This window comes from Pelecanus crispus, chromosome 3, assembly GCF_030463565.1.
Source record: "Pelecanus crispus isolate bPelCri1 chromosome 3, bPelCri1.pri, whole genome shotgun sequence".
Lineage (NCBI taxonomy): Eukaryota > Metazoa > Chordata > Aves > Pelecaniformes > Pelecanidae > Pelecanus > Pelecanus crispus.
In genome coordinates, this window is record NC_134645.1 from 72,045,083 (window position 1) to 72,117,171 (window position 72,089).

Consider the following 72,089-nt stretch of genomic DNA (forward strand, 5'->3'; position numbering starts at 1 on the left):
ATAATGATCATCCTTCTTTCCTGGTTCCCATACCATCAAATCCTGAAATACATTTTCGGACTTTTACTATTTCCTTGATCATTCTCCCACTACAAAATCTCTGAATACTTCTGCAAAGAGCAGATTTATATATCATAAAGAATGCAGTGTGCGAGTGGCCCAATTATGTTCTTACACCTGTTTGGCAGAAAGGGTTTGCATTGTATTTGAAAGATGATGAGTAGTGTGTAACCCAAAGCATTCCCTTCTCTGAAAAAAACATGCTCAGTGCATTGGAAAGATATAGCTTGACCTTCTTCCTTCAGGAGAACTGCATTTAATTTTATTATGGAAGCTTTTCAGAGGTGGGAAAGTTAAAAGAATCATTTCAGTCTGCATTTATATGATCAGAGTTCCTGCTTCATATGTTTAAAAAATTCTAAAAGGACAAAAATAATTTTCTGACTAAAAAATCTATTATGATGGTTATTTCCCAATATTTTATAATCTATTGTTTCTGTATGCCCACTGAAAAGTAATGCAGATGTAACTTTTTTTGGAAAAGGACACTACGGCATTTAATTCTTGCTTCCAGCAATGCTTTTAATGCAGCTGCTCTTGCTATATCTAATATGTTTAGTTACAGTAGCCATGAAAACCTCAAAATGGGTATAAGGTTTTGCAGCTTCAGCATATTACAAGTTTAGCAGTCTCTGGGAATGATGAGCCATCTACTTAATCTTTATGATAGTACACAAAGTGCCGGAGTCTAACATCAGAAAATTCTTTTGTGGGGTCAAACATTACTATTTTTATTAATATTTTTAAACCCAAAGAAATTGAATAGCATATCACAATTTTGGTACTGCTTTAAGAATGGTAGCTGATGGAATATTTTACTTCACTTAAATACCTATGATTAAAAACTGTGTTTCCTAATGGGGCTTTTGCCTGAGTAAGCCAGATCAGATTCAGAATTAATATTTCTTTCTTTCTTGTACTTTCCGGCACCCCACAGAAGTCAAGACAGACATACAAGCTTACATGAAGCACAAAAAGAAAACTTTTTGCAGGGGATTATCAACTAAACTAACCTCTTCTGACTTGACATCCATCTCAATATCCAGCTCTGATTAAAAGCTTTCAGGAATTCTAGCTGAGCCTTAAAATTGGGATTTTTTTAATAAAGCAAGATCCAGATCTCAGTCCCAGCACTAAGAACATCCAGCTACCAATCCTTTGCACATCTTAAGGGAAAGGGAGAGAAAGAACCTTCATGCACTGAGAAAACATGTTTTTTAAGTTTATTTTCATGAAAAAAACTTTTGCAAAACATCTCGTGTTGTGATTATCTCCTTCTGGTATCTTTATAGAAAAAAAAAGTCATAAAATGAAAAGAATACAACAAGGAAATCCAATTATCTTGTGGCTCTGTAGCATTGCTTAAAAAACAAGAACATTCCCCCAATTACAAATGACCTGTTAGATAAAATTTAAAAAACTCTGGATCAACGAACCTGTCAGTCCACCTGGGATGAAATAGAAATCAAATGAGAGAAATTCAGGTTGATACAAAACCCTTCCTTTTGCTTTGGAACAATCTAACCCAATAAAATTGATGTTTGGAAGTATATGATTATACAGTCTTTTTAAAGAGAGATTTCAGTTTACCAAAACAAATTAGAGCAGGAAAATATTTTAATAAAGACAGAATTCATGAAAGTTTTGAAACTGGCTTCATGCTACAGTGTGAATGTGAGATCAATCAAAATAACAGAAAGGTAAATTGCCTCACATTTACAGGAAGATGAAAGAAATTCATAACATAGCTTACTCCATTGTAATTAATGTTTTGCTATGTCTAGACCATCCTTCCACCATTTCTTTTCTATAAGCCATCCATATTTTACTTAAACAGATGTAGTCTAGACCGGTCTTTAAAATGCTGTGTTTGGGAAAATTCCACTTAACATATCCCAAAGCTGACTTTAGGCACCTCTCTGTTTTAGGAGCTAAGGCTTGAAAGCACTGGCCTTTTAACCCAGTCTCTCAATACGTGTAGGACAAGCTCCCCATATTTCTTCTTACAACAGACAATGGTCTCAGCACTCGTAGTATCTAGAAAGTGAAAAAAATATGACTAAATTCTTTTTAACATAAACATTTAGATAACCAGGTGTTAATAGGAAATATTTAACAGCAAGATCCTCCACATGAATCAGAAAATACAATGCTGGGTAATCTAACCAACCTAAAATTTAACATATGATTGAAACCTAGTGCGCTCAGTATAACAACCTGGTAAAAATGGGTCTGACAGGAAATTAAGAAACAATGCTTTAGTCATTTCATCTTTACAGAATCATAAGACTCCTCCAGAAATTCTGGATATATAGTGAAGCAGAACCAGGACAGCATGGAACTATATTTAATAGAGGGACGGACCTTAAAATAAAATTCACCTGTATGTAACTGCACACAAGACAGCTTCCAGCACCTCTTATTGAAACGAAATTAGTTTTTCCTTTCTTGGCTTCAGAAGAGCAACTGTGCTTCCCTGTAGCTAGCACAATTAAGTTATATTCCTCAGAGGAAGGATAAGAAATAGATTCCAACGGGACTCACCTCTCTTCTAGACTGTATCTTGCTTTAATTATGATCCAATTCAAAAGCATATCCAAGTAACATATCTTGGCAAAATGAAGATGTTTTATTCACTAGGAAGGACTGTCAAAACTTCCAGCACTCAAAAAATTCACTTGTATCAGGAGATGAAAGGTTGGAAGTATGGGGGTTGGGGTAAAGTCAGTCATCGTTTTCACTGAGTTTGCAATGATTCTGATTGGACACATTCCAGATTTCCTTAATAGTACGAAACAATAACATGGAATAGCACTCTTCCCCTCATAAATGGCCAGTCATCACAATTCAAAATTTAGAAAACCCAAACAAACCTGGTCAAGATTTTTGGAGGGGGAGCAGACATAATCTCTGCTGCTTCACCTGAAAAGGTGAGGAAGGAAAGGCAAACTATGAAGACTGTCCAGACTACTGTTTCTGGGGTAGGTAAGGGAAGTTTTGAACCTGCTCTACCTTATTCTGGATGTCAACTGGATTGAAAACACCATTCAGCAGATGAGAGTAACTATGGCAACAGCAGCTCATACCTCACCCTGCGCTAGGACTTTTGATGTGGGAAAGTAAGATGAGATAGCACAGATCTGGTTGTTCCCCATGACTCTTTTTGTTGATGGAGTGACATACAAGGACCTGAGTGAACTAGAGACACAGAACAAATATCTTTCACTTTGCTGTGTATAGCGGAGCCTGGACTTCAGGACTCGAGAATCTGCATTTGAACTGCACTCTTGCTCTTCCTTCAGTTCAGAAGATGTTTGCAGTTCTCAGCTATGAGAATGAAAACACAGGACTGGGATCTGAGGCTGTATCTTGCCAGGACTGACATTTAATGGGCTAGTTAGACATGTCCTCTTTATGCATACATGTAGACAAGTATTCATACGTACGTGTGTTTGCACATACACGTGTGTGTGAAAATTTCACTTTCTCTTCTGTATAGGTTACAATATTTCAGGATTTAAAGATAATGTTCTGGAAGAACTCTTCAGCATGTTTCTTGGTAGAAACAGTTCTCAATATTTTGCTCTTGAAAATTTATTGAATTAAGGATTGTCATTGTAACACACGCTGAGACTGAATTGGTTGAAAAGGTTATGCACTAAAGCCTTATCAAATCATGGATGTATGCTGCTGCAAAATTGGCTATATAAAATCCTAGGAAATTCCAAAAAAGTTTTGTCCCCTTGACATTAAGTAGCTTATTTTATATGGCTTATGATAGGCTCTAATAAAATACAGTGAACAGTTTTAAAATGCATTAATTTTGCTTTACATAAGAGAACTGTGTGATCTTGGACAAAATAATTGGTATAAAAATATTTAATAACACTTAAGTTTCTGATGATTTATGCTTTTTGAGGAATCCAGCAAAATAAGGAGGGGACCCAAGCATATATTTGTAGACCATGTCATTTTCAATTTATTAAAAAGCAGGAGGCAAGAGAAGAAGGATTATATGTACTCCTTCCCCCAGCCTCTTTCAGGAAGGCAAACTCCCAAAATGGTTGGAAAAGTTCCAGAAGAGGAGTTGAGTTTTGTGTCTCTCTGAATTTGGGATGAAGCAACTGGCAGGGCTCTGTGCCAAAAAGGTGTTGGCTGCCATCGTGGCTGTACCCAATGTGGGTTTAGAAGAACAGGAAAGTGTTTCTATTTATTTTTAGTTGTTTTCTTACTCCTTCTTCTTTTGAAGAAATTCTTATAAAAACGTTTATCTTGTCATCATGTGTAAATTATGTAGTATATTTTCAGTATTAGAGGGTTATGTCCACCCCACTGTGGGTTATATATCAAGATTCCTGCAGCTGTTCTGAAAAGTATTTTACTCTGAAGATGCTCCAAAGTTCTGGTTGACTTGAATTTGGAATAAGGATTTTGCCATTATATGCTTTATGAGAGGGAGACTGGTAAATGTCTGGACTTTGGAACTGACTTTGTGATATTTGGACTGCGTATACACATCATGTGGTGAATTAGCATGTGGTGTTCTTATGCAAACAATAAAAACAAAACAAAGAAAGAATTAAAACTGCATTTAAGAAAATGAGTTTCAGCATATGACTAAAACAATCCCATAATAGCAACAACTTTGCGGTAAAGGTACATACTTGCCAAAAATATCTGCTAGTGTGGAAGCCTAGTATTCAAAACCCTCAATTTAGCAGTAGTACAGATGCTGTTACTTAGTTAACATCAAGTATCATAGAAAAATTAAGTGCAGTCTGGAGACTGCGCTTCACAGCAAGATGCAGTAGTCAAACGTATTAGGGCAAAATCTTGCTCCCATTTTCAGCCGTATAGATCACTTCACATGACTTTGGATTTACATCAGTCTAAGTGGGGAAAATTTGGCCCAGAATGTACCTACAGGCAAAAAAATAATGTTAACAACCCTAAAAAGTAAAAATGAGGGTCATTACAAGAAGTTCACCTAGAAAGTTTTTTCCCTTTGGTAACTGCACTGTCCAGTCAGCTTAGCCCCTAAGAAAATCCTACGCTTAAAGACAGTGACAAGAATGGTTCTTATTACTGGAGACCAGATACACAATTCTACATTTTTTAATACTGATCTCTTAAATGTTAACTTCTGTTATTTACCTCAGCTGAACTAAGATTTGGATCCTACTGCAGAACAGATAACAGACAGAGAAAGTAACTTGCTTATCTAAATCATAACTGAGGGTATAGTATCATAAAGAACTTATTGTCTGCAGATTTTTAGTAGTTGGCTTCCTTTCAGGTCAAAGGGCTTCAGTTCTTCAAACCACTTATATTGGAGATTACATATGTTCTTCTTGAACTTTTCCTAAGGGGAAGGATTTTCCCCAATGCACTTGGTCAAATCTTCATCTACTACTTATGTTCTGTACAAATATGATATTTCACTCCAACAAAAAAAAAAACAAAAAAAAAAAACCCACACACAAAACCCCAAAAAACCTGAACTTCAGCATGGCTGTATTATTTATTGTATTTATATAATTCTGCAGCTAGAACCAGTCAAATACTGTGAAATACTCTCCACAAGTATCAATTCTGATCTTTAAAAAAAAATATATATATATTTTTCAGCTTACCTATTCCCAAGTTAATGAAATGAAGTTTATCATCAGGAATATAGATTTAAGCAATTTAAGCACACTTCAGAAAATGTTTACTGAAAGGCATGTTTACATCTGTCTTCTGCAAGCTTCCAGCTAAGAATTGTTACATATGTTCAATCAGGACAAAGAAACATAACATGCAAACTAACTGGCTGATTACAGACTGTTGCCTTTCAAATGGCAATCAGCAAAAACAGACGGCTGATCAGTGAGCTAAAAACCAAGACTCACTAAGAACATTCAACAAACAATTCTGAACAGTGAATATACTTGAAAAAACTGAATTCTTCATCAACAATTCATGGTAAAGAAGGAAAATGTTGTGAATTATCTGCTCAAAAATGTTGTAGAGTGCTGCAAGAAAACATTTAAATAACATACATTTGCTGTTGAAAAGAAATATATTTAAAATAGATGGATAATGACAAGAATTTCAGAGATATTACAAAATTTGATCAATCAGCACACAGGACAGTCTTACAGGGTAACAAAATCTAATTTCTTATTAGAGAAACAGAAAAAGATACCTAAAACTGAAAAATATGAAAACAGGATAAAAATTGTTTTTTTAGTTGCTTAGGATGACTTCCTCTGTTACCTGCTCTTCTACTCAAGGGTTATGTTGTAATGTATATGAGCCAACAATTCTATCACATTTGAATAATAGATTACTGTGACCTAACAAGGATCATTTAAACAATTTTTAGCAAGCCTCCATAGATTCAGTGTTGGATTCTTTTCTTACATCTTAATAATAAGGAATACTTTCAGACAAGCATTCACACACAAAATTGCAACAGGGTTTTCAAACCCAAAGATTTGGGTTTTCAAACAGGGTTTGAACAGGGTTTTCAAACCATGTTATTTACAAGATTTAAGCATGGCTAATAAAACTTTGGGTTGACTTGTTTACACAAGCTCTTTATTTCTGGAAAACTTTATTTACAGCTTTTGGTCAATTTCTCAAATCTGTCACCAAGTATTTTGTTAGAAAAAAAGATTATACATAGAAAAACATGTATTATGGTAATACAAATGCTGTAAGTTACAGCAAGACTATCATAGCAGCAGTTACAGGGTTGTGCGTGATGGATGGGTAGAACTGCATCTTATTTGCCTAGCGCTAGAGCTTGAATTTTCATAATTAGTTTCTCTACTGGATTCATACAAGCTCAAGCAAAACTGGAGAAAGAATACATTAAACTAGTGTAAAGGTACAGTTTAGGAAGTTGGGGGGGGCGGGGGGAAGTTTCCCTCTTAATCAGTTACCTCCTGCAATGTTTCTATTAGATCTCCACAGTTAACAAGGTAGGAAGAACCTTGCTTCTTAATGTAAAGAAAACACTGGAAACAACCCCCACCAGTTTAATTTTCCATAAGAAGCAGGATTTAATTGTGTCTTAACAACCCCGACTTAGCCTTGAATTTTTTTTTTTTTTTTTTGGGGGGGGGGGGGGAGGTATATGAATGAAAAACACTGGAAACAGAACAAATTTGACCCTAGAATTCAGAAACATTCCCATGCCAGCTGTTCCACTTACGTGCTGAACAACCCTCAGAGAAAATGTTTTGATGTATTTCTTTATATCCTCAAGAATGTCCTCCTCCAACAGCTCACATGTCTCTGGTGTAGATTAGTTATGGACCTTTCATGCTGATGAGGTAATCCCCTTAACGTACTATACACCATAGGATATCCTCCTCCTCTGTTTCATGTTCTGACATTGCTAAAGGTCAGTAAAGTGTTTCATGTGGTGCTAGACCCTATTTAAATGGGAAATTACAAGAACAGACCAAGATTTATTTTTCTCTGGGCTTCCAAGAATAGTACAAGCCTAGGTAAAAAAGGATTGTGAGTGCATCTTGTACTGAAAGTACAATCATAGTTTTGCTCAGAATTTGATATTAACCTCTGAAGATTTATTTCCAATATAGTGATTGGTAACACAGTGGTACTGATATAGTAAGATGAGATCCATACTGTAACTGCTAAGAAGTTTACTCCGAGAAAATGTAGACTTTACATCAAACAGTTACAACATAAAAATAATTTATGTTGAATGCAAAAATTACTGCTCTAAACACATGACTTTTATTAAAAGTATACTTCCTCTGTAACAGAGGCATGTAAAAATTAAATTAACTCAGAAATAAAGATATTTTGTTACACAAATTATGACTCAAACATGGTCCACATTTCTTTTCAAGAGGGATGCAGAGATTTGAACTTACTAAGCTCTAAAAATCTTATACACAAGCTTTTTAACAACCATTATAATTTTACATGCTATTTGCAAGAAAAAACTTGAAAAAAGTTGGTATTTCAAGTGTTTCTTTACTATTAGGAATATTTTGCTTGTTTGTGCAATAACTTCATGTTCGTTTTTTAACAAACTGATATTTGTACAATTTATAAAGTCCCAGCTGTGGCACAGCTTTAAACATTCAGCTTCTAATTTTTAGACATTTTCTCAAAAGAATAGGTATTCCTCAGAGAAAAAATAGAAAGAAAATGAAACAAAATGTTTTTGAATCAATAATTAACACGCTAAAGAAGAAATTAAATTGCTTTTGTTCCTGTTTACATTAGATCTGATGCTTTCTTCTGTTTTGCTAATAAGGAGGAAAAAAAATAAAGGCAAGCTTTTTTGTTTTAAGGGAGGGGGGAGCATTTCAACAATTTTTAAGCAAAAGCAGCAGCATTGCTAACAAAGGTTCATCTTGTGAATTGTCTGCCCAAAGGACCATCTAAGTTTGATAAGGAACATGGAGCATTTCCTTCACTTACTCTTTTCACTGTTTAAAGCCTGGTACCTGTTGGTATTATTGCTTAGGTTCCAGTGTAAATGTTCTGCAACCATCCTCTCCTCTCCCTCTCTTCCCTTTCACATTGAAGTTAGGGGTTGGAAAACGAGGAACAGAAAATACTGGGAAGAAACTCTGCTTAGTCTTCAAAATTAAGAATATCAGGAATGTTATGGAAACTGGAAGACTTCTCTGGGAGATGAGTCATAATTGGATTTTCATGCTTGAATAAAGGAATAGGATATCAAATATTTAGGGGAAAAAAAAAACCCAAACCCACTTTAAAACATCTATTAGCCCCGTAAGCAAAAAAACTGAACAAAAATTTAAAATAATCTAACAAAAATCCTCTTCATTCTCAACTGGAGAGTAGCCTGATATTTTAAATTGATGGTTCTTCAGAGAATAAAACATAGCCCCAGGTAGTCTAAGTTCAGTCTGGAGTTTTCTACATTAGAAAATATCTGGAGTTTCTGAACTGGAAAAAAACCCATTAATCTAACTTTCTTAAAAGTTGTATACATAAAATCCAGTACGTGCAGACAAGGTCTTTACACATCAGAACAAATGTTTTAAACTACAGTTAGTAGAGGCAAAATAATACCTTCTTAGTAAATCACCAAATTTCTAAGACATCATTTTAGAGATACATGGCCTTCTGCTTCACCAGGAACTTCACAAAAAAAGAGCCACTGGAAGAGTTTTCCGTAGAAGAAAGGAATATCCAGCTTATCCCATCCTCTTCCCTTGTGAGTGAAAGTGGGCAAGCAAGAAGTAGGAAAAAAACGTGTTAGCAGAAATATCCAAGGTACAGTTCAGGTCAATACATGAACATTTGTTTTGGAGAAGTTCAGTGTAATTAAGCATCCATTCTACCCAAGTAAAGATGATTTGGAAAGGTGTTTTCTTTTTATTTCCAGGAAAACCTTGCAAAAGATGCTAGGTTCATGAAAATAATATGCCAAAGTAAAACTGCTGTGCTTGCACTCATCCTGTGTTTTTAATATTGCCTATTCTTCCAACTCTTGGCTACAGCTGCACTGCCAGCTAGCTGTTTAACAAATAAGAAAATTTCAACATAAGGCATGGTAGCATGAACAATAACATTAACAACAGAATTTCTTTGTGTTTGTAGGTACAGAACTATAGTACAATTAACACCTTGAGCCAGTAAGTTATTCCATACCTTGAGACTTAACTTCAAAAGTTGCAGTCAACAAAAAGTATCAGTAAATCCTCGGTCCTACTTTCACAACCTCACAATGTCTGTGTTTATGCTACATATATACAGAAATATTAAAGTGAACAGGGAAAACTAAACAATGATATTTCAGAAAGCTTGTGTAAGAGCTACTAGCTCCTATGCTTCGTTTCTCCCTGAAGACTAATGTTTTGGGGGAACATTTAATATTTGAATTTTACTCACAGCTTCGGATAGACTAAAGCAAATTAATTAAAGGGTTCTATATTAATGTCCATAAAAGCACAGAAAAACCTACAGGAAAGGTTAGAAAAAGCTAGAAAATTCTCCAGGGCAGACCTGCTATAGAATCACGTGGAAAGACACCAAGGCCATTCCAGTACTGACATCGAAGAAATTCCCCCAGGATGTTATGGATACAGTAGTACATCTCCCAAGACCTGGATATTTGCTCAAAGCAGATCCTAACTTCACACACCAATGGCCAGCAGGAGAGCACACGCCACGGAGCCACAATAGCTGAGACCAGGGGAAGTGTCATATTCTGCCTTGACTGCGAGACCGAAGCTTTCTTCTGCACAGGTATCTTCCGAGATGGCGGATTCGAACTAATTTCAGATCATCTGTCTGCAAGACATTGCATAAATCTGAAATAATACCAGTGATGGGGCTGGACTGTGTTTTTTTCCTATTTGGAACCATTCTTAGCCAACTGTTCCTTCTCTCCTTCCCGTTTTATAAATTTCAGACAAAGAGAGGAAAAGAAAGGTTCACCTAGCTGTTGATGGCTCCTTTGAAGCTTTTTACTTAAATTCTCTTGAAGTCAGTATACATTTCAAAGCCAACAGACCGCTGAAGGATTCTTGTACTAACTACAGTGCCTATTCATCAAGCTAACCATCTTTGGTAACTTTCCCTTCTTTCCACTAAAAAACAAACACCATACCACCCCCCGCAAAAAAAAAACCACAAACCAACCCAAAAAACACTACAAATAGTGGTGAAGAGGGATTCTCATTCTTAATTCTGCAGCTACTTTTATATATATACACAATGATCTACAACAAACATCTATAGGTGAACCACCTGTTGGTCATTTAAACATTTAAGCGAAAAATGCATTATTGCCTAAATTCACATAAAGAATACTAATGTGCCTTCAAAGAAAACTGGTAGTTTATCCATTCTTTTGGCAGTAGTGGATTTTTAAATGGTTGTTGCTGCCCTAAAATAAAACTTCACTATGCTCTCCAGTCTTATCCAGAAAAGGAAAGCGAAACAATAAACAAAATCAAGAAGAACTACTGAAGAGCAGGTAAGTTAATTTACATATACTGTTATGTATTTTGCAAAATGTTAGTAATTATGGAAAAGATTCCTGTAAAGCTCTTAGACCAAACAAGATGAACTCCTTTCGTCCACTTCTGATCTGAATTTTCAAGGTTTATTCATATGAATTTGTAGAAAAAACTTCCAGAACAGGCAACAGGAAAAGTACCGTCAAAATTAATTACCATGTGGAACTATGATGACAATTTAGGAAGATATCCCATATCCCAGAAAACCTTAGTTAACTTTATTGGAAAAAGCTTTAGAAGAACATTGTTACTTAGACTATATGAAAACTACTGCCCTCCTCCCCCAAAACCCAGCCCTTTAAATTTGGAAAGTGTGGGAACCCACGATTAAACTTCAACGTGAAAAACAAATTGTGAAACTACAGAAACACAGCTAAGGTTGGCCAGGCAATCATTTACTACACCGTGCGCTTTCCTTTCCGTTCTCCTTACTGCTTCTCCCTCTTTTCTTTAAATTAGGGTCTGTCTTTAACTCATTTTTAATTGCTAACCAACCTTCAGAAATCAGTAATATTTAAAGAGCTCACCAATTTTGGAAACAGCATTGTACACACATAATTTTCTCTGAAGAGTGAAAACAAACTAAAGAATAAAGAATTTAAACGTGTTTAAATGTAACCCACCACCAGTACGTTAACTTCTGGTTTTACCCTGCGAGTACCCTCCAACAGCTAGGACTAGAGGCTTGCTTGTACTAAGACGACTTCAGCTATGCAACAGAATCTTAAAAAGTGGCTTACACGTTACTTAAATGTTTTCCTTTATCTGGTTTATTTATAAAACTTGCGCAAATCTCATTAAAATTGATTTCAGTTGTATAATCTGATCTGTGTGTGTATTTACCTGCTGAATTTAAACAGATGAAAAAATTCACATTAGGCTGTCAATTTGAAAGGTTAGCACAAATACAATTAAGCCAATTTAAACCTGATGTAACGGATTAGAACCTCCAGCTAATACAACCCTATTCCTTATTACATTTATTTGGAAGTGTTTGCCCTTTATAATTTTTCATTCAGGATCTGCTCCATGGCTAAAGTATCTATCTTTCTGTGCTTTCTACATGCTTAGGAAACAAAATAGGGGTCTCTGTTTCTGTAGAGCCTGACCTAGTGCTAGGAGGTTAAGAGCAAGCCATTCCTGTAGGAAGTGCTCTTGGTTTTATTTAACTGCTGCAAGCACATTATTACCCAGTAGTAAGGCTGTGTCTACATTTCTTCTGTAAACCAGAAGTAATTTTAGGGCTGTTTAGGTGTTTTTCTACACTCTACCAAGTTCTCCACGCATTGAAATCATTCCCCCAGGAAAGTGACCTTCTCAGTAAGAAACTTGACCATACAGGTATCAAATGACCTGAAAAGATCTTTCAGCAGTTTGGTCAGGATAACATTAATAACCCAGCCCCAGGAGAACATTATGTACCAAAGCCGATGTGAATCTGATGAATGTGGACTGCAAAGAAACTGACATACACCCAACATTGTTCACCAAACAGTAAATGAACGAATTCCAATTGACTATGTCTGCAGAACCATGAGCTGTCAGTTGGGAAGACTCTTCACCAAAAAGTAGCAATTCTGTATTTAGCAAAACAAAAATGCTGTCAGCACCTTCTCACCCTAGAACTGAAACTGCTCAAACATGTAAGAGATTTGTTCTAGTGTGCTCTTTTATCATATCCAAGTAGGCTACCACAGCAGCTACAAGTACAGTACCATTAAAACATATCAAGGAATCTATATTCCAAGACACATATATAGTATATTGAACTGAAAACCAACCACACACAGCACTTTGAAACAGTCTGAAGAACTTAAATTTGACATATAGTTTACAGCTCTCGAAAAAGGAATTTAGTTTTACTGTAACCAGCACTTTTATTTGAAATACAAGTCACACCTTCTAAATATATACTCATAATCATAAGTCACCTCAAAACCCTATGTATTTAGGAGTTACAATGCCCTATCATTATAGTTGTTCTAAGCTGATAAAAGACTAATGGAATGCCGAGTCAGCAATTCAACCCAATACAAGCTATATGTTTCACAGTTAAGGTTGCTATATGAGCAATGTCCTGTTCCAAAGCCTCCTGCATAAAACTGCCCATAGAACATACCAGTTTCTAAAATAAAAAGAGGCTATGTTGTACAAATAACTGTAGACCTGTAACTAAGAAAACTATCTGATGCTGAAACATTGAGCTTCGAAGAAAGAAAAATCTTCAAGATCCATCAAAGCCTTGCATATCTAACTTTTACCCTCTCAGCATGGATCAGCAGAACACCCTTTTTTGATGTGAATGGGAACTTTTTTTAAACATTAATTGCCCTACATACGTCAGCAGTGCAGGCTTGGTAGTCTTCAAAAAAGTATCTGGAAGTGTCACAACCTATAGCGTACTTTTTAGTAGGAATAAAGAGGATATTTTCTCTAACAGGAAGTTACTGCAGGAAAGAAAAAGACAGTTTTTGCTCTATCCCCATCTTATGGCTAGAAAAAGAATTTTCCTATTACAGTATACATATTTCTGAATTTTTCTCCTTTAGTGCATCACTACAGCCAGAAAATATTTCCTATTTGTGTTATGCAACTTAAGATTCTTTTTTAGCAACCGTGCATTCCTCCACATACAAGCACATGAAACTCTGAGGCGTAAATGCCCTCTCTAGCACCTGTGTTGATTTTCTGAATCAAAACAGCAGACTTAATGATCCAACATAACTTTAGATTCAAATAGAACAGTGATTATTTCGTCCCTGACCCAGAAAAGTATACAAGTTCTTATATTTCTGTTGACTCCATTAGCAGTTAAACAGCTAGATCTCTCCATAGCTCTAACTTTCACTGGTACACCATTCTTAATAGTCACACTTTTTGTAATAGTTTTAAACCTAATAATCAGGTGATTTATACCAGTCAGAAAATATTAAACTTACATGCCCTACAAATTAAAATAAAAGTATGCATGAATCTAGTTTTAAAGCTTTCACAACTATCTTCGCTTATCTCCCAAGCAAAATGATGTGACCATGAGAGCTAGAATAGTGCGTACTCCTCACAAGACCTCCTCAAGTTGGCAAACAGCAGATCCTCTTTCATCAGTCACTCCACACGAGATGCAACAAAAGCAGCAGCAGCATTGCCCCACAAAGGAAAACACTCTCTTCCCTCAGTCACCTGCTCATCAATAAACATTTTTCTTCTTCTTTTGTGCCTTAATCGCTTGTGATACCACTCACTGGCCCAGGGACTAACATTAGCTACGTGAAAAGCTGAAAAACAAGACAAGGGCCACCAGAAGTACTTTTGCCAAATTCTTCTGTTTCTTCATTTGGACTTTTCCCTCTTTCATTGATGGTCATAGTGAAAGGGCGGGGTAGGACATGAAATAGAACAATACTGGGAAAGCTGCAAAAAGAAGAAAGAGAATGGAAAAAATGGATAATGTCTTAGTGTGCCTTTAATTTTTTGGGCCTTCTATTCTGCTTTCCTGAGGAAATGAAGAGTCATAATTGTATTGTCTGAGCACCTCTCCTTCCCAAAATCTCTTGAATCTTACCTTTAAAACCGGAGGAAATTCAATAGCAAGTCAATAGTCTCAATCGTTTCTGAACGCTAAATTTCTCAAGGTTTCATGAAAACAGTTGAGACACCTTATTAATGCATCAGCACAACTCTTCCCTCAATAATCCTTGCCTTTTTCCTCCTAAGAGCAGAGGATCAACACAGGAATTCAAGTAACAGAACACAACTTCGTTAGGCCTTCTACCACAGATCTAGTTTAAAAAGACATTTTCTAGAACTACGTGCTTTGATGTTTTGTCATTAAATAGAGATTCAATAACAGAAAACAGATTATTAGTATATCCTCCAAGGTTATATTAATTGGAAGCGTTCATAGGTATTTAGACAACACTGCTGTAAGAAGTTTTGATTTTAAAAATCCAGTAAGGAGTACTGGGTAGAGAAGAGATCCTATGTATATACATGAAGTACAGAAGAGCTGCCAAATATGAATATAATTAACCTTATGGTGAACGTTCAAGAAGACGACACTAGAAAAACATAACAGCGTTGTATATTTCTGAATGCTTAACCACACTACATCAACCACATTAATTTTCCGTAAGCATTTATTTAAAGTTTAAGAGAGAAACCTGAATACCTGCCAAGCTATTCAAGTCTTCTGAATAGCTGCCTGCTTCAGCTATTATGAAACGTTCACAGAGTACTGGCAATCTAGTGACAGGACACATTCTGGCTCAAACTTCTCAGTGCTTACAGAAAAAAGTCCCTCTCATAAAAAAAAAGGCACCTTCTTAACCATGAATACAGGCCAAAAACACTGTATAAGATATTAAAAAAGTACATTGCTGGCTCGTTTTAGCCCTTCCTTGCCTCCCTTTCCCCATGGTAGCTCATTGTCCATCTACTACATGATAATGAGAAGATTCCACTAAGCTCAGAGGGGATCTTGCTCCTAAGCAAACCAAAAAAGAAGTAGTTAAAGCGTACATCAAAACAAGTTCAAAAGAAGGTACAGCACTTAAACTGTACATCGAGGAAAGGTATGTGGTTATACAAGACTGTAAGAAAGTATTTCAGGGAAAAATTAAGAGAAAACATTTCTAACAAAGAAAAATCTAGTGTTCCAATAAAATTGTTAAATCACAGACAGTTATTAAAAAGAAAAATACAAATACCTAGTCAGATCTCCCTTATTCCTGAGAATGTACTTCAGATTATTAAGTCCAAATATCCTCTACACATGTATGTTCTCAGCTTTCTTTGCTGATTCCAAGGCAGTAAGAGAAGAAAATGCAGAATAAGGAATCTAGTAAACCTTACAAGAAGCAGACTGAACTAAGCCCTGTGAGTTAAGTAAAGCAGAAGAGTCATCCTTCCTTTCTGCATACTGTGAAAGGATGACTTTTCACAGGTTGTCCAGGATTTTGAAAAGTACGTGGACATGATATGAAATTTGAAGTTCTGGCATTGCTCCAGTTTCCTTAGACTATGAAATATTTATAAAATACAACTCTTTTTTTCTGAGTTTCTAGAATATACTCAGTAACGAGTTAAACAAAATTAGACTACTCAATACATAATGTTTTTGAAAATACTTTATTTTAAGAATAGCTCACTGTGCATATGAAGGATCAGCTACCACACATTCTACAAAACTGCATTATCAGCTCCAACTGTGAAATTCAACTATATCTTTATTAAAAGATTTATTAAGCAAAGTGTTCAGCAACTGTTTAAAAATATCAATTAGGAATAGAACATTTTAATTTAAAAAGATATTTTTATATGATGTACATTTCCAGACTCCTGACAAGTTAGGATGACACTCAAAAGGGGGGAGGAAGTAACTTGGCACTCATGCCAACTTATCTTAACTATTTGTACAGGATCCAACTTCAAAAACATCAGCTGTGCCAGATCTTTTCCATAATGTGCATCTGTCCACACCAACTGAATTAGAGACCACCAACTTGTCTCATACACCACATGAAACAATATGCCAGCTTAACAGTTCAGAGCATGATTTAGAAATACAAAATATGTATTCTTTCCCCAGAGCACAGAAGTTTTAGCCTACTTTTCAAAGTAATTTTAAAAATATGAAGACATTTATAAATAAATTTAAGCCAAGATATTTAATATGCTAGTTTCTATAAAGATTGTTTTGAAAGCCAAGATTTTGTTTAGCTAGTAAATCTGCTTTGAACTGCATAATGTATAATGGATTTAGTGAAACCTGCATTTTTATTACTACTCTCCTTTAAAAGTTTCACACTTCTAATAATAAATGACACATCATACCTGAAGAGTAACTATGGTATAGGCATTCCTCCATTATTATGGAAGAAAAAAGGTACATCAAACATCTTAAATGACAAGTGACACACATTTTAAAATTATGCATGAAGTGTACGAAAATATACATTGTAAGTTTCTTATTTTTTTTTAAGGAAACAGCAAAATACTCAGTCAGGAGATAGACATCAGTAAAACTAAATACTTCCACAAGTGCAAAAGCTGGCTCACAGGACCGCACGTTAGTAAGAAAACACAGAAAAACACGCTTTGAAATTCCAGTGGTCTGTTTTCTAGCCTCTGCTTTTCTTTAAAATAACCTGCAAAAAGAAAAAAGTATATTTATCACTGCTTTTATCACTACAATCCAGGCAGCAGGAAGAGATCCAAAACACTAGGCTACTCAGACCAAAGGTTCACCCAGCCAAACAATCTGCTTCCAAGAGTAGAGTCACCAAGGGTAAAAGTCTAGGGAAAATGTTAGAAATAAAGCAAAAGCATGCAGAAAAATGCCATATCAGAAAGTTTTTTTTTTTTTAAATAAGAACATTCATAACCAAGAATTCTGTAAAATAAAAGGCTTATTTTAAAAATGAATGCCTGGAAATAGCAATAATGCTCTCAAGCCCTCAGCAGGGCTTGAACCCCGTTAGGCCCAGACAAAAAGAAAAAAAAATAAGATTTGCAACTATACAGCTACTATGCTCAATTTTTGTTTGTAATGCCTTATTTCTTTCTATATCAAGAGTGCCCAGACCCTTGGAAGGACATTTTTTGGTTTGGAGTTTAAGTTGAAAAATGAACTTCAAAGCCCAAGTGGGACCATTTAAGTGTTAACATTATTAAAATACAGGCAGTTTTTCCTTTCTTCTCATCTTAAAAAAAATAAATGGAGCACAAAAATGTTCAAATAATGTTAAGATTGCAGTTAAAAAGAAATTACAAATGCATAAGATTCCAACTGTAACATTCACTTGGCTACCCTACACATCCTGTATGTATTTCTGTTACTATAGTAATAGAAAGTATCAAACTAAACATTTCACCAGAGGAAGAAAAAAATACTGAAGATAAACAGAAGCCACAGGACCCAAATATCAGATAAGACTGAGTTTTGTTCTTCCAGTTCGCCCAGCAGTAGTAGGTAGTTGAACAGATAACAAATTAAAGAGACCGAGTTCCCTCATGAAACCTAGGTAAAGCAGACCTATCCTAGCAAGTGAAATGAGCTACAGAATACAAAAGGATTTCAGTCATACTTTGACACTACTCTAATTCTTTCCAGAGAAAGCTGCATAACACCTTCCTCTTTCCCTTCTTTTGCACGTACACAAAACTTACCATGCTCTGTAATGCAGAGGATTCCTCTTCACAGATATTCATACAGCAATTTTTGTTATGCTGAACTACCCATATAGCAAACCACTGTTTAATCCTCCCTTAGTTCTTCCCTGGCTGAACACATCACACATCACACAAAGTATCTGTTTGTTTGAGTAGTATCCACACAATGCTGCAAGAATCCACTTCAACCATCTTTCACACTAAGCAGGTAAGAACTGAAGATGTAAGCAAGACATTTGAACCTCTTTGAAGTATTTCTCACTTGTTCCATAAAGCTTCATTTATATTACTGAAGTTAAGACAGCATGCTTCCTTGATATAGTATCATCTGAAATAAAGATCCTCCAACTTTGGAATTTGCTCCTGTTCCCTGGGCTTTCAGCCCATGGATGCTTGCTGGTAGACTACTGTGTAGATTTACCCACATATTGAAACTATGAATTTAAACATGGCATAATCAAGAAAAATAGGGCTATATTTAATAGGGCGAGGAGAGTTAATCTGATGTCTTGGTAACAGTGAATTATACCAATGAAAGAACATTACATTTCTGCAGGTTTTAGATTATAAATAAAAACATATCAGCACTAACACAGAAAACTTTTGTATATGCTGTCATAATACATTTTACATTAAACAAAAAAGAAAAATATTAAAAATGCTTTATTACCTTTGCTGCAGCTATAGTGTGCTCAGGTTTAATTATTTTACTTTTGCTCTCAAAAGCATTTGTCCTGGCTTCTTCTGCTAGCCGATGGAGAAACAGTAAGAAGTTCAAATGCACCTTTAAAATAGGGAAGGGCGGGGGGGGAAAAAAAAATAAAAAATCAAGGATTCAAACTGTTTAAGCACAGTTTGGGTTTTTAGAGGTTCATTGTTCGAGACAGAACATTCACATGTTCGACTGCTTCCAAATTCCTGAAAGGTGTTTTCAGGAAAACAAAGAACCACTCAGTTCAAGTCTTAATAAATTCCCAAGACATTCCTTACTGCAAGACTCTTGTAAATATAGTTTAAATTTAGTATACTTAAATTGCAAAAGTGCTCTAGAAATGATCATACAAACAAAAACTGATCTAACAGAAATCAAATCTGATTTTTAGTAGCAGGTTTTTATAATAAAATGTAAACATAAATGTCAGAGAATAAGAAGGAACCTTTTTGCTTACTAGTAAATATAGTCAGCTTTCAGTGACTACAACGGCCGGACTTTTAATGAACAGCAAATTCATCCCTGCCTTATCACCAAATGGACCACAGACAAGTTCAAGGACTTCTGCCCCTTCCCAGTGCAAAGGAGCATTGACATTAATTTCTCCAGAACAAGAAATTCTCCACTGTCAGGAGGTTCCATCCATTTTTTCCCAGCTCATCACTTACTTAACCTTTTTACATGAAAAGAACTGGTGGGGCAGTATTCTGTTCAACACAGAATGCTGCTCTGCTAGTACAGAAGCAGCAAAAATTTCAGCAGGCAAGAAACTGCTCCAACTTGGACTAAAAACCTGACAACGAAAAGCACCCCTGTGTAATAAGGGACCTGTAATACAAACCTCTAGCATTATACAGACATTATGTGAACTATTTTAATAGTCCAACCTGAAAATTGGTAATTGCACCTTTGTAAATTAAACTTTCAAACAATATTAACTTTGCTATGTAAAGTGTACAAAAATACTTTTTCAATGAAGAGCTCAGAAAAATATTACTGAAATACAGGAAAAATTTATTTATATGAATTAGGTGATATATTTATTCTGCCACACCTGATCTGCAAAGCCTAGAAAGATATAACACGGAAAGTTACAAGTTAGATTTTATAGGAAATACTTTGGCAGTGGGTTTGAAGCACAAAGAATCTGTTAGAAGACAGGCATTTCAGTGTTCATATGACAAGCAATTTAGGTTTTTTTTTTAATCTCCTGAACTAAATTAAGCCAGTGTGCAATAGATAAATTTACATAATATTTGGCATCGTTTGGAAGCACCTACTACACAAAAAAGCAGATGTTCTTGCAGATTTATTTAGCAAAATATCAAAGCCATTTTTAAAGTAGTCTTTAGTTACTCACACAGAACTAATCTCCAACAGAAGCAAGCAGTGGCACTAAAATAGTGTTCAACATTAGAAGTCTCATTATTAGACTTTATCAACATGGAAGTTAGATTTCTGGAAACAACCCAGGGGAGAAGAGGGAGGTGGAACAAAAGCTTCCATACTTGCAAGTCCTCCTACTGAGATACCTAAAGGCAAAAGTGTTAATTTTAAAACTGCCTTTAAAAACTGCGTCTTCTCTCAGAATCACTGTACCTTTATTTTCCTGTTTTCAAAGTGAATTGCTACATGTGGAGAAGCTTCCTCTGAACTCCTACGGATTTTAACATAGTCACATAACTAAAATCAGAACATTCCACAATAAAGCACACATTAATAAATATTCCAGATTATTGAAGGCAATTGAGAAAGGCTAACGAAAGGCAGAATGACTGAATATCATGAATGGGACAGTTACTAACAAGTACCTAAGTGATACCACATTTGTTCCAAGACATTGCTTTACTACGTATTAGATTATTGTCCCTCTGCATAAAATTTAAAAACAGTTTTGAACTACTCATGAAAACCACCTTACACAACAGAGTACTTATTTTCCATAAAAGAAAGGCTGCAAAGTTTTAAGAACGTATGTAAAAACTCACAACACTGCTTGCAGAGCAGCTTCCACACACCTGTTCAACAGAACTAATAAATAGTAGGGACAAGCTCCTTAATTTTGTTTTGCTGCCATAACTTCAGAACAATTCTTTAGGCTGATCTTTTGCCTTCCATGTACACTTATTCATGATGACAACAAAGAAAAAAGAGGTCATTCAATGCAATACTTTAAGCTTTTCCTGCAATGTAAATACAAACGTGCCCTTCTAGCATAAAACAAGCAGCTGAGTTCCTACTTTTCTTCCATAATTTCAAGCCGGAGCAAAGTTTGCAGCTTTTTCTTCTCAGACCATTGGGGAGAGGGAGGATATCTGAACTTCAGTACTAAAATCTTCACCTCTTATTTTCAGAAAGGTAAATAATTAAGTTCTAAGAGCATTGGAAAAACCTTAAAACACTATTCCTATCTTTTAGGAGATATCTTAGGACATATAATGTCTTAAGATATTATAACAGTCCTTCAAAAAAACAGCTTCTTGGGAAAGTTTGATGAAATCTGTTAGCTTCACTGTGCACAGAGAAAGATGTTAGCACTTAGGAAATAGGTTCTGACAAAGCCTCAAATTTCAAAGAGTCTTGATCAAAAGAATCTGAAAAGTGAAGAAGAAACTCCATCCAGGTACTAAAAAAAACTGTCTGAATTCTTATGTCTTTCAAACTTGTTAGTAACGATCAGGTAAGAAGACATTGGTTTATCGAGGAAAAATAATAGATGAAGGTTAGGAAAAGGAAAACAATTTGATTATGTCATAAGCCAGGTAGGCAGACCTCCTCACTGGACTGGCTAAGGTAACACAGTAAGCTCAAACATAAAGCATGGATCATTCAGGAAGATAGCCAAGAAACTGAACTAGCCAATTCTCGTATTTCCCTGCAGAAGACACCAGCACTCTGCTCAAAATATATATGGTTTCGTCTTGTTAAGAGAGCTGCTACATCAATTTCTGAAGTACACAATCTAATCAGTCTTACGCAGTTTGTAAGGAATAATGGAGACACTAAAAAACATACTGTCAAAACTTACTTGTCTAACTACAGGACTAAACTACCCCTCCCCCCCTTTTTTTTGTTAAATAAAGTAAAACTCCAGTTGTGTTGATTATTTATTCATAGAAATAAAGAGCTAAAGAGTTGTTAGCCACATGCCTAGTTGAAGAACATCATGGACAATCACCACCCCTGGACATTCCTGTTTAAAGGTAAAATAAAAAGGCCAAGCCTCATAACATTAAAGGACATTTAATTTGACATCACCAGAAGAGATAATCTAAGCTTCCACCACATTATTAAAATTCATTCTCATCTCACCCTTTGTGTTGGAATGAGTATTTGCATAGCCATATTTTAAGCTAGATCAGATTGTTGTTGTTCATTAGTTTCAGTCAATTCAATTCACTGATTGTCTTTGCAGCCCACAGAACACTAGTGACAGGACAAGGAAGACATGGGAACCAATGGCCAAGATTTGGAAGGATGTCCCACTTACCCCTTTTCAGACAGCTACAGCACCTTGAAGCCAAATTAACATGACCATGGAAACACAGACAAACTGTTACCAATGACTACAAAAAAAAAACTTACTAATGATTGTGTAAGTTTGATTAATTGACTACTGCATTCCACTGAGTATGCTTTGAGTGGGTCTGAGCATGAGTAGCAAGGGGCCAGGTCCTTTGTCCATCAAATACTCCCAAGATAGCAAAAGCAGTAGAAAGAGATCATATTTTTATTAGACCAATTAGAAAAATATGTATGGTTTACATTCAGATGTAAATCTTCTCATGTAATTACCATATTCATTCATATTAATTTCTTTTTTTTTAATTTTGTATATTTACATTTAGCTTCATATATCCAGATACCAACCTTCAAGATGCTGCAAGACACAACTTTTATACACATATGAAAAATGGACTTACAATTCAAGTCAGGGACCATACCAGTACATAATATTGCATTAATGCTCTGAGAATCACATGCATTTGAAAACAGGAGGACATGACAGTCAAGCAAGTTAAGCCTATTAAGTCACCACAAAGATTATTTTTTTATGCACAGGTTTGGTTTGGTTATTTTTTTTTTTTCAGTATGGCAGCTACCACAAACTCTCTTGAGGTCAGGTTCCCTTGCTGTAGTCGAGTACTTTCTTGGTGAGACAAACCCTTCCTGTGCTACAAATCCCTCATTGCAGATCAGAAGGAATCCAGCTTTGTTGGCCTCGGTTTTCTGAAACTTGTTCAATATGGCTCTGTTATCCCTACACCTTTATGGCAGGTGTTTTTAAACCATGAACAGGATCTCAACACCTTATTCTCCTCATTAGATTACTAACAAGAGTTGTCATTCCTTAGTTTTGGACAGAGATTACTTAGATGGCCTTCTACAAAAATATGATTGTTCAAGATACCTTAACAGCTTAGCAACTCATTAATCACAATTCAGTTGACTGGTATCTGTTACCCGAACTGCTCTACATAAACAACAAACACCTGCATGTTACAGACACGTAATCCAAATTCCTATTTCTCAGTCCATCTACATCGAACTCTTATCAACAGAAGCATGTACATGTAGTGACACAATATTTATGCATCAGCCTGTCCCTGAATCTCCAAACTCACTGTCAAAAACCTACAATACAGCAGCCACCAGCGAAGCAGAAAGCTGCTATCACTACTTACTAGCATTTTATCAGACTAACCAATCGTCTGTCTCCCCACGAATTTTGCCTCCTCTCTGCCTGTAGGTCACTGCAGAAACAGCATTAGTAGCAAGTTGACATCCCGTCACACCCAGCAACTCCAAAGCGCTGCAGTGTGCACAAGCCATCGGTCCATGTCTTTCAAGCGATAAAACATTTAGAGACAAAATGTCCCTATTTAGGGACACCTGCCCCATGGCAACCAGAATAGCTGCAGCTGCCCGCCATGGCCAAAGCACAACCGCTCCAGGCCCTGCGCTACGATCCCAGGCTCCCCGGGGGAGCACTCGTGGAGCTGGAGGATTCAGCCCTTGAGCTCGCCGCGCTGCCCGAGCGGCTGGGGACCGCAGCCGGCTGCTTGGAGCAGGCGCTGCCCCCGGCCTGTACCCGAGGAAGGCAGGCTGGAGGCTGCCGGGGCCAGCGCTGAGGGGCGGAGCGGCCCGCACCCGACTCCAGGCCGCGCACTCGGCGCCCGCCCCTCTCCTTCCTCACCAGCAGGTCGGTGTTAGCCGCCAGGCGTAACTGGGGCTTGTGCTTCTTTATTATTTTCCGCAAAGTGCTGCGGGGCGCCGTGCGCTTCATCGTCGTCATCTTCCTCCTCTTCTTCTTCCTCCTCTTCTTCCTGCTGCCGCTGAGGCCGCTGCAGGCCGAGCACGGGCCCAACGGCTGCCGCCCAACCGCCGTTCGAATCCGCCGCCGCCGGCGCAGGCGCGCGCCCGCCGTGACGCACTTCCCAACGGCCGCGCGCGGCGCCGCCCCCGGGGAGCGGGGAGGTGGGGGGGGGCCCTGCGCGTCCCGGCTCGGGAGCGGCGCCGAGGCGCTTCCCGGGAAACCGCACGGCATCGCAGTAGCGAAGGGCGAGCCGTGCGGCGCCGCTGCCCCCCGCCGAGCGGCCGGGCCGCCGCGGAGAAAGGCTGAGGGGGGGCAAGAGGCGCCATCCCACCTGCGCTCGCGGCTCTGCCGAGCCCCGCGGGCGCCCTGGGCCCCTGGGCCTGGGCCTGGGCCTCGGCCTCGCCCCCGGCCCCGGCCCCGGCCGCTGCCGGCGGGCGGAGGCTGTCACGTCCCAGCTGCAGCGGTTGCCGGCTCGAAGGTCACGGTCCCGTCGCGGAGGTCGCGTACGTGGGGTGAGAGGAGCTCCCCGAGCTGGTGCTAGATTTGTAAACGAGTGCCAGACGGCACTGCGACAGCCATTCCTCTCGCAAGCAGCTACATGGCAAACCGCTTCCCTTGTAAGCTACCTGAAACTGTCTTTTAGCTCTGGCTTTATGATGTTACCCAAACCTTCACCCAGGCCTTTTTTTAATCAACAAGAAAGAAACTGGGAGGTGGCAGTTTCCCAACTGCCTTTACCTAGTCCTCAAACCTGGCCACTGCCACGTGCAGAGGTTTCCCAAAACGGAGGGAACGTGGCACCGGCACAGTGCTGCCTAAACAAGCCTCAGGCCAAGACCTGTGGATTTTAAGTTGGCACTCATCTCCCAAGTGTGATAGGCTTTATTTGCTGCAGAAGTCCAGGGAGTTGTACAACACACTCGTTCATTGCCTTGTGTGACCCTGCTGGGAGATGTGACACCAAATGGCCTAGTCGGGGTGGACTGCAGGACCAGGAGCCTAATTAGCACCATAAACCTACACTAAAGTGAGCCTAGAGTGATAGTTACGTTTTGCACATAAATCCAGGGAAAATACTGCACTAGTACCAGTATGGCATTGACTTAATTGTACACAGAAGCACACACTCGTTCTGAAATCGGCCACCACTTTAAAGTGTCATCCTTTCTCTAGCATCTGTCCCTACACTTCTATTTTGGCTGACGGATGCTGCTGACTGAAATACAGGTTTCCCCACAGAGGGGCCCCTGTAGTTTGGCATTCTCAGTGTATTTGGACTGTGTGTACTTAGTTGGAGAAGGGGTCAGGATTTCATACTGAGGTATGGAGTTTTTCAGCATATTTATTAGTTTTTTGTTTTCTTTGGCCTATGGGATGTTTGCAAGTTTAAATGTTAAATCAATAAGATAAATACCTTAATATATTCAAAATTATCAGCAGCCAGATATGAATCAGTTTTATTGAAGTATGTTCTTAAATCTGTATGATTTGGTATTTTAGTTAATTTTGCGATATGCACAAAATGTAGTCCAAATAGAAGTATGATATCTGACAGCAGGAGAGAATTTAAGATTTGCTAGTCAGATATTTGAAAATCATGCTTTGTTCTTTCAGCTTTGACTGTCACTTGCCATTAATCGTCAACAGCGATGCGGATCTTAAAACCAGGGTCTTAACATTTTTTCTGTGAATGGATGAGCACACTAAAACATAGGGGGGTTTCTGCAGTTTAATAATAATCACAGCTAATAGCTCAGCAGCACTGCTAGAAGTAAACATTTGGTTTTTCAGTTAACTAAATGGCTATGACTCAGGAGCTACATAGGGTCATATACTGTAATGCTCATAATATACACATAGAAACTTGCTTTGGGGTCAACAATAATTCAGCATGTCAACAGATTCAGATCTACAGCTGGGATAAATCAGTAGCTCCACTGGACCTTACCTGAGCTGAGAATTGGGCCTTGCAATCTCAGACTTGTCTGTGGGAAATGGTATGGGCGAGCATTTTACAAACTGTATGAGTTGCAAAAGTACCTCCACTATAGGTCTAAAACTATTCAAATATATCACACAGATTTGAAACTGTGCAGTGATCTGCGTGAAATGACACATACTGAGACTCAAAACTAGAAACTATATCTTTAGTCATGTGCTTGCTATATAGACAACAACTGAATAATAAAAGCTACTATTAAGTCTAATATTATTAGATTTTTGTTGCTTCTGATAGTTTTATATTTCTAGTGGACTATTCTTTGGTTTTAGCCACAGAAAATAATAATTTAAGGTGCTGTCTCAAATCTACTTATTTACCAGATTTCCTTTTTCCTTATGTTTTGAAAAAATTATGACATTATTTACTGCAAGCAATTGATAATAGAGGTCCAATGTAAAAATGTTAAATATCAGGTTCTGATTTACTGAACGAGCATGAACTTCAATAGCTGAAATTTCTCCTTGAATATATATTTTAATCTCTTTATCAGTAAATATTTCTGTAAATATGGGTTTTGAATAGTTTAATTTTAATACAGGAATATTGTAGAACAAGAAAAAATTATATTGCTGTACATTATGCATTGCAATGGACAAAAATTATTTTATAAGTTAATGACTAAATTTTGTAAAAATCAGAACTGTTTAAATGATTTGTATTAACACATGGATTAATGATTACATTACAGTGAAACATAGAAAACTGTAAACTCACATTATGTTTCTGAGTTTGAACATGACTGTTCTCCTTTTCTGTCTTTCTGACAGAATCCGTAATGCTCTGTTATAATGCTATTATGAAATACCATTTAAATAGCTAAAAGAATAATGCGAAATGTGTTTTAAATTAATTCTTGAAAAGTTGAAATTGTTAATCTTGTCATGCTCATACAGCTTTATAAAAAAGGCAGTTCTGTGTCTGATAGGCACATTTTCATGTTTTGCCTGTTCAAAAGCTGCAGGAGTTTTGCATCCACTTTCTACAAGCAGTCACCTTATTTTCAAATAGTATTTCAAGAGTTTTATATTTTCCACTTTTTAACCATTGCAGTCTTTAAGCATACATTAGTTCATTTTGTGAACTGGATGTGTTTCATGGCTTCAGCTGCAGCACAGCATCTCCCCAGTTTTCCAGTAATAGTGAACTGTGTTTTAGAACTAAATACATTATCTGGTACCGATGATAAGAACTAGGAAAATTCAGCAATTAAAATGCCACCATCCAGGTCTGACTGCTTCAAGAAATCAAACCACCTTTGCAGTGTTTTTGAATAAAGGTGATTTTAGTGACATTATTTTGTCACTTTTGCTTCCAGATTATGTGGGTTTCTTGAAAACAGTTCCGTACATTTCAGTGACTAAAAAGAGGCCAAACTTGGGGCCATCACTGCTGAACTGCAAACCAGTAAACATTTTGTTCTCTGTTTCTGTAAGGACAGAGATGAATTTAAAGACTAATTTTATCCACTCCTTTAATACACTGTAAGTTGACACAAGGGTAATATTTGGAAATTAAATTGAAAAGCAGTGTTTCCTTTCTGAAACTTTTATCAGCCTATCTTAACTTGTTAAATTGGCTCTCCCAGCCTGTCCTTTGTAACTATGAGTTTAATTATTTTGTTTCTGGATTTTGACATTATCTTCAGTCAGACTCTTCATCATCTCTTCGTCAGTTCATAATTTTAGGGTCAGCCTTCCCAAAGAATGCTGAAGAATTCAATTTTAAATGTGTGATATCTTGAAATTAATAATCACGTTTTATAGATTCTTGCTAAGCCAAAGGTCCCTTGGTTTCTTCTCTAGTCAGGTAGAGACTGCTAAATACTTTCTGGTGCTAATCCAGTTTCAGTGGTTGATGAAAGACTTTGAAACTTATCCTGGATATAAATGTCAAAGCCTAAAATCTTTTGATGTTTTCTTCAGTGATGAAAAGATATCTCTAAAACAGAGCATAACAATTCAGCAAAAGTAAACTCTTCTATAATGTGGTTGATAGGCTTGATCATAGTGGTTGGAGTGCACAGACTGACTCTCCTGTTACATCTGTATATTCCTTCTGTTGTATATAGGATAATTCAGGTGTGGTTGAATACTTTTGTAGAGGAACAGGAAGAGAGAATACAAAGAAGCAAATTGTATGTTTTCCTCTCCTCCATGGAACTTAAGCAAATATCTTACTTGAAAAAGAAGGTGGAAATGGCAATTTTAACAAGAAACTTTTCTCTTGTGGCTGTCACTATTAACATAATGGCAATAATTTAATGGCAGTAGTAAATACTGAAAGCTCAAAGGTGTGTTTGACATTCACCTTTTATTTCCATGAAGAAAAGAACGAAGTCTGTAGGATCAATTATTTTAAAAATTACTTTTTTTTATTTAGCCCTATTTCTATCTGTTTTCAGGCCCAGTGTTGAACAGTGAAAAATAAGAATGGCAAAACACCATAAATTATATTTGAAATTCAGACTATTTGCTGATTTTAGGGCTTACACAGAATGTCCTGAAAAACAAAACTGAGGCTTAAATTGTATCAGCTCTCTGTATATCAAGCTGTGAAGAGCCTGACTAAAGTCAGTTGACTTCCACAGGCCAGACACTGTCTGCCTGTTGTAACTGTTGGGATTGCATTCATAAAAAAGTGAAGGCATATAAATCACAGCTCAGCAGTCACTCTTACCTTCAGAGATATTCCTCATGCACTTGACATGCCATCAACTAAAAGTGTATCAGTTTCACTGCTTTTGAAGTAATTTAACACCGGATCACATTAATATATATGTCCAAAACTTTATTTAATTCTGTAAGAGAAAATTGTTTATTTTAGGTGTTTCCAGTAAAATCCATAAAGATGAATAAGTAACACCAAAAATAGTTACTTCAGATACCCACTTTGTCTGCACTTATGTAACTTTTCTCATTACTTTTTTAGATTTTTACATTATTTGCTTTTTGCTCACGGATCTGCTACACCCATTTAATACCAGTCATATTTCCTCCCCCAAATTCCAGAAGGAACAATGTTATCCTCTGTAGATGTCATGCTTTCCACAACTACATGCAAGCCAGAAGGATCTTTCAGCACCTCTACTCTGATCAGCTAATCCAGACTTGCCTAAAAGACCATCTTCTCTGAGAAACTTTCACAAACCTAAACAATATTCTGACAAATACCTGTTGTCTGCCTTCCAAAAAATGTATTTCATGCAAATGTATTACAAACGGAGAAGAAAGGAGAGCGCAAAACTTGATGATATTCCCTGGGATCTTACTTTACTGAAAACTGGTCTAATTAGCATAACATGTTTAATAGTAATGGCCATCAATAGAGAACTCAAAGAAAGATTAATAGATGGATACATATTACTCAACTGCCATCTTTTTAATTATATTGATCAGGGAGAGTAGATCAGAGGTGTTAACCACAAGAAAGCCTTGAGCCTAATGGTTCTTCTTCACTTTGTTTTTCACATGAAAGGTAGCAACACCTTTTAGCCCCGCTAGAAGAGACATTAGCTTTCACGTCCCACAAGGACCATGTTTTTTCCCCCATGACTTTTTCTTCAGTCAGAAAGAAACCCCTAGAAGTCTGATATGCGACAGTATTTTTCCTACCTCTTTGTTGATTTCCTTCAGGTTATGTTGGCTCTGAAATGCTAAATGATGTGCTACAGAATGGCCTGCTTAGCTATGCATCTTTCCACCAGTTTTCTGGCCGTGACTTCAGAGGAAAATGGATGATCCCGATTTGAGGTATCAGCCCCTACAGCAAAAAAATTAGCTTCTTGCTGGTATTTCTGATTGTTACTAATTGTCACCTCTCCTAAAGTAGTGGGGGAAACGGTCATGAGGCCACTGTAAATGAAAAATGCCCACTTCTTGCCTGGTACTGCCTGCATGCCCCGTGAATGTACTAAAACAAAGGAATGTACACGCCTATTTGTTAACATTAAAGCCAGTTAGACAACTGATCACATGTATATCTCAGGCCAAAAACATAAATACAGTTAATTATTTTTTTTTAAATTAATAAACAGTAGGTGATAACCACTGGGATGCCTGCCTGCCAGCTGATTGGCCCCAATGCCTCTGATGAAGGATTATAGCAAACTGAATTCAAAGAGAACCAATAAAGTGGCAGGCAGACAGGTTAGGTTTCAGATGAGGGGAATTGATTGCTGATTACTTAAGTCTTACTTGAGGTGACAGAAGCCAAGCCATAACATTATTGTTATATATGAACATGGTAGAAAAAAGAATGGCCGCTATAGTGGAGCAAGAATTTAAGTATTGACTTTCAGGTGTATGGAATACACCTATAACACAAAGTTGGCACATATTCTGCAGTCAGGAAGACAGGAGAGGGAAAAGTTAAGTATTTTTTATTTATTTCTTTTGCCATCATAGCCAATAAGGGAGGTAAGAAAAAACATTTCAGATAAAATACGAATAATTCAGAATAGGCTGTAATCAGAATATATTTTATTTTTTCCATGCAGATTTTCAGAAATTAAGAGGTTTTGTTAACTGCCAAAAGGAACAGACAGTCACCTGAGAATGAAGTAATATAATTTATGCCAAACAGTTTACCACAAATGGTTCCTCAGTGATCCACTTTCTTTAGCAAGCAGACATAAAATCATTGGTCTTCAAAATTATGTTAAGAAATCAATGATCTAATACAAGCTGTCAAGAGTGGGGTGCATAGAGTTCAACTACCTATTTTTCTGGGCAAAAGCGTGATTGAAAATTTTAATGTCAGTTCTGTATTAGTAAAGAATAAACACTCTGGAGAACGACAGAATTGCTCTTCAGTTTCTGTCATTACGGAAACGCTTGCATTCCTTCTGAGTGCACAGAAATCTTCCTGAATATGACTCTGTCACGCTTTTTTCAAATTTGCAAACACCTTTTTTAAACAAAAATAATAAGCAAAATATAAAACTATTCCAGATTGTATTGAGAATCAGCAACTTTCTGAAGGTACCTAAATGAAAAGGATAAATTTTTTAAAATTGCTGCTGTAGCATAGACAAAGGAAAAATACTTCTTCGGAGAATATGGTGAAATATAGGAATTACTGAATCCTTTTCCTTTCGGCTAGTTAACTGCAAATTTTATTCTTAGGAATGTAGGTTTGAGGGTTTTTTTAATATCTTGCTGTATAGTGTATAGAAAGAGGCTTCAAACATTAATTATCCATTGAGCTAAAAATTCTTTTATTAGCTTAGAATCATTTTGCCTTCTGGGGAGAATAACATTTGCAGTTTCAAATGCGATTAAATGGAGGTGGTAGTTTACAGAGTCAAAGATACTGTATATACTTCTTTGAATGTAAAACACCACCAGTAAGTATTGCTTAAATAAATGTAACTTTGACCACAATTTTGTAAATAAACAACTGCTGATACAATCTACAGAACAAACACACTTTCTTCAAACAGTGCTTGACACAAAGAAAAATAGTGAGGGTGTAACGCTTCAGGTTAATAAAACTAAAAGATAGCAGCTGTAGCTGCGGCCTTACACAGAGGCAAGATGCTGCTCTCTGCTGTAAGAAACTGCATGGGAGCCTTAACATAAGAATACCCATATTGTCTGTGGAGAAGAGAAGCCGTATCGAGTTTTCTTCATCTACCCCAAAGCTGTGTAAGCCTGCTGTTAAAACAGAAATGTATGTGGAAGCATAGTAGCTAGTAGAACTGATTTAATAAATAGAGGTGCCATATTTTTTTTTCTAGATGCAATGAGGATACCTACCTGAGCTTACATAGTGTAACTTAACTACCACAAAGGTAAGAAAAAGGTATATTTTAAGCTGCAAGTCACACCCCTTGCATCAGCACAAGTACAATTATAACAAAACTAACCCCATAAAAACAGAGTGTATCGTAACGCAAATGTGAGATTGTTTTGAAAGAGCATACTATAATGTTAACTGCCACACTTGGAAAACAGAAGTCAGCTTTAAGGTCTCTCACCTTTATTCCGGGTATTGCATGTAGGCATTTTGTATTTAAGACTACCCAGCCTGAATATTAGCAAGGTTAAGCTCGTTTTTTTTCAGTGTACAGTGATGTTCTTCATAGTAAATAAGGTTGTTGTGATGTTTTTTAAGTACCTTCACCTGGGTATGGGCTGTGGCTCCTTAATATCACCAGTGATGCACCAGCTTCCAGATGTACTATGGAACAGTTCCCTTGGAGCAGATCAATAGCTTCAAACTGCTGCTGGTTATCACCCTGACTGATGGCACTTCGCCCCTATGCAAACCAACTACTCAGTGCTGCCATTAAACAACGCAGAGGGAAACATAAAATTGCTGTTCTTTGCCTAGCAGCTCTTTGCCTAAAAAGATGGCAGGTGTGTGCTTTTTCAGATTTTTTTTGAATGGTAATACGTTGATATTCAGTGCTGCCCTGCCTTGCAGAGTGAATAAAAATAGGCTTATGCTTGACATCAGGATATATTTTTCCAGCATGTTTTTCAAACTGGTCTAAAGATACTTGGTGTTTTGAAAGACATGTTTGTGTCTCTTTAGCATTCTTCCCACTTTTATCTGATGATGTAGTGGTATCACTACGTCTACTCTTATGTGTAAAGGGTCCTGGAAGAGAGCCATCAGAAGAAAGAGAAAAAAAATAAGCGTGTACAAGAATATGGAAAGTGGGGCCTAGACACAGTTCTTTTGAGGGGGTTTCTAGTGTAAATGTCATTTGGTCAAAGGCCCATACGCATTGGTATGCTCCGCTGTTTTGCAGTGCTACAAGTAAGCAAAACAGCTGTAAACCTAGCTTAACTCTCCAATTAAGCTGAATTTATGACATCTTTACAATACCAGTGCAGAACAAAGCAGCTGGAGACAACGAGTAATTCTGATCCTAACAATCCCTTTTTAGGCTTTATTTGGCATTCTTTAGTCAGGCAAAAGTTTGCCAGTTTGTCTAAGATTAAATTTAGAGGCCTCTGAGAGGCCTCTGAAGATTAAACAAAATTATACCATAGAACACATGTTCATAAATGCATATACTTTAAATGTTTCTTTGTAACATTATATTTTGAGCAGATTAATCCAATTTGGGTGCCTTGTGAACTCAGAACTCTCACTGATTTCTGTAATTACCCAGATTGCACTTTAATTAGTTTTGCCTATTTCATTTTTTTTTTACAAAGAAGTAAATTGATTTTTATTTCCAAAATAAATTTAACAATTGCCTTCTGCCACAGTTCTTACACTTGTGAATTCTATGTGTGGATGACAAAGCTTCATTTGCCCTTAACTAGAAGGGTCCTGAAATATGGTCCTGAAATGCGTATGTTTGTATAAAGAAGCCACAGGCATCAGTATCTTGATGTGCAGTTCACAGCCTTACTGCTTTTCTATGTGATTCCCAGCACAAAGGACAATTTGAAATAGTATCAATTTTGGTTTTTTCATCTGTTCTTTATTTGTGAGTCAGTTGACTTTAGTAGACCCAAACAGCAGAATCTGGTTGTTCATTCAGAATAAGACTCTCCTTTTTGATCTTGTAGGCTAGATCTGTACCTATGAATATAACGTTAGGCCTAGTCTTGGGTCTGAGAGCAAGAGGCATGCTACACCTCAGGTATCTGTCGCTAAATTCTCTTCTCCCTAAATATAGGGTCATCTGGTCAGTCCCTACTACTGGGGACAAACCCTGCCACGCACCATCCTCTGGGCTGTGCCCAGGAGTTTGCTGGGAGAGTGCTTGTTGGCTCAGGCCAGAGCTGTGCCTGCTAGTCTCATGCTATAAACAGAGTAGTTACTACTATTGCATGCCAGACTTTGTGCCTATCCCTTCTCCAGTTTAGCATACTGTACCTGTAGCCGTGGAGTAATGCAGTCATGAGTGCAGAACATTTGTCAGTGGGGCTGAAAGTTTGACTCCTAAACAAGAAGTTGCCTGTCAAAATTAGAAAAGCTCAATGGTCACTCAACAGGGAGGCTGTTCCATGTCAGCATTGTTCTGGGTTTTATTTTGTGCTCCAACTAGCCAGGACCAGAGCCCAGAACATGGATCTCCTCTGTGCTTGGAGACTGTCCTTACCGCTGACCTACAAAATCAACTGCTTGTGCTTTTTCTTTCTAGTCCTGACTCATGATCTGTTTGCTACAGGAACAGTATTTCAACAGGCAGAATGGGAAGTAGATGTTTCTGCATGTCCACAGCCTGGTGGTGGCTGGGGCATTCTTCTGGGAGATGGGGAATGCAGTCTTCAGCCCCAAAATTTAGGGAGGAAGTGGACTGTGGAGCCTTCTCCCAGGACAAAGGTACTCACCACAAAGGTATCATACAGAAAGTAAGTAGAAAGTACCAGTTGGCAATCGAGGATATAGAGTCTGGTCCACAGGCACTGCTCTGCACTTCAGCCATTGTAAACAATTATTTTTGTTTGTTCATTGTTTTGCCATGGTTTTGTTTGGAAAGTATCAGTTGCGGAACTAAACTGTTCTCAGTTTTTAAGCAGAGCTCAAAATTATGCTGACACTCAAAGCGTTGCTTGATGTCAGGGGGCAAGCACAGGATAAGAAATTTATCAAAACTTCCATGAAACAGTTTCATTTCAAAATTTGACTTTACCTTACTTCAATGGGAAACAATAGTGCAATAGCACAGCAACAAAATTAAACCTGCAATTAAATGGCTACAGGTCTGAACATAAATCTGTGGGAGAATGTGCTCTATGTATAGCTGTACATACGAAAGATCTGAATTCTCCTAGCAGCAGTGTTGGATCCAGAGCTTTGACTTAGATTGTGTTCCTCTGGGGACAGTGTTCCAAACATACATAAAGGTGAATTTAGCAATTAAATGGGAACTTTGCGTTCTGGGCCCATGAATATCTGCTCATAACAAAGTACAAGACTGGGTTTGGAAGTTCTGTCTTTGGGAAGATTTGATTCCAGGTTTCCAGTTCTAGCATTTCTCTGATAGCTTCAAGTCTGCAATATATGAGTGTGATGTGTTATACATAGAAAAAAGTCTGATTGAACCTATCAGGGATATGAATTGCTATATGCATAATTAAATTATTAATGCGGTTTTATACAGCGTTACCTGTACTCTGGCATATCATAAATCAGTGGAACCAAGTACATGCATTTTTATCACAAATAGTGTTTTTCCCATATCAGCCCTGATTTATCTATTACCTGCTCAGGTCAACAAATCTATGTACACATGAACAGAAAAGCCTCTCCTTAGGATGCCTCCTGAAAGCCACTGCTCCAAGCAGATAGAACATACAGATCCTTTTCCAGATCTAAATGAAATTGTAATACTTTAATACATTTTTCAATACATGAAGAGCATCATGTGATCCCAAATATTCCTTCAATCTTTAAAGTGTAGTAAGTGTCTGAAAATTATTAGTGAAGTTCTCACCCTGTACCTATGCAAAAGACAATGAGGATACTGGGGATACTTTGCCAATGGCTAGCTTTTCCACCCTGTAGTTAACTCTTCCTCCCATCAGGAAATACATTAATAGATTTTATTGGGTAGTTTCTAATCACTTGCAGTAGTTTTTTCATATACTTTAATTTTCCTCTTAGATGCAAACAATGAAAGCTACAGATATTACTTAAGATGTTAAATGCCCATGACATCTAACTTGGTGTCTCAGAGACTTGGACCTTTTCAGGTGGTACAGTTCTATAAAGCAACATGCTCAGAAGTTAGTGAGATGTAAGTTTAATACACATTCATGTCTTGCATTTCTTGTTAATAAAGTTTGTGTTTGAAATACAACCAATCTTTGTTACTCAAATAAAGGATACAGTCTGCAAAAGAATCAGAATCTTTTCAGAATTCTGTAGCATTAGTTCCAACCTCAACATCTATTATCTTTGTAAACCAGTAACTTCACTATGCAATATGTTAAATAAATACAGCTTGTCTTTTACAAGATGTGTTCTCCCATTGACTGCCAAATGAAGCACAACATAAATGTTAGAAAAAGAATCCTCAATAGCTGCATGAGTAGTTGTCCACTTACTCCAGAGATCAGTAAATGTTTGGCAAGGAAAACATGGACTGAGCACTAGCACTCATTCACATGTCAAAGCCAAAATAGAAAACATAGTTCATAGTGGAGCGCAAAGACAAGACTGTCAGAACGGCAGTATTTACGCGCTACAAAACTACCAGTGTATTGGGTTTGCATGGCAAGGTTTTGGTAGCGGGGGGGGGCTACAGGGGTGGCTTCTGTGAGAAGCTGCTAGAAGCTTCCCCTATGTCCGACAGAGCCAACACCAGCCGGCTCCAAGACAGACCCGCTGCTGGCCAAGGCTCAGTCAATCAACGACAGTGGTAGCACCTCTGTGATAACATATTTAAGATGGGGCGGGGGCAGAACCTGCACAACTGCAGCCACTGCAGCCAGAGAGAGGAGTGAGAATACGTGAGAGAAACAGCCCTGCAGACACCAAGGTCAGTGAAGAAGGAGGGGAGGAGGTGCTCCAGGCACCAAAGCAGCGATTCCCCTGCAGCCCCTGCTGAAGACCATGGCGAGGCAGGCTGTGCCCCTGCAGCCCATGGAGGACCATGGTGGAGCAGATACCCACCTGCAGCCCAGGGAGGACCCCACACTGGAGCAGGCGGATGTGCCCAAAGGAGGCTGTGACCCCGTGGGAAGCCCACGCTGGAGCAGGCTCCTGGCAGGACCTGTGGACCCATGGGGAGAGAGAGGAGCCCAGGCTGGAGCAGGTTTGCTGGCAGGACTTGTGACCCCGTTGGGGACCCACACTGGAGCAGTCTGCTCCTGAAGGACTGCACCCCGTGGAAAGGACCCATGCTGGAGCAGTGCATGAAGAGCTGTAGCCTGTGGGAAGGACCCATGTTGGAGAAGTTTGTGGAGGCCTGTCTCCTGTGGGAGGGACCCCACGGTGGGGCAGGTGAAGAGTGTGAGGGGTCATCCCCCTGAGGAGGAAGGAGTGGCAGGGATGACATGTGATGAACTGACACAACCCCCATTCCCCGTCCCCCTGCGCCGCTCGGGGGGAGGAGGTAGAGAAAGTCAGGAGTAAAGTTGAGCCTGGGAAGAAGGGAGGGGTGGGGGGAAAGTGTTTTTTAAGATTTGGTTTTATTTCTCATTACCGTACTCTGATTTGATTGGCAATAAATTAAACTAATTTCCCCAAGTCAAGTCTGTTTTGCCCGTGAATTGGTGAATGATCTCCCCCTGTCTTTATCTTGACCCACAAGCCTTTCGTTATCTTTTTTCTCTGAAGAGGGGAGTGACAGAGTGGCTTTGGTGGGCGCCTGGCATCCGGCCAGGGTCAACCCACCACAACCACTCCACCTTCTCCATTGCTTTCATGTGCAGTTCAACCACATGTCTGTAAAACAGTGTACCCAAATGCAAGTCAGGAATGTGTATGTCTTCTCCTGTGAACAGATGCTGAGCCAAACACCAACCCCTGTATCAGTGCGTGGACGTATTGCACAGCTGGAAGAGCAATTGCAGCTATTAAGAAGAAGCACGTGTTTTTCCTACTGGGTCATCTAAAAGCTTGATTTGTAGTGTGAAAGTATGTTTTAAACATGATTTTGAGCACATTAAATTTTGCAAACTAAAGACAGTGTATATTTAATGGTGGCATTTAAGCTCTCTGAGGCCTTAACTGAGTGACATACATTAGCAGTCAAAAATAGGTGATTAGTTCAAAATCAAATTATGTAAAGTTCTGTAAACATAAGTCAGAGCCTGACACGTGGGTGCCCACACACTCAGAGGGAGCAGTGTGGGGAGCTGAACAATGTAACAATGCTCTATTACCTGCCCAAAAAAGTGTGAAGAGTGCATACTGTGCTGTCAAAATCTCTATTTAGAGGCAGTCTGAGGTGCATAGAATTGATCATGGGCAGGAGGCAAAAAGGGGAAAGGAGAAGGACAAAAGGAGAAGTTCCCCCGCCCTCGAGGCAGCAGTAACACTTTACCCCACCTCATATTCCTCCTAACTGCACATTCAGCTGAAAAAATGCTGGAGTATGTAACAGGGACAACAGCCTATAGGTGGGAGCCCGTAAATCTTTGCAGTCTCCGAGGCATGAGCTCCATGGGCTTGGCATTCTTTGCACTTGACCATTTGTCAGGGCTGCCTTGAGGTGTGTGAGGCACTGCCTGAGCATTTGTGGGAGCATATGCAGATTTTAGGGAGATGGAATTTAAAAGAGAGACCTGAGACATTCACATACATAAAATTACTTATTTTCTAGAATTGAGGGGGATTAATTCTGATCTAAGTTTATATTTTAAAAAAAAATTAAAAACCAGAATGACTCTTAATTCCTTCTGAAGTAGGCAAAATTGAAGGTGCTTCAATCCTCTTGTAAAATCTAATCCTTTTTTTTCCCCTGCACACATACATTGACAGCTTTAGCACTTACCAGACTTTTACAAACAATCTAGGCATCACAAAACTACAGAAAAGTTGATACAGAAATCATGATCCTCACTTTGTGGACAAGGTAACTGACTCCAAGATATTAAGACCAAACTGTTACCCTAAATCTGAACACCTGCAGACATACTTAATACAAACAGGTGATGTAAGAGTTATCAGGACTGAAAACGTCAAAGTACTACTTAAGGTCTATGGAGACAGATGCCCAAGTCTGAAAACACTGTTTAAGTTCATGTTTAGTTTCCAAACATTTAAACCATGCATAGTAATATTTATTTATCTGAATGTGTTTACAGACACTTTAAATTTGTTAATTTTTAGAATTTTTTTCCGTGAGACAAAGTTACCTTTTTTGGTAGATTTGCCTTTTGCTTCTTCTAGAAGATGAGTTACTTCTGGGCTAACAAATTTCCATTTAATAATGCATGATTTTTCCTCTTATGAAGCTAGATAGTTTTTCCATCACTTGTACTTCAGTGTTTCTGAAACCAGGTGTTAATTTTCAGGGGGATAGGAGGTTTCCAAGCAGCTGCCAGGACTAATATAGCAGCCAGCAGTAAATGCTGAATAAGCTTAGGTACAAAATCTATACCATCTGGTTTCAGGAGTCTCCAGCCAAAAAACGTGAGGCCAGTTCCTTTCATGTCCAGAAATCTTCCCGTTCATTGGGAATTGTGAAATGGATCTTACCTTTGCGTTACCTTTTAATTCACAACTCAGAGGACAATTCAAATAATGGTCTTAAGAAAACATTGCATAACTGTAAAATGGGAAACTAGGTAATGTGCTCAGGTTTCATAATAAGAAAGATGAACACTATTTGACAAGCTGAGATCAAAGTCCTTACTCAGCCTCACAGTAGTCCAGTGTTCCAAGCTGCTGTTTCTCAAAGTCAATGATAGCTACCGGTGCTCAACACAGAAACAAAGTCCTGCAGAGGAATGGTCTCCCTAGACCAGTAAGTCAATAAGGAGATAAAAAATTAAGCCCTTCAGGTTTGATTTAAGACCAGGGAAGTAAGGAATGAGGTCTGTCTTGGCTGCCAGTGAGGAAATACTTCTGGTTCCCTAGGTGTCTGAGGAGATTGACTATGTTCTATATAAAAAATTGCTATACTGAAAATTTTGATAAAAGAGTAACTTCTAAGAGTGACTTTGTTCACAGACATGAGTATGAAGGCATAGATATAGCTTGGGCTGCTCTAGAGATACTTGAGGAGATCCAAACAAAAGAACTTCCACTGAAGAAGTGTGGAAAAGGAGTGTTTCCTGCAATTTTTAAAGTCCAAAATATTTCACCCTCTCCTCAGGCAGTCATTTACAGCTATACATAATCCACAAGGTCACTTTCTTATCAAAGCCTTGAAGGTACCAAACTATCATCTCATCCAAAAGGTCATTAATATCTCTTAGCTTGTTATGTCTGGGTTATATATAAAAAATTGCGTATCATAAGAAACCATGCAAGCCTATTTTTCTTTTACTATCATCACTGCTTTCAACACACTGATTAAATCATTGCTTTAACTGGATGATTAAACCTTTTTGAGAAGGAACTGCCATGTTACTGTATTTGGCTAGAACAGAGTATAATGATTCCCCGGTCTGTAGGCACTATCACAATGCAGATAAAACAGCAATGATAGTGCTGTTGCATTCCTGGTAACTGTGGGTTTGTCTACACTGCTGTATAGCAAGATTGCCCTGAGCTCCATACAGCAAGTTAGAACAGCTCTATCATCTGATCTGGCATCAGGTTTAACTGGAGACACTTTTAAAGATGGGCAGATGAAGGCAGATCGGACTAAACTGACTCAGAAAAAATATAATTTTAAAAGCCTGATGTTTTCTCTCAGCACTGATCTCCAGAAGACTTAATATTCTGAGGATTCATTCGGACTCCTTTCTGGCTAGTAGTCAAAATATTTTTTTATATTTTTGTCTAGTAATAATAAAGTGATGATCTTTCTGGTCATATACACTGCAATAGCATTTGATAATAGATTCCAGCCAGAGGGCATTCTGAATTAACAATTTCCCATAACCAGACTGTTTTATAATGCACTGTGAATAATCATTTCAGTAAAGGCAGTGATTTTGCTGTGTTCATGCCCTGGAACAATAGCGCTAGTATAAATCCCAGGATAGCACTCAATGTACTTTAAGAGAGAACTTTAGTCACCTTAAAAAAATTTAAGAGTGTGGTCCAAAGTTCCACTTATCTCTGAATGTATGATAAATTGTTGATCCACAGATAGAGAAGAGTCTTCTGTATTGCATCCATGAAGCATCTGTAAGTGATAACTTAGGCAACTGTAGTGCCCTGATATTTTTCAAAATGGCAACAAAACACACATCAGAATACTGACTAGTCACAAGCTAACTCTGACCATTATATTCCAGAGCAGTGTTTCCTCACTCTTGAGGCTGTAGGCTCCACACATAAAAAGTAGGACTAGTCCACACACTGCAAAATCACTTAAAGAACAGACATGCCACCAAGTTCAACCAGATCCAACTGTTACTAATTTTCATCTATTTCATTATTTAATGTATTTATTAGGATCTTCCTGTTTGACAGTTTCTGATACTATGAAAGGTTCAGGGAGTAAATAATACCAAAGAAACATGGATCTTTGTTTCACCTTATCTGGTCTAGTTCCCAAAATTCGCAAATCACTTTTAATACCAGAGAGAAAATATTTCTGTGAAAACAAGTACATGCACAGCCTCTAGCCAAGAAGAAGAAGCAGGAGAAATTTTATCACTCACTCTTCTTCAGTGTTAACAGCCAGAGGGAATACACTCTGGAAATCAGTTCTCTTTTACGGGAACTTGATGTGGGTAGTTGCTTGATGTGTTCAGCTTCTGTATGGCCCAGATTCAACAAGACACTTAAAAGTGTGGCTGACTTTATTCTTGTGGGTATTTAAGTATGTGCTTAAGTACCTTGCTGAATTGGGGCTTGTGTTTGGTTGTAAGTATTTACTAGGTCAAACATCCAGGCTAAAAAATTTCTCTGTTTTTCCTAGTTACACCGCAGATAAGTCCAGTCACACAATACATTTGGAAACGTCTGCAATGAATTTATCAGGTGATGTTACCCAAGGCAATGGAGAATACATTCTTGTTCTGTTGGAGAAATATATTCATGTGCCTCCTCAGTACAGACCCTGCAGAATGCTGAGATGATCTACATGGGCCAAACTTCAAACATACAGGATCATCATAGAATCATAGAATGCTTTGGGTTGGAAGGGACCTCTAGAGGTCATCTAGCCCAACCCCCCTGCAGTGAGCAGGGACAGCTTTAACCAGATCAGGTTGCTCAGAGCCCCGTCCAACCTGACCTGGAATGTTGCCAGGGATGGGGCCTCTACCACCTCTCTGGGCAACCTGTTCCAGTGCTTGACCACCCTCACTGTAAAAAATTTCTTTCTAATGTCTAGTCTAAATCTATTCTTCGTTAGCTTAAATCCATTATTCCTTGTCCTGTCACAATAGACCTTGTTAAAAAGATTCTCCCCATCTTTCCTGTGGGCCCCCTTTAAGTACTGGAAGGCCGCAATAAGGTCTCCTCGCAGCCTTCTCTTCTCCAGGCTGCACAACCCCAACTCTCTCAGCCTGGCCTCATAGGAGAGGTGCTCCAGCTCTCGGATCATTTTTGTGGCTCTCTTCTGGACCCGCTCCAACAGGTCCATGTCCTTCTTGTGCTGAGGGCCCCAGAGCTGGACGCAGTGCTCCAGGTGGGGTCTCGCCAGAGCAGAGTAGAGGGGCAGAGTCACCTCCCTCGACCTGCTGGCCACGCTGCTTTTGATGCAGCCCAGGATACGGTTGGCTTTCTGGACTGCAAGCGCACATTGCCAGCTCATGTCCAGCTTTTCATCTACCAGTACCCCCAAGTCCTTCTCTGCAGGGCTGCTCTCAATTCCTTCATCCCCCAGCCTGTACTGATATAGGGGGTTGCCCCGTCCCAGGTGTAGGACCTTGCATTTGGCCTTGTTGAACCTCATGAGGTTCACACAGGCCCACCTCTCCAGCTTGTCCAGGTCCCTCTGGATGACATCTCGTCCTCCTGGTGTGTCAAATAATAAAGGATAATAGAGTAACATTTTATTTAAATATTTATGCTGCTGCAGTATCCAGCAGTTGAAGCCAGTCTTATGCCCTGTTGTACTAGGTGCCATAGAGAAGCATGAGGTCCCTGCTCCAAGTAATTTACATTCTTAAGAAGCATTGCATGCCAGGGCTAAATAATCAGAGCCCCACACATTTGCCACAATGAAACACTTACCAAGAAAAATCAAAAAGCAGATAATTTAGGAAGGACAAAATAAGTGCATGATTGCTTTTTTCCTCTTTAAACTCTGGCTATTAGCCCAGACATTAGCCTATCAACCCACAAGTAAGTTATTTAGGAAACACAGTGATTCAAAGCATTGAGGGAGTATCACTGAGCAAAATTTTTCTATTTTCTTGGAAGAGAAGATGTGATTAAGATTGTGCTCTTATTTGCTCATCAGACCTCTGTTACTGACTTCTAACTCTGTGGCACATTTTAGACACAAAGATACAAAGGCCCTGTGTGGTGTTCGAGATCCCGCAGCAGAAGAGGAGACAACCCTTGCAGCTCCTAGATGTTGCAGGCCTCATTAGCAAGGCATAGAGTCTGGCTGGGGAAACTGGCACCTTGCTGAAGCTTTGATAGTGTTTGAAACTCATACTCACTGCAGGTAAACCAGGTTCTTTTCCTTTCTCTACCACTGTCTACATTTTTTCTGCTTAAACTGCAGTATCCCACTCCGCACTTTACTATCATGGCAAAAATACTTACAAAACCTTGAATTAGTGCTGTGTCTGAATAAAAGACTGTTACAGCTCAACCAAGAAGATGTATTCATCTACTCAATCTATGCATACAGAGGAGCCAGTCAGTGCATGCATGGCTATAACAGAGCCTGAGCCCAGTGGAAAGAAAGACTAGGAGATACGAGAGGGAGCTGCAATTCACAAGGAGAGTAGGACAGAACCTGGGACACAATTCCTTGTGAAAGCAAGTTTCACCAGTTCCATTGCTCACTTATTGCATAATTATCTTCCTTTCCTTAACTTGCTTTCATTCTGCTGTAATCGACAGAAGTGTGTCTCAGTGTCTTGATTTTGCCTTAACATCAAGACTTCAAGAATTTGGTTTTTTCCAGGGTGAACTATTTTGGGACTGATTGCTTCTGAGTAATTCAGCAAGGTTGAACATTGGTCTTGTGAGTTGTTGTGGTGTCTTTTTCTTTTTCTGGAACCAACCATCCCCCAGTCATAATATGCTGATGTTAACTTTGTGAACTGAAACGTCACTCTTCCGATTTTCATTCAAACTTTCTGTAAAATTTGATTGAGAGTGTCAGTTCATATTGTAAGGTTTATTCACATCTTGGTGGTATGAAAATTCTTTGCTGTTTGCAAAAAGCCACAGGTATATTGTCATGGATATTAACAGTGGTTAGGTACTGTTAACATTGACAAAAAGCCTGTGGATGTTGTCTGCCTGGACTTCAGTAAAGCCTTTGACACCATTTCCCACAGCATTCTCCTGGAGAAACTGGCTGCTCATGGTTTGGATGGACGTATTCTTCTCTGGGTAAAAAACTGGCTGGATAGCCAGGCCCAAAGAGTTGTGGTGAATGGAGTTAAATCCAGTTGGTGGCCAGTCACAAGTGGTGTTCCCCAGGGCTCAGTATTGGGGCCGGTTCTGTTTAATATCTTTGCCAAAGACCTGAACAAGGGGATTAAGTGCACCCTCAGTAAGTTTGCAGACCACACCAAGTTGGGAGGGAGTGTTGATCTACCTGAGGGTAGAAAGGCTCTACAGAGGGATCTGGACAAGCTGGGTGGATGGGCCGAGGCCAAGTGTATGAGGTTCAACAAGGCCAAGTGTCGGCTCCTGCACTTGGATCACAACAACCCCATGCAGCGCTACAGGCTTGGGGAAGAGTGGCTGGAAAGCTGCCTGGCCGAAAAGAACCTGGGGGTGTTGGTCGACAGCTGGCTGAACATGAGCCAGCAGTGTGCCCAGGTGGCCAAGGCGGCCAACAGCATCCTGGCTTGTATCAGGAATAGTGTGGCCAGCAGGAGCAGGGAGGTGATTGTTCCCCTGTACTCGGCACTGGTGAGGCCGCACCTGGAATACTGTGTCCAATTTTGCGCCCCTCAATACAAGAAAGACATTGAGGTGCTGGAGCGTGTTCAGAGAAGGGGAACAAAGCTGTTGAAGGGTCTAGAGCACAAGTCTTATGAGAAGTGGCCAAGGGAACTGGGGTTGTTTAGCTTGGAGAAAAGGAGGCTCAGGGGAGACCTTATATCACTCTTTACAGCTACTTGAAAGGAGGTTGTAGTGAGGTGGGTGTTGGTCTCTTTTCCCAAGTAACTAGTGATAGGATGAGAGGAAATGGCCTGAAGTTGTGCCAGGGGAGGTTTAGATTGGATACTAGGAAAAATTTCTTCATGGAGAGTGTTGTCAAGCATTGGAACAGGCTGCCCAGGGAAGTGGTTGAGTCACCATCTCTGGAGGTATGTAAAAGCCATGTAGATGTGTCACTTAAGGACATGGTTTAGTGGTGGACTTGGCAGTGCTAGTTTAACAGTTGCACTTGATGATCTTAAAGGTCTTTTCCAACCTAAACGATTCTATGATTCTGTGATTCTATTCTTTTTTAGTGTAAATGGATACCATGCTGAGAATGGGCAAATCATCATTAGGTTAACAAAATTCCTGCCTTACATCTCACCCATCTTCACTGTGTTTTATTTCACTAATGGAATCTGTATGTATTTTGAACTCTAAGACTAGTATAAACTGTGAACATCTCTTGAGGAGGGGGAATACACAGCAATGAAATGATAGAACAGAAAAAGAATGAAGCTGAAAATTAGCCCAGAAGATTGAAATCAGGACAGATTTAAATCATTCTTTGCTATTTTATTCATCTTGGTTGTCTGATAAACTACCAAGCAGGACAAAGTTCAGGAGACTTGGTATACTGCATGTTAAGCTTTGTTGTTATAAGGTGAACTCCCTTACTCCAGCTTGCTCTCCTCGTCTCCCACACTTGTTGTTTTAATACAGAGGAAAGTTCAACTCCCCCTCCTTAGCTCCAGTACCTCTTAATGAGGGAACTGTAACACTATCCAGTCGTCTCACCACACGACAATCAGAATTTCATTGCTTTGCACAGCTTGACTTATGTCAAAAAGGATGGTTAAAATTCACCCAAGTCCTGGAAACCCCCTGTTGAGTTAAACAGATCACATCTTAGCTACAGGAGGATTGTTTGTTTGTTTGGTTTGGTTTTTAAATGGTCAAAGGGCAAGAAGTATTATTTGCAAAAGCTCTTTCACATACCTAGTTCTTAGGATGCTGGCATCAGCAAGATGGTTTACATATCATATAGTTGAAGAGACACAGGCAAGAGCTTCAGATACCAATAAAAAGAAACCCCATTTACAAAAAATGCAGTCTGATCATACAAAATGGATCCTTTAGCCTATTGTGGTTAAGAAAATCTCTTAGAGCATCCTAATAGATTATCTTTGACAGTGTGGGCTTTACATTTACAAATGAGCAAAAATCAGAACAGAAGGCTCAAGGCCAGTAAATTTGAGTCACGGGAGATAGTTTTTTATGGGCAGCAGCACTCAAACCACCATTTCTGAAGCCTTCAGGACAAGCCTTCTTGAAGGCTCACATGCACATTATATGGTTATTGCAATTGCTGCAAGAGAAACAACACAAGCAAACATTTGCAGGCACTTGGCTTATGCTTGCTGTAACTCTGTTGTACCTTCCAAGAGTTTTTAGACATGCTCTTTTTTTCTAGTATGTTGCTTCAATTAAACTGAAAACCAGACATGAGAGAGTGCTCTATTAAACTGTGAAATTATTGTACTGCATTACAGGAAGCCTCCAAGTTTATAGAAATAGGGATGTCTTTGTGGTAAGGTAAAAGATTCTTATTACCCCTGTTTACAAGACAGTTCAAAGGATATCATAAACAATTACCTCTGAAGTGATAATGCTATGGATATTTTTCTGTGTAAGTAGAGTCAGCACAAGGAGATGACCTTCACTAGTGGTGGCTCTACATCCATGAAAGGTTAATTATCCAGAGAAAACATACATTGCTTATAAGCAACAGCCCTAGAACCAAAAAAATTAATTATATTTTTAAATGGTGGTTAATTTAAAGATCATTTAAAGGTATGGCACGTGACTGAGTAGGCCAGTCTTCTTTACTCTGGAAGAGAGACCATCGAAGGAAAATATGAAGAGTTTACGGAATCATAAGGGGCATGGAGGGGAATAGGGATCAGCCGCTCACTATTTTCTCCAGTGCAAAACCAGGAAGGCATCAAGTGAAAACTGTGATTTCTGATCCAAACAAGTGGTTCTTCATGCAATATGGGCAGTAGTGGATGTTGTACACAGATGGGTTTGAGGGGACACTAGACCAGCTAATGGAAGAAAAATCCATTACAGGTTACTAAATACATAGAAACTACATCTGATTCAGGAAATCTCTCAGCTGGCGATAGTATAAAACTGGGAGTCCTCAGGGCATACTCATATTTGCTTGCTCTGTCCTTGGTTTTCCCTAGGCATCTGCTTATGACCATTGTTCTCACTGGATTTCCCCTTACAAACAGACTTCAGTTCATGACTAATACCAGCTACCCAGACAGAGTAAGGGATGATGAAATTTAAAAATCAGCAAAAAATTACAGAGACACCAAAGAGGAAGAGAGTCAAAGGATTAAATGTAGAAAAAAGTAGAATGTGTGGGTGGGGCAGAGGCAACCCGAAACAACTCCAAGAAGGACATGCCAACAGCATCACCACTCCTTCAAGGCATCCAGCTCAAGGGACCCAAGGAGATAATTGGTATTTCTCAGTGGTGCTCTCCCCACATGGAAGGGGCAGAACAAGGGAACACAGGCTCATCCTGCACACACCAGATCCCATCAAGTTTCCTTCCCTAGAAGCTGTGAACAGCCAGCATAGACAGGGCCAAGAGGAGGTTGACAATAAGGTCTTGTGACTTTGTGGGTTCTCAGGTGAGGAGGGTGTAAATGAGAAGCTGAGGGGACAAATGCAGCCACAACCGCAAGGACTGGGCATGGTGGTGTTGGGTTGATGGTTGGACTGATGATCTTAGAGATCCTCTCCAACCTTAATGATTCCTAGTTTTTACTTTCATTAAAAAATAATCTGGCCACCAAGCCAGGAAACATGAAATTATTACTCTACCCTTAAATGGTTTAGTGGTGGATTTGGTAGTGTTAGGTTAATGGTTGGACTGGATGATCTTAAAGGTCTTTTCCAACCTAAGTGATTCTATGATTCGATGATTCTATGACTGAAGGACCCAGAAGAGCTGCAGGGTTGTGCACTCAATGTACAGGTATGCCAGAGCCCCTCTCTTGCTGCAAGTCAGGGACCTTATGAACCACTTTGTGCAACGCTAATCAACATCTCTATGCCACGTCCACATTCTCCCTGAATACAGCATAGTGTGCATTCATTCTCTGCTTTAGTATTTACCAACAGTTCTTTCAGCTGAAAAATCTAAGCACCGATTGGGGCCAGTCTATGCTGGGGTACAGACCTTATGGACAGGCTGCCCATAATCATAGAATCATAGAATGCTTTGGGCTGGAAGGGACCTCTAGAGGTCATCTAGACCAACCCCCCTGCAGTGAGCAGGGACAGCTTTAACCAGATCAGGTTGCTCAGAGGCCCATCCAACCTGACCTGGAATGTTGCCAGGGATGGGGCCTCCACTACCTCGCTGGGCAACCTGTTCCAGTGCTTCACCACCCTCACTGTAAAAAATTTTTCTAATGTCTAGTCTAAATCTATTCTTCTTTAGTTTAAATCCATTATTCCTTGTTCTGTCACAACAGACCTTGCTGAAAAGATTCTCTCCATCCTTCCTGTAGGCCCCCTTTAAGTACTGGAAGGCCGCAATAAGGTCTCCTCGCAGCCTTCTCTTCTCCAGGCTGCACAACCCCAACTCTCTCAGCCTGGCCTCATAGGAGAGGTGCTCCAGCCCTCGGATCATTTTTGTGGCCCTCTTCTGGACCCTCTCCAACAGGTCCATGTCCTTCTTGTGCTGAGGGCCCCAGAGCTGGACGCAGTACTCCAGGTGGGGTCTCAAACCATCCCATTTCTGGTTCTCTTGGCACATTTCTCTCTCCACATCTTGCATGAGGCAGGGCTCACACCTTCTGAGAGGAGTGAAGATTGTGGTATGCATTAGCATGCCAACGGTGTCTGTGTGCAAGGCAGGAAGAGGTTGTACTTGTAGCACAGTGCTCACTGTGGATGTGCAAGAGCAACACCTGTCCTTCCAAATGGCAGAGACTTGAGCAGTGCAGAAACAGGCCAATTCACCTCATTTTGTCGGGAGGCACTCTTTGGTGTGAGTATCACTGGCAATACCAATGTAGCCTATAAATAAAAAGAAAAATGTAGCAATGCGGTTCCAGCACCTCAGAGTTTGAAACTCAACATTTAGACAAGGTAGATGGAATAATTGCACGGCAGATAATTGAGGTGAGTCTAAACAGTGCCCTCCAAATAGCCAATGCTTTTATCCTTTACCTCAAATGCATGTTCTTCCATATCAATACCATAGTTAAATGTGGCAAGGAAGAAAAAAACAGCACTTGTGCAATCTGTCTGAGAAAACTTGGACTTCTTGGTGGTTTTAGGGTGTAAGAATTATGAATCACTCTCAGAGGAATCCAGCTGCATGTAGAAAGTATCAATGACTTGTTCTGTGCGAATATTGAAAGCTTGTCTAAAGTTATTTTGGGCATGGTTTGTGCTATACTGATTTATGACCCACAAAGCCACATGGTCTTAGGCTAGGCCCAGTTGTGTTTTCAAAGACAGTGTGATGCAAGATAAGAAACTTAGCATATACATGCTGTGCTGAATTTTCCAAGTGCAGTGCAAACATTGGCAAACGTGTTTTCAGAATGGGAGAACCATGTTGTACAACAGCTTATATCCATCTGTCTCCAAGGGCAAGGCTATACTGCTTGTAAGGGCCCTGCATGCAACTTCTTTCCCCACTGTCTCTTTGCCAGGACCTGGCTGCCTGGTCTTAGGGCCAGCTTGTGAGACAACTGTATGGCCTTGAGCCAGAAAGCTGTGGGGAAGGAGCTGTGAGAAGCAGGTTTCTACCCTTCTTTCCTTGGGAGCTGCTTTAAAGCTCAGACCCTCACCCTTGATTTCCACCCGAGTGACATTTGCAGCTGTGCCTGAGCCTGACCATTGCCAGCTGGCTCAGCTTCCCAGCTTGACCCTGAATCTGCCTCCTCTATATGGATGTTTCAGGTGGACTCTTGGATGACCCTGGTTGCTGTCACTGGACCTCACTGCTCCCGGCACAGCCTGGAGAACCATCCTGTGGCCAACCATGACACGAGCTTTGCAGTTCCTAAGGTCAGACAGCCAATCTGCAAGGTTAGCCCCAGGTGATCTTTGAGACTATCCCAACAGGTGACATCCCACAGCCTTGACATCACCACCTGGTTTGCCCAGACAGGCTGTCTGTGAGCCGCCTGGGAGGCAGCTGTGTCAGGGAGCATGCCACTAGCATGGGTTTGTGTCAAAGGTTGTATAGACACAGGCAAAGTGATTTACAAAGCTAAGTGAAGAGAGAGCTAAGTCTATTCAAATACCAGATACCATAATTCATCCTGATTAGCCTGGGATGATTCAACAGCTGTAACCATTTAGGCTACAATTCAGAAAGGCAAATACTTTAATCTAATGCTAGCAGGGGATTGCCAAGGAAAGGGAGGAACTGAAAAGAAAATATATCAAAATTTCAAACTTCATCCTGGAAACAGAATTCCAAAACTTCATTAAAATGCTTATGCTGAATGTATCAAAATATAACTCAGTTATACCAAAAAAATTTACTTCCAATTTGTTGAGAAGGATTGAGAGCACCCAAGATGGATGCAATGTAGATAAAACTTCAGTCCAAGAAAAGTCATGAAGAAAGCTATTTTGCAGCAGTGCCTTATCACGCAGGTGTCTAAAATTTAGTGGGCACATCTATTATGCCTTTCAATTGTCATAAAGCTCCCTAGGTGCCTGCACATCCACAGTAGGGCCTCAGCTGTGAGGCACATTCTCACTTATGCTCTACCATGATCCAGAGATAAGGATGTCCATCTCCAGCTGCAGTCCATTACAGCCTGCTTCTAATACATGTAGAGCACTGAGATCAGCACATAGCACAGCATGGCCACCTACTCCTAAAAACCTAGCCAGTGCTGGCAGCAGCCTTTCCTCTAGAGGCCCTGCCAAAGGACAGAAAAGAACACAAGATTAATGCAGCCTGGAGAAGTCTGACTCTGCAGATGAGGTAGAAGACATGGGCATGATTTTTACAAGAAAGGGGCAAGATGCATCAGCCCCCCACTCCCATGTGAGCTTTCTGTTAAAAGGACCAGAAGAAGCTGCATCTCCTCCAACAAGTCACATCGCTGGTAGGACACAGAGCCTCATCTCAGCTGACTGACCAATTTCCAGGAACTCGTTTCTGCCGATGCAGCTCCTCACACCCTGTGATAGTTCGGCATTATGTAGAACTGCCCCTCCAGTGGGAGGAAAGGAAGGAGACCCGGGGGGGAGATCTGTGAAGACTGAACCTGGGCACATAATAAGTTGTGATTGTTTGCTTTCCTGCAGTGGGTGCAGGCTTTGAAATAACATTCATTTTTCACCATCTAACTCTCAGTGTAATGCAGCTGAGTCATTGAAACGATATTAAGGTTGACTTAAGCCTTCAATGTGTAGTGCCCTTTTGAACCACTTACTAATCGCTATCAAAATAAAGTGGTCAGGTAGTGTCTTTCTTCTCCTTCAGTTCACAAGATTAATTAGTTGTCTTCAATAACGACCAAAAGGAGAGGCTTATGTAGCTCTGGGTTCCGACTGGGATGCACTGATAAGATCAGTGTATGAGAAGAAGTGGTTAGGTCCTCTTTCATGTGATTTGTTCTTATAAATTGTTTACTATTGTTAAAGTAAACATGTTTTAAGATAAGCTTTCTTCTAAAGCCCTTTCTGTCAAAGGCAAAGTGAGTAGTCTTGGGATGTAACTGTTTTTTTCAGGCAATTTGATATAAGCTACCTTTCCTGCAAGATACTGGTGGCAGAGGAAAAGTTTACCACCCTCTTGCACACAGTCAAAAAGAGTAGTAGGACTCAACCTCCTAGGTGTTCATATTTGGCATTAATTGCTGTGTGCAAATGCAATGGCCATCCTCACACTTTTTCCTGGTTACCCTGAACAATCCTTTAATTTTTTTTTTTTTTTAAATCAAGTAATTTCCAATAAGTAGTGCAATATCAAGGTATTGACATCAATGTATATGCTAAAGATCTGTGTTTTGTATTATATGAACAGTATAGCTATATAGCTGCAGGCTCTGGAGGTCTTCCCACCAGGAACAATTTCCCAAGTCTGCAGCTTCAGAAACTGAGCAGATGCATACTGCAGTGTTAAAGTTGTACATGTTAAAGGGAGCTGAGCACTTTAAAATTGAAATTAGCTAGAAAAAAAAGAATTGCTGAAGACTAGGTAAAACTGCTTAAATTATTTCTTTTATGTTTAAGAAGGTACAGGAAAATTCAGCAGAAGCAGCTTGTGGTACACCTGTGACTGTACTGGTACTCCTGGGAGAAGAATCAGGTAAGAGTTCCACAATGGTGATGCATGTAGATTACATTTTATATCCTCTTATGAAAAGTGGCTTCCTTCATAAATTGTGTTCTTAAAAACTCAGTATAATCTGATATATGTAGGGAGAGAAAATAAGGTGTGACACCAATAGAACCTGATTTTTAAACAAACTCCAAACTTGTACTGTTTCAATATCAGTAGGGAGATTTAAATAAAGGTGTGTCTTAATTTCTTGAGGTTATCACAGAGCTAATACTACACAGATAGTGTCAAAATACAGCTGATATAAACTATCAGATTTTACTTTGAGGGTATATTCAAGAAAAGTCATTCAAGTAGTGCCGACCCACGTTAGTGATGTATGGCACCGCACAAACCCAGAGAGACTGTTCTGGACCTGAGCTGGCTCAAACTGAGCTAGGTTTGTGTCTCTGCATGAGTTTCATAGTTAATGCACAACCTGAAAATCCACTTTTGGATCATCAGAAATTGACTGTATCTATCATATACTCAGGGGAAAAAAAAGCAAAGTTCCAAATTCTGACCAATCTAGCAATAACAGACAAACTTCAGGGTATCAAAGGATAGCTGAGGTTGGAAGTAACTTCTCACAATCGTCTGGTCCACCCGCCCTGCTCATAGCAGGGTCAGCTAGAGCAGGTTGTCCAGAGCCTTCCCTAGTCAGATTTTTAAATATCCAAGGATGGATATTTCCACAGCCTCTCTGGGCAACCTGTTCCAATGTTTAATCATCCTTACCATAAAAAAGTTTTGTCCCTATGTTTAAATGGAGTTTCCTGTACTTCAGTTTGTACCCATTGCCTCTTGTCCTTTCACTGGGGACTAGTGAGAAGCATCTGGCTCCCATAACACACTACCTGGTTCCCCTACTCTACCCTCCTAGTCAAAAAGTTTTTTCCTAATGTCCTCCCAAGCCACATTTTGTGTCCATTGACCCTTCTTATATATTTTGCCACAAAAGATAAAAGTTTGGCTCTGTCATCTTTGTAACTCTGCTTCTACTGCTATTAGATCACCTTTTAGACTTCTCTTTGCCAGGAAGAAACAAGCCCAGCTCCCTCAGCCTCTCCTCAGAGGTGATGTGTTCTGGGCTCCCAACCAGCTTAGTAGCCCCTCTAGTCTCTCTCCACTTTCTTCCCCCTTGAACTGGAGCCAAAACTAGACTCTGTATCCCAGGTGTGGCCTCCCAAGCATGAAGTAAAGGATAGTTATAACTCCCCTTGATTAACTAGCCATGCTCCTCTTAATGTAGTCCAATATGCGGTCTGCCTTATTCACTCATTTGTTCTTCAGTCAAATCCTGTCCTTGCTCTAAAACATAAATATCTAACCATTGTTTGAAATGAATCAGTAAGTGTAATGACATAGTTAACCTATGCTGCTCTTGAAAGATATACCCCAAAGTCCACTGTTTCATGTTCCAGTGGCAAACCCATTGACCACAATAAACGAACATCACAGAAAATAAAAAAAAAAAAATCAATGAAACTGAGCATTGCTGAGCCAATCTTGGCACACCCTCAGAGTTTGCCTGACTTATTCTGCTGGTCTATGTGATGGGTCAGAGCAGACTTCTGCTGTAAGAATGGAGCCCATCTGAAAATCAAAGATCAGTCTTTCTTAGTCAAGGAGGTCAGGCAGTAGCACAAATTCCAGAATCAGTGTGTGGTATATGCAGAATCTGTTTATTTCCAGAAAAGTACTTCAAAGCCAGAGCATGACTTTTAGAAGTATTGACATGCACCTCCACCCATCCCTTCAAAAACTCTCACTCAAAACCCAAACCTTCCACCCTGGCCTAGATGAGAGATCTTGGCTGAAGGCCCAACAGTCCTTGCAGTCTGCCTAAACCAGGCTTGCGTGGACCCTGAAATGAAATACAGTCTCTCTCTTTTCATTGTAAAGGCAATGGTTTAAAGATAAGCAGTGAAAGAGAAGGAAAATGGAGAGAATTGTATTCAAGCTGACTGTTAGGAACTTCAGAAAAGGTTAAGGGTTGGGGAATGAAGAAATGAACGTTACCATTTTAGAATAATGAAGGAGTAAACTGAGAAAATGAGTTTTTATTTAAACACTAAGCGCCCTCTGCAAGGCATTTAATAGCTTCCACTCCCAGTAGCTTCAGCGGGAGAGGCTGTACTTTGTCAGCTGCTCCCCCCTTCTTTAGCAAAACCGTGAGCCATCTGAAACACTTAGCTCATGCTAAATGATCATATGCCAAGTATTGTGATGATGACTGATCTTGCTGCCTGAGTGGAATTACACAATAAGCAAGCCTGGAAATAAGTAGGTGTTTAAAAGTACTTGTGCTCTTAAGGACATGGTTGTGCAAGTACCTGACTCCTTGAGCTATGGCACTGTTTTAGAAAACACTGCTACCCAATGACACCTGTCCCCTTGACTGCCACCACGGCCATCAAACCAGGAGATTCAGCAGCATCTTCAATACTAGACCATGACCCAAGGGACACAGAGAAAGTGTGCTCCCAATGAAGCGGCACAGACAAGGCCCTGGAGCTTGTACCTATCAGAGGGTTACAGTCAGGGAGCAGCAAGAACAGGATTGCCCCATGAAGCAGCCAAGGGTGACCCCAGCACAGGCCGTGCGCTCACCAACAAGGCACCATCCCACAGAAGCTGAGCACAGCAGGCAGAGCCAGGGCTGTAGCAGGAACCATCAACAGCCCCCAACACAAGTGATGAACCAGGGTCAGGGTCCACCCAGGGGCTCCAGTCAGGAGCAAAAGGAGATAGAGATGGAGACAGGGCTGGAGATAAGCTGTGACATGTGACCGACGGGTCCGTCCAGGATACAAGCTAACCACCGAGTAGGTCCAAGGTCCATCAGGGAGGCAGGGCTGAAGACAGGTACACCTACAGCATAGGTCATGACAGGACCAGGTGCCCATTCCTAACCTTATAGAGAGCCCCTGGGCAGAGGAAGTGTGGGTGAGTGTCCCAGGTGAGGCCAGATGGGGCCATTAAGGCCTATCAGTGACCTCAAGGCACTGACAGTTACCTCATATGGCCCTAATTCCAGTATGAGGCATTTCACTGTGTTGTTGAAAGACGTCACATCAGAGAGCAAGAGCAAGCTGGAAGGACAAGCAGAAAGTGCAAGCCATCAACCTGGCTCTCCTTGTTCATAAGGACTAAGCACGTGTGCCCAGAAAGGCTGAATCCCATTTGCGAGAAGTCATTAAATGTTGTACTGAGACCAGCTGATATTAGTAAGGCCTCACAATCCCTGTTGTCGACAGCTCATTCGCATAATTCATGGCTGCCTCCAATTATCTGTGGGAGATTTGCAAGCCGGACTCTCAGCCTGCGAAGGAGGTTCCACATGGGCAGGCGCTTAATGAACAGATTGGATTATAAACACTAGCTAATCTTTCCCACATGTACACCTGAAGAATATCACAAGTGACAGCTGTTTAAATTTCCAAGGAAATTAATGATTCCTAAAGGGGCAAGGCTTATCAAGGCTTTGACTGAGCCTGATAACGGACAACCACCAAGGGGCAAATTGTTTATAATACTCTATAAGTGCCTCATTCTATGGGTTCATCTTGGAAACTTTTATTGACATGGTCCCTTTTATTAATGTTTGTGCTGGCAAAGACTAGAACAGCTTTGTTCAATCTGCTGATGATATTAGGCTACTAAGGCCTCTAATGAGCATCTTGTATCTTCAGGTCACAGTCAGTTTAAAATGATTGGTACTGGGGCCAGGATACCATGTGCTCAGCTGAACGCTACGAGACAGCTACATTGTGCCTGCCCCATACAGAGCTCACATACTTGCGGGGCCCATCTGTGAGACTGCTAAAACATTAACTCATGTGCGGTGGGTCATTTGCTGCATTCACTGCCTTGAGATTTGGGGGTGGAAGGCGGGTGGTGGGAAGAGGGCAATCCAGGTTTACTGTGAGACTGTAACCAACCTTTTCTAATAGACCACATATGGAAAAAGAAAACCCCTTCCTCTGTCCCCTTTTGCAGAAAGCCTGTACCTTTACATTAGGACACAAAACCTCCATCAGTTGCCCTGGTGTTCCTTCTTCCCCATGGAGGACGTGGCAGGACACGTTCTCATTTCCAAGGGGACTTTTCAGAGCCTGGTTCTCTTTCAAAGATGGCATCATGAAAAAAGAGCATCCATGCTGGCCTGTGAAACTGTCAACATGGAAAGATCTTTGTTAAACTCAGGGGACAAGAAACAGGAATTAGCTACAGCAAGTCATTCTCCTCAAGCTACAAGTAACATAACTCCCACGCAGAACTAGTTAGCTATGGGATTATTTTGAAGTTCAAACTTCTCTTCCTAGTCAACGAGTGTTTCACAAAGGAGCATGGAATTAATTTAAATTCAAGACTACCAACAAAACAAGTGGCTTACAACTGGTTTATAAATGTTTTCTTGCATAAGAATAACTCTGTGACCCACCGCTGACTTCACTGCTGAAGTGTCTGGCCACAGCAAGGGACCTGTTCCTCCTGCCAAACTGGTGTAAACCAGAATTGATTCAGTTGAAAGAAGTGGATGAAGGTGATGGTTAAAGTCAGGCTAAAGCCAATGGAACTGGCAGGAGCCTGACTTGTGTTTTATCTAAACCCATGCTAATATTACTGTCTGCCCCATTGCACTCAATTAAGCCAATTTTGGATGTATGTCATATATTCTGCAAATCAGCTCTTTCCCAGTTTATATTCAAATAATTACACTGACTCTGCTTGGTGAAGGTCTGGCCCAGTATTTGCAACTGTAATTTCTCTGTCATTCATCATCAAAATTAGTTGGGGCTTCACTTAAAGAATATTGGAGCCTCCAATGACTGGATAAATCATTTCTGTATGGGTTATTTCTTGTGCTCTCTCTGACTAGCACTACATTTTTCCTGGGAATAAATATGAAGGAGAAGTAAATCACTGACCTTATGATTGGATTAATAAATAATGGATATTTTAAAATACGACTTTCAGGCAAAAGTTGATCTATGTCCTCCCAGTGCACACGCATACACACAAACATACATAATTTCCTCAGTTTTATTTTAGGATCTTGCATGATTGGGCTTTTTTTTTCAGATACTGAATATCTGTTCTACTATAACCATAACAATATGATACTATATTAGGAAAGGAACTCAATTTGTAGGACATTTGGAATCTTTGTTAGTTACGATTCAAGCCTGTTCACTTTCATGAGGTGAAGAAACCAAGAACAGCTAACCTAAGCAGGAGATGTTGCTAGCAGGTAGTAAGACTGCCTTGGTCAAATTGACTGTTTACTAACTTTCTGCTGGGTTTCTAACAAAATAAAATTCTTGAACAGCATAGGTAAGGATACAGCTGCTCACTTGCCTGGTTTGTTTGAAGTTTTATATTTTGTTAAGGGTGTTTCTGCTGCAGTACATGGGTCCCTGAGTGGCTAATACAGCACTTTTTAATCAACTTTTAATGTCTCTTTCATTAACTAACAAAGCAAGTGTAAAGAACACATACAAAATGAATACATGTGTGAAGCCAGTTGGTTTAAGGCAGACATGGGAAGTGCTGAAGCCATGTAGAACAAATCAGGCCTTTTCCTGAGCTGCACCTTGATTTCCTCCCACGTTTCTTTCTTCTAATATTCCATGTTTGTCTTGAATGAAGACCCTGACCCCTCCCCTGACCCAGGGAGGCCGCATTCCCAGAAGCTGGAGAGAACAGGCTGCCTGGTGGGAAAGGTATGGCAGAGACACCCCTGGCACAGCGGGCAAGAGAGGAAGAAGTGGGGAAAGGGAGAATGACTTTCTTTCTCGCCATGGCTCTGCAGCCTTGCCACTGTTATCAGCGGTATACCAGTCCTATCTTAATGCAACTAGTTTTATAATACACCTACACACCACTCCAGGAATTTCTGCTTTCGAGGATCACTGTTCAAATGCCTATGCCTGATTCTCAAGGTCAGATAGCTCTATCTGGTGAAAGTCTTTCTATGGCAGAAAGTAAAAAAAAAAAAAAAAGCAGTGACTGCTTCTCATGGATCCCATAGAGGGCATAGATCTGGGGAAAAAAAGACTGAACAAAACTCTTTTCTTACAGGACTAAAAAGTTGCTCAAATGGGCTGAGGGAGAACTTACAAGACTACGTGCAACAGTGCCATCTGATGGGCTTACTCAAAAGGGTAAACAAGGTGACAAAGTAATCTGCAGGCCTGGCAAGCTACCTTCAGTCCTAAGCAAAATGATGTGATCAATACTGGATTTGATTAAAAGAAGGTGCTGTCCAGTGAATTCTTATTTAAACAGCCTTTTCCCATGAGCCTATGTCAAACTACTTTTTAAAATAAGGTTATGGGTTTGTTTGATAAAGGTAATAGGGTTAAAATAATTTCCATGGTGGGATATTTGATTTAGTACTGTGGGACGTTTTGATTGAGACACTACAGCAAATGAAACATACAGGTCAAGTTAAATGCAGTAATTACCGGGTAATAGACCCTCAAGTGAAATTTTAAAGCAGGAAGCAATGCAGGGGAGATGAGGATCCAGAGGTCTCTCAGGAAAAGCTGGTGTGTCACAGGGGCAGACTACATAGCTACCTAGGATGGCAGAAAAGGAAAGGAAATATTATATAATTGATTAGCATCTATGTGTTGATACCTCTTTGACATTGTAAACAACTGGGGTTTCATCTTTGCAGAATACATTGCCCTTAAATAGTTGCTAGAAATTTGTAAGACAAAGTTAACATAAGGGGCTTTTTAAATCTAATTCATTCTTCTTCAAGACCCCAGTCAAGTGGCTTTGTTTTGAAGAATGAGGTGTGTTCATTACCCATTAAAATAAATGTAGAAATGAGGCATCTGAGTTTCAGTCATGACTTCTAAGTGCTCAGCGTGCCTACTTATCACTAGACTGCCTTCTCCTAAGCCTCTTCTTCCTGTAGGCCCTGAAGTTGTTATTATTATTATGGCATTAATTTTGAAAATATTGCTCTTCTTAGATCACTTCCAAATGTAAACGTGACCTTTTAATTGATTTACATCTTCATTACTGTATTACAGCAAAGGTAAAACAAACAAATTTCCCCAGGTCTGAATTCCTGTGAACATGCAGAAGTGGACAGCAATATTTATTTCATTTGCTGTAGTGAAATAGCAAGAGCCATCCCTGGCCACAGAAATCAGTTCACGGCCCTGTAATGTAAACAGCTTTTATCAATGAGCTGGGAGAAAAACTTAAATCATTATTTATACAATCTCTAAATAACACAAATACTGGAAATGTATATAAATATTGGAAAGAAAAGACTTTTGAAACAGACCTAGACCATTTGGTAAGTAGGGTTCAGATCAGTTCAGCATAGGTAAATGAAAAACTTAGGGAAAACATAGTACATCTTTTTAGGACTCACTTTATCTTCAACAAGGAGTCTACTTGTGAGAGATAACTGGTTGAATATTAACTGTCTTCTTTTGTGTTTGTTTTCAACCTCCTTCCTAACTCTTAACTTTTACAAACAAAAATGCCAACATTTTTTTTTCCACAAATTGATTAGTCTCAGAAGGCAAAAGCAATGCTGGACCATTGTCATGCAAAAATAATGTTTTTCCAAAAACAGAATAATACGAAAAAATTTGTTTTAGCTGTTGATTTTCTTTGGAGTTCTAACTCCTGTCTAGGAATCGTTCATGGAGGAAAGCCCTGTTCAAACATCTGTCTCAGAGGGGGATTAGGTGGATGAGATGTGAAAGGCCAGGGTAGAAAAAAGGTTTGTGTTGAACCAGGAAAGGATTGTTTCATTTATGGCTGTTTGGAGGGAGAGAATGATGGCAGGGGGAGTGGGAGTGGGATTGGTGAGATGTAGGCATCTCACACATAAAGAAAGCATCACTGCTGCTTTTGGAAAACTGAAATTAAACAGGCAAACACTATGGCTGAGACATCTTATTGTACTTGACATTTCCTGGATCTACCCACATCAGTCCTTGATATTAACAGGAGAACAATCAGTTCTATGCCAAAAGCTGTTAATAACCTTATTTCATAGGAAAGCTCACTTTGTAGCAGTACCTGGAGATAGTACTGATAGAGTATTTAGATTCTATAATTTACACAATGGCCTTTATTAAATCCAGGAGCTATTTTTCAGTAAAGGCATAATTGAAAAACTCAGGTAACCAGGCTTTTCTTTTGTGTGTGTATTATGTGTGCAATTTAGTTATGCAACTAAAAGGGACCAAATCCAGATCAGCTGACACAGCAGAGAATGTGTCTAAGAAACAGCAACGCTTGCTGTGAGCAGAGCCACATTGCTGTAGCAGGACACAGAGATATAATGCGTGGTTATCTGGTTTTAGCTTCATGATCTGAGGACAGGTAGGAAGCAAATATGCAACCCCATATCTGTGCTTTTATCTACTTTTGTTATTGATCCCAAAATCCTCTGGGAGCCATTCTACAATGAGTGACTGATACTTAAATTGATGTTTACCAGTTAATCTTCTGTCTGGTATCTCCTTTGTCAGTAGGTCTAGGCCTGGTTATAGGCTACAAGGCAGGATGGAAAAGTGAACTCCAGCCAGTAACATTGTCAGAGCAGCTCTAAACCTGCTAAATCAATAAAACCAGAGGCGAAGGCTCATAAATCTGTGTGTGTATGTGTGTATAGCTGCCACGATCCAGCTCCTTCTGGGAGCCTGCATGTGGCCTCCAAATAGAGTTCCTGGCAGTTCATCTTTCTGGTCTAGAGGTGCATCTGTGATAAAGCAGATTTAATGGGGAAGACCTTGCAGTAGAATAACATAAGCTGTATGTTTTCTTTCTCCCCTCTCACCAAAAAGCTAATATTCCGTTTCTCTCCTGTCCAAGTCAGATTAGCTTCCCATAACAGCACTCACCCATGACAGTCTCCAGTATTTTATTTCATGACAAACTGAGCTCCATGAACTAGAACACTTGTTTTTGGAGCTGACTGCAATGGATGGTGAAAGAGCCTCGAGCATTTGCACTTGGAAAGGGGCAAAGCTGTGTATTTATATTCTAGCTTTCTGCCTGTGTGTCTGAGTGTATATGTGATCTAATGCCAAACAAGAAAGATCGTCTATGAATTGTAACACTAATGTAATGTGCAGTGTATATGCAGAGGAACAGTTTCATTTATGGAGCATGAAACACAGTGATGCCTGTAATCCTTTGGTTTTGTTAGCCAAGAGGAAAACAAATCTTGTGACTTTTTTGTTTCTGAAGACTCAGTATTTTTAGCAGTTTCTCAGTAGAAATATTCTACCTTGTACTTTATTAATACTGATTTTTTAAAAAGCTACCGAGTTAGTCCACTGGTTTAAAGAGAAGGCATTAGCATATTCTTTTTTTAAGTTGCGTCCTTTTTTTAGCTTTCCTAGTCATAAATGCAATGTTTCGCTGCATACTTAGCCTAAGTTCTACAGTTTCATGGGAGCGTTCAAAACGTGAAGAATCCTTATGAAATAGAGATGGGAGTGAAAAAAAATTAACAAGGTTTCAAATGCATCAGAAGCAAGAAGCTTGGCAAAGAGTCTGTAGAGTCAACAGATTCAGCTGTAAAAGAAGCTTTCCAAAAGATAAGGCCATTAAAGAAAAACTAAATTAAATCTTTACTTGGTAAGGGACGTTTCCACCACAGCCTGTCTTTACAGAGGGCTGAGTCTGATGGGCTGCTTCAACTTGCAGTGTCAGAAGAGATTTTTCAATAAGATTTATAAAATGAGAAGTAGGAAATCAGAAGGACCAGATGGTGTTCACCTGGGCTTTCTGAAGGAATGAACGTACCAATGTGAAAATGTTATGTGTCATCTGTCACTTAAAATCAGTCTCATTCCTAGAGAAACAGAAAGCGACAAATGTGACACCATTTTTAAGCCATCAGGGAAGATTTGGGGAACTATAGATCAATAAGTATTACTTCCATATAGGGGAAACTATGGAAACTATAATAAAATCTAGAATTAGTAGCCACATGGAAATATTTTATTTACTCAGAAAGAGTCAAAACTGCTTTTCTGGATGGAAGTCACAGCTCAAATATTAAATATTTCTTCAAAGTAATTAGTGAACATGCAGACAGCTTTCCAGAAGTGTCTGCTCTGTGTTTCAGGCACAAGAAATAGAGGGGAAAACGAAAACTTCATTAAACCACTGTAATGAATCCATGTTGAGTGCTGCATGCAGGTCTAACCCTTGAATATCAAAGTGTATAGTAGTCTTGAAAAATATACAGAGAAAGAAGTCATGTTAGCACAGCAAAAATATGAAGAAAGGACAGCTATCTTCCAACCCTGCAACATCACTGAGAGTCAAGCAGATTCATTTTATTTGAAAAAGCAATTTTGGATTACTGATGTCAGGAAAAGAAGAATCTTTACAGTCTTATAAAAATGTCATTGAATATACATGCAAACTTTAGAGACAAATAAATTCCCATCTGTTTCAGTCTTTCATTGTGTTTGTACTTAAAGCAGAGACATCAGAATAAAAAATGTCCCCAGGATCTCTTGAGCTGTGAACAGGGGATGACTTTCCTTAGTGTAGGAAAAGGACTACTGTTACATGGAGTTTGAAGACGGTTACTGAATACCTTTTGTAGAAAGAAAGAAAAATAACTTTTCTCCAAATGGAGAGGAAATAAAAGTCTGAAGTAAGGCTCTGAAGTTTGGAAGAGTTAAAACTCCAGTGAGAATGGAGTGGTTTAGCCAGAACTTTTATTCTACACCACTCTTAGTACTTGTTTCTAATATTTCCCTTCCCATCCTTCAGGATTATTTTCTGCAAAATCTGGTTCTTGCAGACCCAAGGAACTGCACGTGACGATTTTGGGGGACATGCTAAGCCAGGGAACAAGGGATGGGAGTGGGTGGATCCTTATTAGTGCAAAAGAATTAATCCCATGTGTGAAAGAAAAATACTCATCTACAACGTAGGCAATATCTGGGCAAGCCCAAAATTCCTAGGCCTGTTTCCCCAGTATTGAAAGATCATGCCACTCATGGACATATTTTCTAAGATGCTAAAATCCTGTGATCAGTTTTCCTGGAGCTCAAAAGCATCCATAACTGGATGAATGAATGGAATTATAGCACCCGCATTACTAAAAGGACTTAGATTTCCGGCAATACCAGGTGTGCTTACTCCTTCTTTCATTCTGTCTTTATTTAGATTTATGTACATGGGTAAGGATCTATCTGTATTGTCTAGGGGATTTTGTTTTTAAAATGGTGCTATAACAAATATTTACAAATAATACTGCAACGAGCAATTTTAGAACCTCAGCCTGTCCTCCCCTTCCAGCATTTTCTCTGACCTCTTTTACAAATGGGTCTTTTAACCTATCCCAAGGCTAGTAACTATGATAATTACTTTTTAAAACAAACTTGCTTATGGCCAACATCTCAAAACCATATATAGGTCTATGTCTAAGAAGAACATCATACACACATAAGCACACAAGCACTCATTAGACGCAGGTCACTATTACAAGAAAGTATTTCTTCTTTCCCCATTCTTGTGCCCCAGAAAACACCTCCTTATATATGTTCCATTTCCCCTGACGTCTACAGCAATTATGCGCACAAGAGGCGGGTGTCCCAGTAATATTTCTAAATCTTTCACTTCACAGGAGTCATTGCTGAGTGTTTTCTTAGCAAAAGGCAAGGCAAGTAGCCTCCCATCTTGATTAAAATCCTCTGACTTTTGGAATCTTCTGCTGAATTATATTTGCCATACAGGAAGGGTGTAGGAGGGAGGAAAAGAATTGAAAAACTCCAGTCTTGTGTCAATTATCAAGTGTTTTAAATTTAGAGATTTTCCCATCAACTAGAAACTAAATCCACTTGTTTGTTGCCAGGGAAAATGGGTGAAGATGCTGTTTCTAAAGTGTGTAAAGACTTTGTGGTTCATTTCACAATAATATTTGTTGAACTTTTGTGGCACACTTTCAGAGGAAGCAAGACGGGGCTGTGTTAGTCATGATTTGCTAAATAGTACGTCCTAATCCTTCCTAGTTTTTGTTTATTCATGCCTTACTGTGGGATTTACAATGTTAGCTCATGGAAAGAAAAAGAAAATCCCAGCAGATAGAGGAATGCAGCCTTCCAGTCCACTGCTTGGAGGCAGGTTTGGATATTTCTGTCAGGAGGACTTGCTTCACTTCTGACAGAAACACAAATGCACAGGGAATGGGGAAAAGGAGCAGAAATAGGTGGTCTGCTTCTCAGGCACAGGCATGCAAGACCCAGGAGACCAAGCTCTGCACATGAGATGACCCTGAAATCAGAGGTACAGCCTGGCGAGGCAACACAGGGCAAGCTGCCTTTTTCTCCCAAGAGTTCATCACGCCCCTGCCTGCTGCCTCTGCTGGCCAAAGCTACAGTCAGGTAGAGACCACCTAGCTTTGGGTACCCCAGGGCACCTCCAAGCAATGTCACGATGAGGAGGAGGGTGCAAGCTGTGCTAGAAGCATTCCCACAAGCTCTACCTCCTGCCTCAGGTTGTTTCAAAGGTTGCTTTCATTCTTCATCTCTCCAGGCTGAGCTGACTGATAAAGGACCTCCTCTTATTTTTTTCTCACCTGCTCTGAAACAGGATCTGTTTGTTGTGAGAGTCCCTTTAGGGTCTCTAAAGGAGGAGGAGAAGGGTGTCTCTTTGTTTTGTTTCCTCTTGACTCTCACTGGCCATAACCTTGGTAGAGCTGGAGGAGGGAGCTGTGGCACTGTTGTGGATAGTGAAGCCCCATCCCACCGGTGGGGAGCAGGTGTGGAGGGGTGGCAAACATCCCTTGTTTGCGAGTGTGTTGAAATCCTGCCTGCACTTTTCCAGTCCAGGTGATCCAGTCAGGACAGATCTGGTCTGAACCTCTGCTACTGCTGAGGAGGACAAGGGCAGAGGGGAAGGAAAACTACAGCCTGTGGCACATAAGGAAGTCCTCCTGCGCTGAAAACTTGTATGCGATACGCCATCGATGGAGATGCTGACAGCCACTATCTGTGCCTTGCAAGAAGCAGTTTTGAAGAGAAAATATGCTGCCTTTGCAAACGCTAGCACAGAGCTGGCGTGGGCCTGCAGAGCATTGGGTCTGTTCGGTGATGACTCCTGTTGGAGAACTAAGGAAGGAGTAGTTTGATTTTTTTTTTTTTTTTTTTTTTTTTGCTTTAGTGCATAGCTCAGTTGCTGAGGGTGCAGAACAAGGACCACAGCATCCAACAAGGCTGGATCTCTGTTCCTCAGCCTGTCATGATCTTGGTGCGTGAATTTATGCAAGTCTGCTCTGTTCTGGGCACTTTGTTTTCTGTATCTCAAATCTTTTCAGCTCTTGGGAAGCCAAGTATCAAATACTGTTATTAACTAAAGTCACTTGATGCCTTTTTTTAGTCTTGGTCAGTCTGTCAGTCCCCAAGAAAAGTCAGTTTTTACAAATCTCTCCTTTCCAGTGCAAATGCATTTTCCTGCACAAGTAACTGTGAAAATGATGTGGTGAGACTCCATAAACAGCACGAAAGTGTGTTCTGTGGCTGATATGTGCAAGAGAAAAGACTCCAGCTGCCTCTTCCTGAGCTGCTTTGAAACGACTGGGATAACAGGACTCAAAACGATTTATAATTCATTAGTTTAGACCTGACTGCACCTTGTAAATTTTGTTATGATCCATTAATTTGGGGGCATGTATTCTTGATTATAACACAGGATTTTAACATGCCTTTCGGGTTGCAGTGGAAACTTCTTTTGGCTCGACTGCTCCAGTACATTGTGTATCCAGTTCACACATCTTTTATCAGTAGTCATTGCTAAGGTTATCTCACTTCACTATTTCTCTTCACTTATTCTTACAATATTGGACTCAGATTTGCAGGACCCAACTTGTGAGCACAGGTTACGCAATCTCTCTCTAGTTGGCATGATATCAAGTAGCTATTCTGCCACTGCGAACTGCAATACAAGTATTTTCACCCAGAACTGGACAAGCAGAAATGAATCCCTCAGATCCCAAACCCACATTTAGCATTCATACTGTATAGAGTGGTCCGTTATATCCATATCATTTTATCCCTCTTGTTCACCGTATTCCCACAAGCTGACAATCACCCACACTTCCCACACTGTGCTAAGTGATAAGGGGAACACCTGCATCTAGCTACCGTAGATTTTCCCGCTCCAGGAATTCTCCTCAGGATTTGCAGGGTGGGTTGGCCATGACACACACATCCAGCTAACACATCCGTGGGTAGCTTGGCTGTATCAGCGTGGATGTATATATACCTACAGCTGTATCTCTCATGAAAGGAACTGTGCCAGTTTGCAAGCTGCAGGTCTGCACCCTTGCTAGATATAGTTAAGTGTATATTCCAAACGTAGTTCTTCCCTTTTACCCCGAAGAACAGTGTCCTATCTATGGTGGTACTTTCATTGTGCATGGCTCTGTCAGTGATTCCTCAGATTCCCTGCTTTTGTCTGGGTGGGGTTTTTTTTGGTTTTTTTTTTTTAATTAGTATGCCAATAAGGCACAAGCTTTTTTCAAATTAAATGAGATCCAGGATGAAAGACATAATTTTATACTTATGGAGGAGCAGGATGGAATTATACTTTTATTAAAGCTAGATCTCATTTTAGGTTGTTTGAACCAGTGTGACAATTTTTGCAACAGCACACGAAATAAATTGAAATTTATATTTGACATCTTATTTAATGTAGTTTTTTGTTCTGTATGGTAGTCTGAACATCACTTTTAATTCAGGAGATCAGAAATAAGCAATGGAAAACATTTGTTTTCAGCTCATTTTGGCAGTATTGTTGCTTTTGAGTCACTAGAACAGATTTTTCTATTATCCACATTATAATCTTATAACATAAAGGGCTAAATGCAGACTAAACACTAAGTACAGAACTCTCTAGATTATATCATAAACTGTATGTAATAAAAAAAAACCCTCTCCTCTCAGCACTGCATCTTCATATTATATTCTTCAAAACATTGTCTTGCACAAATTACATTCCAAGTCATGCTCTCTTCAACTTCATTGCTTCCATGACAAAACCCAGGGCAATCTCCAAAACTGTGATCCTGTCTATTAAGACCATGATGCTGAAGTCTGTTGTGATTTCTACTGTGAAGCCACTGATGGCCTGACAGGCAAAACAGCTCAGTTCTAGCTCAATGCTGTTTGTTTCAACAGTTTTCCTTCCAATTTTCTCCTGTGTACAAAGCAAATTAGACACACTCATATAATAATATTGTGTTTCTGGATGCAAGCAGCAGTTCTGGGGTTTTCAGCGTTAACATTGTCATGCTTCATTCAAGGTGGTAAAAAAATGTGCATAAAAACATTTGGGTAAGCATTCCACATGTTTTGAGTCTTTTCTTACAACAAAACAAAACCTGGAATGTTTTTGGGTAGCTAAAACTTGCACAGACCCACGCACAATTTTGGAAATGTCTGGATTACATGATAGCATGGCCTGCAGAGCTTAGAAAACTGTATGCATTTCTGTTCCTCTCTATTCAAAATTCAGATGCTTTTAGCCATGTCTTTTCTTTTCAAAATTATCTCACATTAATACCTTGCACTGTTGCAGCTAATTTATGTTCTTATGAGGAGTAAGGAGTGGATTTAGCTATATAAGAACTATCTTGTATTTCTGTAGATACTATGTACATTTTAACTATGATCTACCTTCTCCATAGTACAAAATGCGTCACTAGAAGTATAGTAACAAAGTAAAATACTTTCTACATTAAAACAGTATCCCAAATCATATCTTAATCTTCACGGCAATGGTGTGGGGTAGCCAGTGCTACCTACTTCCAGTTCAGCTGGTGAGCTCCCAACTACTGATAGTCCATCCTGCTGGGAATAAAAGTCCACAGGCATTTGCAAAGCTAGACCTGACTCACGAAGTATGAATATAAGGGGGAAATTATTATTTTGCTAACTAGATCAGAATATCAGATTCATGTCTACAAGTGAGACAATATATTGTTGCACAATGTTTTCATTTTGGAAAACATCAAATAGTTGCCAAGCTGGAAAGAGAGACAGAAAGTGGCAACACAAATATATCTTTATTATCTTTTCCTTGAAGCGTTCCTACCATCCAGATGTTTCTGGTGACATCTGTCTTTGCTCAGCGGACGCATGTCATTGCACAGTCCCATCACCTTATGCTGAGTAATTGAAAAAAACAACATATACTCAGCTCAGCAACACCCTGTTTACAGGAGAAAAGCTTTAATTTCAGCACTTTCAACTTGGAGTGCTATTTGGAAACATTTAGCTCATAAAAAGTCTTACAGTTCATGCTTTGACCTCATCATGACCTGAACATTTTGTTAACAAAGTACCCTGTTAATATTTTGACCAAAAGAACTAATGTACTTGGGGCTGGTTGTGTTGCCAAAGTGGTGCTTGCTCCTAAAAAGGGAAAGTTTTAATTCTATTTTCAAAAGCAATGTCTTACTCCTAACTATATATGGAAATGTCATCAATCAGTCTGGGAAACAGTGTGCACTGCAGTGCATTATAATAGCTTGTGTTTCTGCATTCGGTGTAACAACTCTCACCATACCATAGCTTGCAACGGAAGTCTTGCTATGTCTATTTTCCTTCTACTAGCTTAGGTAGATGTGAATATAACTTGTTTTAATCACCAGCAGCGAAGTATAAAGTAACAAGCTAATCAGAAGAAGGGATAATAAAACACGTAGCCACTCCCAGCCATATCTACCACAGAATTCTTTGACTAAGGTGTTTTTGCTTGTGGTTTTTTGAAGATATAAACCACCTGAACACTTCACCTTCCACAGGTGCAACCTGCTGCTGTTGGCTCTTTTTTTAATGTAATAAACAATAATTTAGCTAAAAATGAATTCTAAACATTTTTATCAGTGCCCTATTAATACCTCCCAAAGGGCTTCAGCAACCAAAAACCATCTCTTTACTTAAGAAGTATGTTATTTGAGCATTAGATCTACCAGGAATGCCAAAAGTAGGTGTTTTTGAAGTAGGCAGTGAGCTTAGACTTTTTGGTCTTCATCTTTATAAACCAAAACCCAGCAAATCCCTGAGTGATATATTCAGCAGCAATGGAAGTAGCAATCACATGGAAATACTACAACAGTAAAGAAAGGCAATAATTAAGAAAGGTTGTATTAGACAAATCAGAACCAAACCCTGCTAAAAAACACAGTGCATTGGGGAGTACTGTGTGTGCGGTTATCGTTTACTAGCTTAACTGTATTTTGTCTGTATCTTTTAACTTTTTTTTAAGTCTTGGTCAAGATTAAAAAGCAACATATACTATGCATATTTTAAAACAGTCATATTAACTCCCTTTTATTTGGTATGGAGCTCATCAAACGTCTTGGTGGGTTTGGTTTTTTTTTCATTGTCAATCATCTAACTTACTACTGTCTCCTTATGGGAATAATAAGCACTTCTAGGTCCTTTCAGAAGTGCATTTTAGGAGCTCAAAACAGTGATAGTTGATGGTGTTAATATGCAAAAGGAGGTTCTACAAGCCCCTGGTAGAAGAGTTCTCATGGAAGAAAATATCAGTCAAGTAGGCAGGATGCAAAAAAAGAAGAGAAAAAGGATAATAAATGGGAGGTTTTGTGGCTGCTTAAAATATTGCCAGCTAAATGTAGGACAGCGGAGACGTTGTCAAAATTAGCAGTCAACATAATGTAAGTTTGTAGGATAAAATCTACTTTGTTGGTGAGGAAAAGAAGACTATTGTAACTTATTTAGCTACAGGATATTGTTTCTGACACTTCGTCAGCATGTTCTTATTAATACAAAGGCTGAGCATTATTTGTCTCAAAATTGTCACGTGGAGCCCTCACTTCCCAGCAGACTTCAGTTTCTTAGTAATCTGCAAACTCACGCAGATATTTTTGTTTTGGGGTTCAAACTCTATTTGATGCCAGAGTAAAACTGGCAGATAAACAGAAAGATGGAAACCCTCCACAGAGCTCAAACTATTGAGAGTGGATTCCTTAAATTTGGATTATTTTAGGTAAGAAGCCTGGTGATCTATAAGGGACAGTTCACCTTATTAGAAAACAGGATGCACAGTTAGAGGGACTTATTTGGAAAAGTCTTTACCCACTTTTGCAGTACCCCATTCCTTGAAGAGATTATACTATATGTTTCAGAAAGTTCAGCTAATTAAAATGCTTACTTTAAATACAGAATATCCTGAGTTACAGTAGGCAGATATAAAGCTTTAGGAGAACAATTAAATATGTTTTAGATTTAAGTCAATCTCTGTTAACCAGGGTTTGGGGGAAATCTCCTTCAGGGAGCATATTTTCATGAACAGTCTAGGTGATGGAAAACAGAAAGTCCTTATTAAATCTGCAGACAATAAGAAGGGTGGAGCTTCAGACATGCCAAAGAGCTCAGAATGATCCTGAAAACTGAAGTTACATGAAAAAAACAGGATGGTATTCAATAGGGAAGAACGCAAAGTATTACACTTAGCCAGGAGGAATCAGCTTCTCAGATGCAGGATGGGGAACAACTGGTTAGGTGGACAAGGACAGAAGAGGATCCCAGGGTAATAAAGCACTGCTGAGTATAAATCAGCCACGTCATCCTGCTCTGGACAGGCCAAATGTTAAGCTAGGACTTATAAACAGGAGAGAAGGCATGCAGCAGCTTCTGTTCTACTCAGAAAATAAAACCTGCTGTTCTGCTTTAGTCAGTTTTGGTGTCTCCACTTCTCAGTCCACTCTAGCTCTATTTTCTAGGATGATTGTTACTCTAGACTTTGCAATACCTTCTTCAGAGGATGTGGAGCCAGCCGCTATTGGTGACAACATGCGGGATGAGCGGGGCTTCTGCAGTTCCTCCATCCTCCATGGCTCTGCTGTATGCAGTGCCCCACGCAGGGGACTGGGCTGCTTGTTTTGCATGGCTTTTCTTTTTTCATTTTCATTTGAGGAGGTGGGCCCAAACCCCAGATCTGACAATAGTTCTGAAATGTTTTAGTTCCTAATTTCTCCCAAACTCTAGGCTCACCTCCAAGTCCTTCAGATGGGAAAATATTGTATCACATTTGTATTGTCTTTACCTCGGCCATTCTGCAGCACCGCCAGGCCAAACATCCGTGGGACGGAAGGGAAGACAGAGGAAGGGATAAAAGGTCGGGTCTCCGAGTATTGCTCATAACTCATTGAGGGGAATGAAGAACTTCTACGTTCATAATTTTACTTGAGTTCAGGCCAGTCAGTAAACATCCTTATTCTGAAAAATATGTTGCACAGCTATTGAAATCTCACATTTTGTTCTGCTGGCTTTTAAAACCCTTCCTTAGATTTTGCTTTTTCTAATTTGTTTCTGATAAGTACAAAGACATTTACTCAGTCCGACTTAATTTTTCTTTATTATGTGAACTGTATGCCCTTCAGAAAGCAGAAACTGGCTAGTCACAAATGAATTCTCATAGACTGCATGGGGAATGGCTTCGTGAGGAAAAGCAGTCACTGCAGTATTCCCTTTTGCCTACAGAAGACTTAAAACTTTGATATTTCCATTGCAAGCTAGTAACAACACTGGTTTCGGTTCCACCCTGCAGACAAC

General features: G+C 39.5%; 1 protein-coding gene and 1 long non-coding RNA gene across 2 annotated transcripts; one reads left to right on the plus strand and one right to left on the minus strand.

Moving 5' to 3' along the window:
• Positions 1–16,242: 16,242 nt before the first annotated feature.
• On the minus strand, positions 16,243–24,340 carry CENPW (centromere protein W). Its single transcript, XM_075707633.1, has 3 exons — positions 24,164–24,340; positions 18,925–19,038; positions 16,243–17,230 (listed from the first exon to the last, which is right to left on the minus strand). The coding sequence occupies exons 1-3, from the start codon at positions 24,260–24,262 to the stop codon at positions 17,204–17,206; spliced, it is 240 nt and encodes a 79-aa protein (XP_075563748.1). The 5' UTR covers positions 24,263–24,340; the 3' UTR covers positions 16,243–17,203.
• Positions 24,341–24,813: 473 nt separating this feature from the next.
• LOC142593286 (uncharacterized) lies at positions 24,814–36,017 on the plus strand. The gene is made up of 3 exons (XR_012830951.1): positions 24,814–24,900; positions 29,918–30,034; positions 31,702–36,017. It is a non-coding gene; the product is annotated as an uncharacterized LOC142593286 (long non-coding RNA).
• The last annotated feature ends 36,072 nt before the right edge of the window (positions 36,018–72,089 follow it).

Bases quoted from the DNA above. Each gene is read 5' to 3' on its own strand.
- CENPW (XM_075707633.1), bottom strand. From the start codon at position 24,262: ATGACGACGATGAAGCGCACGGCGCCCCGCAGCACTTTGCGGAAAATA. The intron at 19,039-24,163 runs GTGAGGAAGGAG...CCTATTTTAAAG, and splicing joins CGGCTAACACCGACCTGCTG to GTGCATTTGAACTTCTTACT. The intron at 17,231-18,924 runs GTAATAAAGCAT...TTCTTTTTGCAG, and splicing joins ACACTATAGCTGCAGCAAAG to GTTATTTTAAAGAAAAGCAG.